This window comes from Anarhichas minor, unplaced genomic scaffold, assembly GCF_050575085.1.
Source record: "Anarhichas minor isolate MPS153535 unplaced genomic scaffold, ASM5057508v1 ptg000027l, whole genome shotgun sequence".
In the NCBI taxonomy this organism is placed as follows: Eukaryota; Metazoa; Chordata; class Actinopteri; order Perciformes; family Anarhichadidae; genus Anarhichas; species Anarhichas minor.
The window spans coordinates 13,966,983-14,039,071 of NW_027466473.1; the positions used below are offsets into that span (position 1 = coordinate 13,966,983).

Below are 72,089 nucleotides of genomic sequence, written 5' to 3' on the forward strand. Positions count from 1 at the left end.
TTCATTTCCAACCAATCAGGGAGAGAAAAGGGGGGAAGGAGGGAATGGACAGATGACATAACAGGGGGCCTGACATGCGTGAGAATGGAGGCGCTTACGTCAACTGTAACTGGGAGAGGAAGAGCAAGCATTCCCTATGTAGGTCACATTAAAAACACATGCAGCTACAAATTCAGCCAACTAACAAACCAGCCTGCCGAGCTGCATTGAAATCCCAACTGTATGTACAGCCCCAGTTCTCTGTGAAAATGAGCACCATCAATACGATACTGTTATCTCTGCTCATGCTGACTGAATTTGCAGCACAGACCTAGTTAAGAGCCCGTGCCATGTTATTTTTTTCATAGATTTAAGACAAAAAAGCCGAGCTGTCAAATGGGGGAAGTGTCGGGCCTTTTCAGTATATGTATCAATGATTTATCACAGTTGTGGGGAATTTATATTTTCTACTTTTATGAAGTAAGTCGTACTACATTCTTGTCTGTAATATCACACCAGCGTTGCACCGTGTCATCACCTTTTACTCATCAATCATCCTAGAGCAAATTAAGCAATTACGTCGCAATGTTCCACACCTCTAGCCTTAATGATAATGACGTTAATTAATGAATATCGGTGCCATCTATTTGGGTCAATCGTGTGTGATACATGCACAACACACAGTGAAACTTGAATGCATTGAAACCTTGTCTAATCATAATACCCAGCGATTAACGATAAGTTGATTGCACTGGCAATATCTATTACCATAAATATCCCTCATATTGTGTCCTCGTGTGTTACAGAAAATGTGCTTTGCAAAACTGCAGCCCTACAGTTGTTATTGACCTGGTGCTTGTGTATGAAAATACAGAGTGAAGAATAAATTGTAACAGGGTGGAGCAGGGGAAAAGGAAGCAAACTGTAACATAATGAATGTGGGAGGGGGCTGTTTATGCAAACTATATGCATAATGGGATAAAAGAAAGCAATAACGACAGTATGGTGATGATAAGAGTGTACTTGTGAAAGTACCATTGAGATTTACAAATAGATAGCAGCACATTCTCACAAACGGTAAGACTGGTGTCAACAGATTTTGTAACGAGTGGACTCACGGTGGGCTGTCCTGCAGTGGTCACTCTGTGTGCTGTCGGCAGACTGGGCCGAGGAGGCGGATGAGACGCTGGAGCTCCGGACGAAGCCGAAGGCTGCCAGGCGGCCTGCGGGGAGGCGGCTGGAGCTGAAGCCTGGGGGGCGCAGGCCTGACTGGCTCGCTTTGGGAAGCGGGGACCTGGAGGCCATGGCCTGGGGCTGTGGTGCTGCGGTCGCTGGAGCAGCAGGAGGAGGAGCATGATGGGCGAAAACCTGGTCATCTGTTCACAATGAAGAAAAAGCACAGTGAAGAATCATGTTGTCATTTATTATTCGAAAAAAAAACTGTGAAAAACGAAATGCTGTTAAATTGACATGGGGTGTCCTTAGATGCACTGATATTACAGCAGCAGCCAGACAGTAAGCTGTCAACAGCAAACTAATCATTCCCTGCATTCCAACTTATCGGGTGACCCTTTGTTAAGCCCCGCCCCTATGCTGCTAGTCCGTCAGGCTGTCAGAGCAACCATGGAGCCCACACTGTCACTTACTGCACTCCCTGCAGAAATACTATCAAATGTTTGGAAAAAGCTATTTCAGGAAGAACAGACTGAAGGGTATCCAACATGCGCTTGTAGGATATATCCAGGATGTCAAAGCAGTGAAAACAGGTTGAATAGATAAAGACAGAAGATAAAGCCTACAGATCACAGTGTAAAAGTGAACCAACTAAATCGGATAGTTGTTGCGCCCTGTTCAGAGCTGGCCGAAGCTACGCTATGATTGGCTAGTCCGCATTCGAGGGGCGGGACTTAGCTGCATTTTGCTCACTTTGTTTGAGCTGCAGCCTGTGGTGCTGAACGGACAGCGCCACAAGAGTAGGAAGTCAAAGTGTGCGTGTGTGACTACTGTAAACTCATTAATCACCACTTACCAACAGCACAGCCTTGATGTTTATTTCCCCTGTGAATCATTCATCATCCTGTGTTGACTAAGCTCCCATTGGGCACCACAAAGTTTTGTGTTATGACTCTGATTGCTACAGCAAGCAAATATGATAACAATAAACACAACAACCTGGTAACAGCTGCTTTTGGCTTTGACCGTGCTCACAGACTGGGCTGGCGGCCAACAGCTCCTCTAATGCCAACACTGTTGTGACGTTCAATATGACGCCCACAATTTAGGACACAGATTATATATCTGTCCAATACATACATACACTGTGTTTGCCTGTGTTTATAATTCATTACACAATCAGGAATTCCTCGTTATTATAGGTATTACATCGATTCTGCAGTTATGCAGTTACTGCATGAAAGCCGTTCCTCTACCGTTCAGGACTCAAAACCAAAAAAGAATATTAAAGGTTGATTAAAAGAGAGAGGAAACATATTTCCAGTGAAAGAGAAAGAAAAGACCTGAAATCAAAGAGAGAAAGGGAGGATAAGAAAAGTAATCTTAGCTCCATAGTGGCAGCTATTCTCAGTGAGCAATGGGTCTCTCGGTAATCTATGGTTTCCGACAGCCAAACAGATGAAATGTGCAGGCATGAACAACCAAGGCTGCGCACATTTACACACAGTGGGCAGTGGGAAAATCCTCAGGCCTGGGAGAGAAACCCCAGCCTGCAGTACACGGTTTAGATCCTAGACAGAAGGCAGATCCCTGCTGGCTGCAGAGATAAGGTAGGCAGCCCTCCTTTCCTCAACTATTTGGCACAGCTGTGGGCTCCACATGCTACAGGGGAGCCGCCGCATCAATACAAGAAAGGAAGAACTCTGAGAGGGAGAATTCAAGCTCTGCTGGTAGAGAAAGACAAAGTGGGACAGGGCGAGGGAGAAAAGTCTCCAGTGTATCTCCCCTCCAGCTTCATCAGCGCCAGTGTTCCCACTTATCACCTCTTTCCTCCTTCCTCGATATCTGCCTGTGTGCCACGCGTTCTGCTTATCAGATTTGAGCTCGCTCCTCTTGAGTGAGAAGGTCAGGATCATTAAAGATAAATGTCCTCATTTTCCTCCTGCCCCCGACCACTCCATTCATCCCCTCTGAGAGACGAATGAGGGAAGTGAGCCTGACAAACACCTTCAGCCTAGATAGCACGGACCTAAGCTCCTGTTAAAAGAACACATTATTCATAACAATCTAAAAAGGAATAGGAAGGGAATGGAATTATTAATATGACTTTGACTGTCCTCTCTTTCTATTCTGTCCTCTGGTTTGTTTCTCACTTTCTTATTCTTATTTCTTTGCACCTGCAAAATACACTCGACCTGATGAAGCTGCTTTCAAAAACCACACAAATAGGACAAAAACGTATGAAAGTATGGTTTTGAAAATGCATCATGAATCACAAAACCCTGAGTGTTTTCCTGGGCTTGCCATTTTCTCCCTTTGCCATTGCAAAGATTTTAATAAAACTTTCCCCTTAGGTCTGAAACACCACCTACAGTCTCTCAACAACCCCCGAGAAATGAAAACGTCTTCCAACCATTGGCTTTTGCTGATAGAGAGAGCATCCTTACGTGAGGTGGATAATGTAAATTGGGCTCTGAAAAGTCAATGGGACAGGCAGCTGGGATAAGCCCTATAACGACCAAGCAATTTTAATTAAAGCCCAAGGTGAGTTGCGTCAACCTGCATGAATTTCCTCCACAAAGCGTTAAATTGCATATTATTAAATGTGATACTTGAGTGCATTGCAATCTCTGCAGAGCTACTCGAGCAAAGCACGGGGCGTCGCTGCTGTGAAGACGGGAGGATGAGAGCCTCAATATGCAGAAGTTACAGTAGCTTCATCACAAACGTCCTGTCCTGTAAGTGGATAGTCCTCATTATCATAACAATAGAGCAGTTTAAACCCCACATGGTAATTATGTGAGCAGTGAGAGTACTTTGACTGCTATATACAGTATAATTACTATAATATGTGTACGCAAGATGGAGAGACTTTCTTTCACAAAAGCCTGAAAATTTGTAACTCCCAGTGAGGAAAAGAAGAAAGGAAACATAAAGTGCTTATTGACACATTTTTAGGGTTTACGGCTCAGATTTCTCCAGGAGATGGATGAAAAAAACAACAACAAAAACAACAGAATTCCCTGAATTACATAGCCTACAAGAACCGACACTGACACACACAATGTTGACCCATGCTGTATACTGTATACAGTACATATTTTAGCTGGTGTTTATCCATGCGGTCTCTTTAGGGCAGGGTACAGCAGGGATGAGAGATGATTCCAGCAAGAAGATACTGGCGTTACTTAAACCTTAATTGCTTTGCACTTCAAAGCCTGTAGTTCCCAGAGGGCCAAGCAGCACTGAGACGCCATACATATGTATTAATAGGGATTATGATAAGGAAGGCAGGCAAATCATAACACTATGCTGATCAATTCAGTATGTGCAGTTTTGGGTTATGTGTGTCGTTGAGTGCACGTATGAACACGTATGTCACACTCGGTGAGAGAGCAGATGAAATATGCATGGGAGTGATAAATGGCATAGCCGGCTGATGAGCAAATTCCATACTTGGGTATTCTAGCGGCAGCCGAGTTGTAACGTAAATCTGACTTCAGAAGTCAGAGGTGGTATCTGAATTTTAATTTTGCTGTGTGTAGAGAAAGTGTGAGCAAGCTTATATTTATTTTTTTAGTTTTGTAGATGGCAGCCTTCTGGAGCGGTCCCCTCAGAGTATTTCTTTCTTAAAACCCTCCAATCAGATCAGCCAAAAGGAATCTCGCAGAATGTATTTTAATAACCTGCATTCATCTCAGGCCAATATCGTTGCTCTGCTCGTTGCTGCAAAGGAGAAGAACGATAAGGTGGCTCTCTGTGGTGTGACTAATTTGTTGCTGAAATAAAAGCTGACACAAACTCTAAAACATAATTTGGGGAAATCTCTTACCTGTGTTATCTTGGTTTTTCTGACTGGTCGCTGGGCTGACCGGGTGGACTGGCTGGCTGAAGACCAGTGCTGACCTCTGACCTTGACTGGGCCCTCTGCCCTTGGCTGAGCCCGTAGTCGTCCTGTTGACAGCTCCCAGACCCAGACGCAGACCTCTGCCAGAGCGCAGGAGGCTGCCGCTTCCTCCGGCCTGAGTAACCGCCCTCGACTGCAACGCGTCCTCAGCTGTACTCACTTTAAAACTGGCAGATCTTCCCACCTAAAGATCAAAATAATGAAATCAACTTCAAAATCCTGTCATTGAAAAAGATATACTGTACCCTAGGCCCAGAGACTGAAAATAAATATTAAGTAATTGAGTGGTATTGTGGACAAACTGGGCAAAGAATCATTTGATGCTACCTTTATTATAATTTACCAGCACCAAAGTCATAATTTACATCATTGCCGCCATATAGACTGAAGTCTGTTTGTCATCCAACATTCTGTATGGACAAAACAAATTTTTTAAATATGATGTGGCTGATCGTGAGTAGAAAAAATAGTAATAGATAACAAGAATTCCTCCAGCTTGGAGTGTGTCCACTTAATATGGCTGACGCTGTGAGTCGAAGTCACAAACTTGCATGCAGGGAAATTGGGATGTTAAATTGTTTAACACCACCGGGGTAATTCAAGAGTACGTGTTGTCTCTCAGCAGCCTGTGTGCTGGACAAAATGCCAACGTGCATGCAGTGGCAAATAAAGCGTTGAGAATCCTCCTTGTCCCTGTGAGCATTGTACTTCAAAATGCATTAACTATTTATTTCCGCATGTTGGTGTTTGATGCTGTATGAATATGAATACCAAATGAAGCTATTTAATCAGAATCAATAACGGATGATTTTAAAGCGATAATGAGCAGCTCTTGATAGAGTGGGAATAAAATGCAGAAGATCTGTAATCAATTATACATGGTTTACTGTGGGATAGAAGTTATGGACATCAGCTAGTGAAACTGACAGAATCACCTAATTTAACGGAAGAGTCCTTGCACTTAATATGTATAGTATAATGTATATCATAAAGCAATTATATCCTGTTAATTGATTTAGGAACTATCATAATTCAATTCTGTACTTTCACTGTTTGTGTGATTGTGTGTAATAGTGGATTGTGCTTAATCTGAGCACGATAGAAAGTCCTTTTGATGAAAGAGAATGAGCACAATCCCAAACTTATATAGAAGTCAGAATGCAAGCTTCATTCTTAAATGAAGAACGATTTATAATAAAAAAACAACAACCTTGAAATCAGATACTTATAATAAAGACTGTACATAACACTCACCTCAGATGGCGCCCCGTAGAAGGTCTCTGCTTTGCTGCCCAGTGTTGGGGGTGCTGAGTGGCTGTGTGTGTGTGCAGGGGGGACGGTGTGTGTATGTCCAGGGTGCTTGATACTCCTGCTCAGCATCCCTGACGGGAAGAGGTTTGTCTGCGTCTCCTGGCGGTACTTGTCATAAAGCAGGTTGGAGGCACTGAGCACTGGGGCTCCTCTGGTTTCTGCGTCGGGCTTGGATGGCTCTTTAGCGGTGTCTTTAAAGGAAGTGGTTGTTTGGCCGTGTGTGTATGCTGACAGCCTGGACGGTAGAGAGGATACCTGATAAGGTCCATCAGCAGCCTGGGGCTTGAACTGAGGATTCTTTCGGACGGAAGTAATGATTTTGGGCCGAACTCCTTTAGGTTTAAGCTTAGGTGATGGGGAGCTCTCTTTAGGGCTGGAGTTGTGGTTAGAGCTCTGCTGGTTGCTAAGAGGCGCTTTGGGGATTCCACTTGTGCTTGTATTGGTTTTGACTGGTGCTCTCATGCAACTGTTGCCATAGCCCTGAGCTGATGTTGTTACAGCAGGGTTGCATCCTGACGGGATGTGTCTGACCACTCCAGGGACATTCCTGGAAACGAGGTACATGGAGGGCTGCCGGCGTGGTGAACCCTGTGGTGTCCTGAGAGGGGAGTGGGGAGGGGTAGATGACCTGGAATCAACCCCCGTCCTGTTGGGACTAGAGCAATACCTTCTGTATGTAAGCTGAGTCTGGGGTCTCTTCTCGAAAGTGGAAGGATTTGAAGGACTTGAATTATGCCATGCAGGTATGGCTGGCTGTTTTTCTGCAGGTGGAGCCTCCCTCTGGGCTGCCTGGTTGGGCTGCCTGAGCTGAGAGCCTCCAGATGTGCTGTACAGGTTGGAGAAATCCGATGGCTCCCGTAAAGACGATTTCGTAAACTGTCTGTTTGACCCACTACTGTGTGAATCTGGAGAGGGGTTGGGGGAAGATGGTTGCCCTGTCTCAGCTTGATGAGCATTGGTCTCTGCTAAGCACCTTGCTCTTCCCACTTCTGCCTGACAGAGGGGTCTGACGAGCTGTTGCCGCCGTGGTGGCATCACCCTTTCCTCAAATCCTGCCTTCCTCCTTTGGCCCAGCAACCCGTCATAGGTCAATCCTTTTCTATGATGACTTCCCTCGTCCTGTCTCTGATCCTGGCTGTAGTATTGAGGATGGCCTTGTTTCTCCTGAGGATGCGATGGCGGGGAGTTCTGGTTGGCGTCTAAAGGGCCTGCCCTTCTTCTGGTCTGGGCTGAGGTAGTGTGGTTTATATTGGGATAAGGATTGGTCTTAGAGTTGGACAGAGAGACGAGAGACTGCGCTTCTCCGCTACTATCCAGAGCACTCGACAGGCTCCCACTGAAGGAAACAGCTGACAGACTGGAGACAAACACATTTGTCTCAGACTTTGACTCCTTCAGACCTCCCTTCCGTCTCTCCCTGTCTCTGCCTGACCTGGTGTCCCTTTTCTCTAGTATGCCTGTCACACATGTGTCTAGCTCTTCGGTGCTATGACAGGCAATCCTTTTCTGCACCTCTCTGCCCCCCTGTATTCTGCTCTCCAATTTGTTGTTGTCATTGTAATTTCTTCTCGCGCCGGTCGAAGCAGAGCTGGCAGTGGAGCTTGAGGATATGGACATGGGGCCCTCATCTTTACCATCCCTCATACTTCCTCCATCGTCATCCTCATCCTCCTCGTCCCTGTTTCCCAAGAATGTATGTATCTCCTGACACTTCAAAAGCTCAAACTCTCTGAGCTCAGGCTCCAAACATTGCTGCTCAGAGCCCCAGATCACTAACTTGTTGGGGGATTCGCTCTGCGAGACCAAAGGTGGGATGGAGCTTGTGCTGTAACCTGTGTCCTCTGTCGAAGATAATCGATTGGCATTATCATCCCCTGATTGGGGGAACTGGATCTGTGTTTTGCTCCCAATCTTCTCTCCTCTTTCAACATTGACCTTCAGTCCCTGTAAACCAGTTGGGATGCTCATGACGGACTGATTCTTTTGGCGCGCTCAAAGACACCTGCAGTGCGCTGAGGCCATCTATGGAGTTACCAGCGTTTCTTCACCTCTTCAGGGTCTGTGTGATGATGGCCCTTCAGTTGATTATTCCAAGGGCAAAATGTCATCTCATGGAACCTTTTTCACTTCAACTCGCCACTTAACTTGCATTTACTGTGAGTCAGAAGAGCTTTCTTTGTACGGCTCTTCGGGGAGATGGAAGTCTGTTCAATCTGAAATAAAAGAAACGAAAGGAAACTGTAAGAAAGGGCAACAAATAAGCCTGAAAAGCAGCTACTTTTGAAGAACCCATTCTACAATTCATCGCAGCGTTTTCTAAAATCAGCTGCGCACAGCACCCCCTTGTTCCCTTTACTGGCTGCCTTTGGGACAAAAAGACACTGGAGGCACAAGAGGAAGTGATCGTCTCGGAATTACCTTGTTTCTATTTTAAATGCTTTTTTTGTCATATAGTCTATATCTAGACTAAGACGAAATACAATTCATGTTGTAACCAGTAAGAGTATAGTGCAGCATTGCTAATAGGAATGCAATTATCAAACGATGATGTATGTTTACTAAAGGGCAGAAAGAAAAGAGATAAGTGAAGAGAGAAATGGCAGATATGAGGCTACAGACTGTTTGCATGTAAGTGAAGGAATCACCCTTTGGATGTCTGATGAAGACAGGCGAGGAGGAAGAGAGGGAAGGGTGTAAAGGGTTTTGTAATGAGCTTTTTTTCCCCATGAGACTTTGAAAAAGAGAAGGCAGAATGAGGATAGGTTCAAAACATCTGCAATAACGGTATGTTTAAATGGTTTTATAGAATATGCAACGAAAGCAAACGGTGTCTCTAACATGCTCAAGTGCATTCATGTTCCCAACATGAAAATGATATGTGGTTGGTGGGTGTCGTCACAGGCAAGTAGTCAAAACATCCAGCTCAGGAGGAATAAATCCATACTGTAGGTCTGATCACTGCAGGAGGGTTTACACTCTTCTCTCAACATGTCGTCTTTAACATGCCATATGGCTGATTTAGCCGATGCCACAATTCGATCGAACACAGCAACAGCACATCCTGCTCCATGGAAAGGCAAAACTCTGCAGTATGTACAGAAAACGTACAAAAAGGGGTGTGTTGAATGTGAGTACAGTTAGTAACTGACTGTATGTGGTGCCATTAAAACATGTACAGTCAATAGATGAGCAGATGGCGGGTAGGGCAATGTTTTTTTTTTATATCATGTCAGTGCAGGACTGATGCAGGACGGTTTAATCACAGCAATATGTAAGTATATATATATCAGGCTTTCACTAACACATCAAAGAAAACTGTGGCTATTCTGACAATGACTGTTATGTTTTTGATCTCAGAGGAAACACTCTCTTAGTCTCTTTACATTTCAATCTCTCAATAATTATGCAAGAGCTCTATGAAGAATTCTCCTTCTGCCTTCAACCAGACGCATTCAAATGCCACAACTTTAAAGGACTCTGTGGTTTGTTTTCTTTCACACAGAACTCATATAGACTCAAGTTATACTTAAATTACAAACATATTCTTCCAAAACTATCAGCTAAATGTATAGACATCTCTCTGAGCAGCCAGTGCATATTATGGTGTATTTGGACCAAGATGGTCATTCTGTAGTCAAATATGTGTCTTCCAACCATCACGCTGAATATTTGAGTTAGTTCAATTAGAGCTCCCACCCTCTAATTATATGTGCAGCGGGGTACTCTGTACTCATTAGCAGGTGCCTTTCTCCATGTGTCCTGTGGCAGTGATATCAGTGAACTGAGTGAACTACTAAGAAGGCAGCTCTCACTGCCTGTGGCGCATCTGATGCCGCTCCAATAGGGTGCAAAACTACAGTTTGTCCAAATGCACTTGGAGGAAAAACATTCAAGGGTGTGATTTGTATTCCTGAAGGTCATCTAAGAAGTAATTTCAAGATCTTTTCCTGAATAATCTGTTAATAAAAAAGAAGCTGCTGGAATCTCTGTGAGCTGAACAAGGGTGAAGGAAGGTGAATGAACTTTAACGTTGTTGTAATGTTCACTTGCCACTGTATTATATTTTATAAAATGATCATTTATTTACTATACTGATAATATTCAGCTTGAGATGAGATTGCAGAGCGGCAGAGGGAAAATTCATTGCAGTAGATAAATAGACAAAACAAAATGTATTATAACCAGCACACTGTCTTCTGTACTCTGTGAACGCTGCTAATATTTACCCTTAGCTGCATGGTGCACACAATCAAATAATAAGCTAATTATAAAACACAATTCAAAGAGGCGGGAAGACGGAGAGGGACGGGAGACGGAGAGAGACAGAGAGCTGTAGAGAGAATTCTCTGAGAGGACATGGTGGCAGATCAATTACGGCACTGATGTAGTACTGGAGGTTGTGCTGATGACAGCAGTCTTGAGAGGCTGAGCGCTGAGTTTGGTCACAGTGGCTGAACCACAATAAGCTGCACACCACCTCGCAGCAGAGGCAGACAAAAGCAATCTGGCAAAAACCCTAAACATAATCAGACAAAGAGCCAAACAACCTGTCTATGTGACTATGTGAGTAAAATGACCTGTTGTGATGATAAAACGTGTACAGAATCAAGTGTATCTTGGGATGCTGCAGGAGACAGGCATTTGAGAAAACAGGTTCTGTCGTACTTTCTTTTATTGGTGACATACTTACTTAGATGTAAAAAGGATCACAAGGGAGTGAGTGGATAAAGCAGGACTGAATATGTAACATAGGCTTTGTTTCACCTTTTGTTTCAATGAGTTGAAGCAACCACTCTGTCTGAATTCCTCTGGGAAAACAGCAGGAAGATAACGTTCAACAGTCCTGCTTCTGTTGTCATGGAAATGCCATATCCCTGGGAAGCCGTCCTGACCCCAGCGTCTTCCATCGGGGACGAAGGTCACCGTTAGAAGGAGATGGGCTGTCCTGAAGGTCAGCCATGTGTTTTTAAACTCACCGCTCATGGATACATTCTGCTGTGCAACGCTGTCGCATGGGCATGCATGGATATATATATATATATATATATATATATATATATATATATATATATATATATATATATACAGGGTATATATATGTACATATTATATGCAGTCACAGTTAAATTGCTGAGTGAAAGCCAGGTTTTTTTTCCCTCACCGGGTACATAGTGCTCATCTAGGAGCAATCATATCCCAGCAAGTGGGAAGATAGACGGATGGCTGAAGTGATGAGAGCATGGGGCAGGATAAGACCATATCTCAGCAGTGATCAAATTCAGTAAAGGAGGTTTTCACCAGGCTCCTAACCTATCAAGAGCTGCACTGAACCGTAGAAAGTCCTTCTCAGAAGGTGGGAAATGACGAGCTGAGAACGCAACACGATGAGAGAGTCGCTGGAAATTGAGAGCCAAATAAAATCTAGAGTGGAGTAGAATTGGAAAAGAGAAAGGCCTTCCCCATCTTTCTTTTTCTTCTCTGAATGTGAGCGAGTCTGTGTGGGTGAAAAATGAGACACAGACATGTGGTGGGAGAGAGGAGACATGCAGATGGAGAAAAAAAAAAAGGAAGACTGCTTGCTAATTAGGCTGATGGAAGGGAATACATCATACCTCCATAGTATGAGCTATAGAGCCCTGTTTCTGCAGAGACAAAAGGGAAGGCATTAATTATTGAAATTATTTTACCGTATATAATTGCTAATGAGCGCTAAATTGCTCCCAGTGATGAAACTGGTAACTTATCCATTATATCAATTTCACTCCCAGCCATGCATCATGTAACTGATCTGAGGGACAATCAGACATCTGAGCAGGCTGTTTTCCATAAATATATTATTTTGATATTTTGTGGGGGAGGGTATTGTATTTTCTTAAGTCAAGTGGGGTCCAAAGAAACGTGTGAGCATGGGGGAGGTTATTGCTTTTTACAAAATGAAACGCAAGTTTCAACCCCCCTCACCAATCAAAGCATTTTTGTACAGTCCCTTATGTTCATGATTGAGAATGAAAATATTAGAGGGGATTCTAATTGTCAGGATTTTTGGATACTTTTTTTCACTCAGGGAAAGAAAGTGCTGCACAGAATTTAATTTGAGTGAAAAAAAAGCTAATCGCAAAGAACTTGCCAAAGATTCTCGTATATTTTTTCTCTCAAAGAGCCTGGGAGGTCAAGCAAGGTAGTGTAAAACACAGCTCCTTTTCCTGAGTGAGTTGGTGTACGTCTTCAGAATCATGTGAACACATGTGACACCATAAAGACTGTATGCGCATATGAGCGCATTGTGTCTCGCTTGGACACAAACACCTCCAGAGACAAACAAATCGACACATGCGCACACACACACACACACACACACACACACTCTGAGCGCCTTTTGTTGTCGGTCCAGCAGCACATGTGGCTATTACAGGAGCCATTTGTCTTTGGCACTTTGCTTTATTCCTCTCCTCCCCCACTGGAGAGCAGACAGGTTTTATAGCTCTCTGGTCCCAGGGGAACCCAACGACACACACACACGCAGACACACACACCTACACGCACACACACACTCCCCCTGTGCCATCTCTTTCATCCACATACACACACACATACATCGGCAGAGACGTGAATTCCAGCACACTGAGATGGAAGCAAAAGAGATGGAGGGAACACAAATGGACAGAGTGTCGACGTGTGCATAACCATAATTTATGACTCCTGGGTGTTAGCACATGACATAATTAGATTTAGTGCAGGATTTACATTAAAATGCACTGTAGCAGTTATCCTTTAAAGATGAAACCCCAATCCTCTAATACATGCTGTGTCTAATGACATCAGCCTTGCACACTTTCCTTGAATGTGTTAGGTGTGTGTGTGAGTGTGTGTGTAGGTGCGTGTGTGCCACAGAAATGTGGATACATTTAAGACTTTTACACATACAAAAACAAAACTGGCAAATAATGTATACACAAAATCAATCATCCTGTTGTCCGTTTTGGGGAACATATATAGTATTCCTTTCTCCTTGTACTTTGGATTCTATTCACACACAATCATCCTGCAGGATAAAGCTTAGTGAGTAAGTCTATTCAGAAATAAGCTAAGCTTTAGTCATCCATTCCTTCTCCTCCCAGCTCTGTCAGCGACACGACACAGACAGAAATAGCACTGAAATAAGCTAAGAGCTCTGTTTTCACAGAAGACACAATAGACAGCCAGTAGACGGAACTTTCACAAGTAGTGATTCACTAAACTGTCAAGTGTTTGTATGTGTGAGCCATAGCCACAACTCACTACGTACAGCAGAGGGATCACCATCACAGAGAGCAGTGAAGCAGAACTGGGAAGTATCCAGAAGTAGTATCCTACAGTTGCTCTGCACTTTTTTTTTTTTAGATGTGCATCAAAGAGCAACAACAGAGCTGCTCCTTAAAAATGATCTTTGCTTCCCTGACTGCCGTACAATTAAGATTTTTCCCTTTAGATATTATTTAGTTTTATTGGTATATTTAAAAAAATATTTTCATATCCGTCTATATCTCTTCTCCCTCCCTAAATCTTCTCTTCCATCTTAATAATACACAGTTAATCAATCCCATTTTCATCCTTATAGATGGCACATCAGCTGACTAAATCTGCCCAAATAATCCCTGCTCTCTCCCCCTCTGCCTCCCTTTCTATCCCACTCCCACATACACACAGTCGGACGCCTTTTTGATCCCCATGGGAAGTCATTCTATATCGCAGGGGGGGAACTGTAACAGGATTTCTGTAGGATCTCGGGTCAGAGTGGGTGGTCATACCTAACTGAAGAAAGAGAATGAGAAAATCAGATCATCTGCAATAGAAGCTGATTTATATCCGCATTGCACGCGGCCATGCGCTATTTGCAACCTGCTATGAAATCATCTGAAAATCACAAGATGCTGATAATAGAATTTATTAGCCGAAGCGAAATGAAAAAATGCTTCACACATCCATCCATCACACAGCTGGAGAGAGAAACTGCATTGTTCTAAGAAAGAAACGGATAACGGAGAACATTTGAAAGCTAAACTAAAAGCGTCAATGTACACTTGCACATGTGCATGCAAAGTTACTCAGACAGCGGCGTGAGAAGCACCTATACACACACACTCTGGCAGTGACTATCGCTGCAGCAGGAGCAGAGACAAAGAGGCAGCTTCACACCGGGAAAAGAAATGTGGCTTACTGATGAAAAATCTCCTTAATTATTTTTTTCAGTGTTGCTTTTGGCAAGTACGAATCTCCACCGAATCAGACATGGTCCTGCTTTTCCTGTCTGGTTTTGCTGTGCTATACGCAGCCTCTAAGTATGGATTGTAGCTGAGATGGATAAAGGAAAGACAAATGTGCAGGAAATGAAAAGAGAAATGACAACGGGAATGAGATGAGTTGGGAACAATAAGCAAAGGGGAGCCGTTAAAGAGATTAGCGTGATTAGAAATACACTGACTGCTACAGCCTGGAGGAGAGAATTAGGAGAGGGAGGAAGACATGAGACTTGTGTTTATTGGTTCATTGAGCACTGCAGTTAAAACATAGATCCAGACAGGGATGGCATGGAGGAGAGGAGAAAAAGGGTGTCCGTCCAGACTGGTTGCTGGTTGCACCGCATTGTTATTAGCAAAGCCCCTCCACCCACTACCTTACCCCTGTCGCAGAGAAAAATGTTAACTCTTGCATGTCTGTATGTGGGGACAAAGAGGAGAGGAAAGGAGTACACTTCAAATGCAAAGCGGTTGCAGACAAAGAATTCACCGATAGAATTCTCCGGGGGACCGCAGGGAAGTTGGCTCATGCTTACACACACGCACACACACACACAGACATAGTCAGACATAAAGCTAGCAAGGTGAAGCAACCCAGACAAAGAAAAGCTGAGTGCAACTTAGAGACAGGCTGAGTCACTTCTGTTTATTTTAGGAAAATATGATAATAGAAAAAAATTAAGCTGCAGAGAGCGAGGAGGGGAGGAGATGAATGGGGAGGTGGGGGATTCTAGTTTGTATTGAAATGTGTGAGTGTGTGTATGCATGTGTAATGTGGCAAACCCCAGGGGTGTGGGGGGAGGGAAAACTGGCAAAGGATCAGTGAGAAGTGAGCAAAGAATAGCGTGAGCTGAGGTTTTTTTAGGATGGTGATGATGTGCAAAATTTTAAAAAAAATGATATGGTAATGGCTTGAAGCGGTTGTGTGGGTGTCACAAAAAGACTGTATCCAAACATTGGACAAAGGAAGGTGAGAGAGTACTGAATGGGGCAAAGAAGTCCTGAGGAATGCTGCTCAGTTTAAGGATTCAAATATGCTGCCGTTCTGACAGAGAAGTTTAATTTTCAATGTTTGTGCAGTCCGGAGAAGTATCATCAAAAAATGAATGATTCTGTGGCGTTTTACAGTCAAGTTAAGAATAGCACTTACAGCTCTGTCCTCACAAAAATGCTGCTGCACAGGCTCCGTTTAGCTTCATTCACAGTGTAGCATTCGTTAATTTAAACTTAACTTGTTGACTAATTTGAATGCAGAAACATTGTGAAACAGAAAAAAAAGTAACTGATTGCACAAATTCAGAAAACGGATGCACACATACACACAAGTGAACAAGGTCTTTCCTGTTGACACATACAGGACAGGGAGGTGTGTGTGTGTGTGTGTGTGTGTGTGTCATCAGCGGAGGCGTGTCTCTCTGTTCACCCTCTGATGTCCTGCCTGTGACTGCAGGGGAGGAGCTACAACAAGCTCATTGCCACCTTCCAGACAAAGACAGCGTGGATTTGAGAGTGTGTGTTTGCATGTGTGTTGACACTTTATTCACACACGTACCATCCTCATACTGAGCAAAGAGAAGCCTCCAAATTGTTTAATTATGAGTCACAACAGTGAAATAGCTGAAGCCTCCTCCTCATAGTCATTCCCTCTTGTCTCAACATACACATTTAGCTACTTTTTACAAACTAAAATGTTCACCTTAGTATTCTACAACATACGGACCACTGTGGTATCAATTAGCACAACACTTTTGTACAAATTAAAGTGGATAAAAAAAACATACATTCAAATTGAGAGGCATGCTGACGTATATCTCCTCCTCTTTCTCCTTCACTTCACTTATCATTTCAGTTTTCTCCCTTCCTCCACCTTCTCCTCTCTTCTGTCCAAATGAGCTTGAAGGTCGCACCCGTGCGCTACACTCAAGGGCTTTGTGACAAACTGTCTTACCTGCAGAAGCACTCACTCACACACACACATACAGAAGCACCTGAGCCCGAGCACTACAACAAAACACACACACACACACACACACTGCTGCGAGTGGTTTTCCTGGCAGAGATCTGCTGAATTGATCGCTGTTCGGACATTGTGGAGGTCAGAAGTAATGAATCAATCACACATGCATCACCATCTAGTACAGCAGCTACAGCCAAGGCCACTGGCTCTGCTGCCCTGTGATGAACTGGAAGATCCATAGACTTGGGAAGTCTGATATTGGGATCGATAACGGCACCAGACAATTCCAATGAAAAACAAAACAATGCACTTCTCAAACATATTTTATGCACATGAGCAGAATCTATCGACCACGTGTCGGGGCAGCGCAGCCAAATGCTAACCGCTGGGATCACAGGTGCAAAAAAAAGACAGGGAATCTGTCGCCTCCGCACTTTCAAGGACAACTTGATCAATCAGACACCGATCAATCAGAACAAGAGACAAGAGTGTGAAAGATCTGCCCAGCTTTACTTGATCCATCCCTTCCTGTCTTTCCTCTCCGACTCCCCTCTGAGTAACCTAAAGCTGAAGAGCTGAGGAATTGTTGCAAAAGTAACCAAAGCACATAAAAACCCTGTGCATGTGACTCATCTGGCTTCGCACCTGAGTTAGAAGATGCTAAATAATAAGAGGTGAGATCTTTGAGTGTGCAGCTGCAGGAGCCTTTACTGCTAAATGAAGGCGAAGAGAAGAAACAGGCAATATTTTACAAAATGAATACTTCTATCTTTGCTAAATTGTGCAAAAATATTTCCCTGATGGTGTGAACTGTCCCAAAAGAGAGCATAATTCAACTTAACATTCTTCACACACTGCTCATACTGCTTCCAAAACCACTTCCCTTAAATTGTTTGAGTCTGAGTCAGCATAACACTAAAATACCACTACACAACTATAAAACCACTGGCACTGGAAAACTGCGAAGGATGGGGTTTTGAAATATATATTATTTGAATTAATTTTTTTTCTTTTACTTGATGTCAGAAAATAGTACTAACGGTAACATAATAAATACAAATAATAAATAATCATTCTTACGGAAAGGAATACACACGTCTTCCCAGTATCTTCGTTGTCACCTCTCAGTACAGTGGATCATAGCTGGAGTCAGGTCTAAAGCCAGGATAATCTATGCCTGATCATTAGCATCACCCAGAGATGCGACCTGCTCCATCAATCACACCGACCTGCTCTTCCCTGTCTGACCTCACTCTCTCTCCAAAACCACGCTATTCTCTCCTTCAGCCTACTGCTCCACTTAGTTTGGCTACGCAGATCTGCTGACCAACTTCCATATAGCATTTGTTTTTTTATAAACAGGCTGTGAAATGTCACAAGCTGCACTGCATCGTGCCTGCGATAACAACATGATGAGATCAATATTTCACTGAGATTGCCCAGCGAACCGATTCAGCACCAAGATCCGGTTCTCCTATACGCGCAAAATACGTGCGACACAATCTTCAAGAAAACCTACGCTGGACTCCGAAGCATCGCTGCAAAAAAAGATACCCCCGCGGGGTGTTTTCAGCTGTGCGACTTACCTTCGGGTTTGTGTGAGTCGTTTAAGAAAAGTCGCTCAAATGCAGTTGGTGGCAAAACGAAACACGAGCGCGTCTTTCCACTCTTTCTCTCTCTCTCTCTGACTCGCAGTGCAAGGAGAAAGAGAGAGAGAGATGCTGCGGACAGGAGGAGGAGCGGTGCTGATGCTGCAGCCGACACCTGGCAGCGCAGCCGTATGCTCAGGCGCCGGAGTTTCACTCTCTCTCTCTCCGTCTCTCAACACATGTGCGCTCTCTGCTGGACCATATTAGAAGTTCAAAATTAGTGGATTTCAAAATAAAAACACGACACTAGTCTGGATGTTGAAAAGCTCTTTTTTTTTTTTATTTACAGGAGTGATGCACGAAACATACACATACTTTAACGAAAATAAAGAGAGGGTGAGGAGACAAGCAAAAACAACGTAGGCATCCTTAACTGCTAGGAATGAATGCCTGCTATTAATGAATGCCTGCTATTTCGACTGCATGTTGACACTGCTATTAAAGTTGCTATGTGAGGGACATTTTATTAATGTGATTGGGCATACGTTTTTGTTGGTGAAAAAAAAAAAAAATCCATGAGCATTCAGCCCCTCATTCACAGTAGGCCTAAAGGAATTTCAAATCCCACACATGGTGATTTTCATTGTGAAAAAACAACAACATGAAAAGGCAATCAGTCTTTTTTGTTGTTGTCATAAACAGGCATCATTAGGCAGTTGTTTAACATCAAGATGTGTAAGCCTGTTTATTCTGGCCTGTCACATGTTTAGGCTACAGGTGCTGGACATTTACATGACACCAGAATGCACTTTGACAAAAAAGAAAGAAAGACAAGGCCCACTAACTAGCCTATTCTGGAGATGTCAGCCGCATCTCATGGTCTTCCTCTGGTATCTATTATCCTTATCTAACCTACAGTAAGTATGTAACTTTGACTTAATGGACTTCCTCGTCCATGTTGACATTGATACATTGACTGTTGGGCGATGTCCATCTGGTGAAGAAGGCTGTGAGATATGATTCAAAAGCTCAATAAAAGGCTAATGAAGACAGAGATGAATAACAAAATGATGAAACATTAATGCGATTTGTTTTTGTGCTTTTTTTCAGCATTTACACAGTAAAGGAAGCCAGCGACAACCAGGGAAAGGCAAGCAAAAAAAGGGAAAGAAAAAAGTCAAAGAAAGTAGGGAAATCACAGCAAAACAACATAAACATGAAGCAGCCGGCCACCAACACTGGTGACGGATTTGAAACAGCAAAAGCCTTATTATGTGACACATGTCATGTAAAGGGAAAGCTAAGGTCGGTGGGGGTTTAAAGCAGCATCAAAAGTGTAAGAAAGTAGCTCTCTCTTTTATCTATCATGTGTGGACACTGTACTTCTTTTAGACGGAAACACTGAGGTTTGGCATGACATGAAGGAAAAACAAGTACTCATTATGCCAGACGATAGATTTTCAAATACACATCCCTCTGTCTTTCAAAACTAACAAGGGGACTATACGTTTTAACATTAAGCAGGGTTAACTGCTGTTGCATTGTTATGTTATAATGTGCATTTGTAGATTTCTTTGAAAGTTATACAATCATGGGAAATATGCTTTGACTATCTGTGAAACTGCTCGTTTGTAACTAAATAATTGCTTTGTGTAACAATTCAAAAATGAATATTATCATGTTTTAGTACAAACATTACCAAAAGCCCTGGATAAGTCAAAAGTGAGACTTGAAGAAGCAATGCAATATCACATTATTACACTTCTACTGAGGCCCAGTATGACCCCAAAGTCATGACAACCCTGCCAACATTGCCAATCCTGAGGATTCACGTAAACACAAAATAAGCAACACAATGTCAGACACAAACAGGGCCACATAATTTAAGCCCTTCTCAAATTTACAAATAATTTACTGCAAGAAATATAAACAATATCTTTTATACACAATGTTGATAATACATGTTTGTACTTATAGAGAACTATTTAGTTGTAAAGGACTCCCATGACCACAGAGAATGAGCTTCAAGGTTAAAAAGTGAGTGTTAATGCATTGGTCTGCATTTAAATGAAGAATGTTTTCGTTAAAGGGGAACTCCAGCAATTTTACTCGACATACTATGTTCAAAGTCAGATAAATTGCCTCAAGTGATGTCCCTTGAGTCATCTTGTCAGTTGATTCTTAAAACTACAAGTTTGAAAAATGAAAATCTCGGGGGTTTGCAGTTAGAAAGAAGTGAGTTTACCAAACCTCTGTAGCCCTCTCCTCATCTCTTCATGACGCTGGTGGCCCCAAGCTACATTAGTTTATAGCATAACACATTTGAATATCTGAATTATGAAATTGAATCAGATTCATGATGTGAAAGGTACTGGTATTGACGTGTTTTAGGAAGCGGGTAATATAAAGACATTAATAAACATGAGAAAGGGTGAGAACAAATTAGGAACAAAAACATTCTTCCAAATGTAACAAAAAAAAAAGGCAGCCTGTATAATTTTTTTGAAGAAGAGAACCTAAATGCTACAAGCTACAGATGCAAAAACACACAGCAGCCAGCACTGTGAGAATTCCCTATCATCTAATGTTACACAACATTAACTGACGTTCAGCAACTGTCAATGTCTTCACCTGACGCTCAACATGTAGCATCCAGGTTTCATTCACTTACAAAGGCTATTAAATATCACAAAAATAAGAGAGTTTAACAACTGTCATTAGTATTGTGAAGAGGATTTAAAACCAGATGTCAGGTAAACTATTACAAGTCAGATGGCTTGAATGTAAAATGCCCCTGTCAGGACTAGATCTGTATGTCGCAGTAACAAACTGTCCAACACAATGTTGTTTACTGTCTTGATACGGCAGTTTCAGAATTATAATTTGCATATAACCACAATAGTATAACCACAATTACAAGTGAAAGCCTGGGACCTCAGTTGGTATTGATCTCATGGACAGTGTAGGCTTCAGCTCCCTGCAGTTTGACCACCCTTTTCTGCTAGTGAACAGGGATAATTATATCATGAACAAGTGTTTTGCAGCGCATTGTGCAAGCTCTCACTTGTCATGTAACTGATAGTGAAACGCTGCTTTAACAGTCCTCCCTAAGAGTTGGCAGGTTTAAGAGGATTTGTACCAATCTGTTTTCAAAACTGAGCATTATCTAATTTTGTTAAGAATTAGACATGTACAGTAGTTTTGTTTTCACAGAAAGAAAGACTACATGTACAGCATTTCTGTTTCTGGCACCCAGACAAAAGATGTTACCACCTGTCCTAGCACACAGTCCTAGCTCCAGTGTGCCACAAGAGCCCCCCCCCCCCTCTCATACAGCCAAGCAATAACGAGCATTTGGAGCTCAAGGCCAAACAAAAGGGGTAGCAAGCTTATGACAACACACTGAAAGAATAGGACATGTCAATCATGGCTCAAGAAGCTCTGCTTTTGAGTACTATCCCAAGTATTCTGTTTTCTACCCAGCAGTCAAGAGGGAAAGTCACAGGTTCATGAAATTTAGGGTAAAAGTTATTTATCAGTGCTTTCCACCCAAAAAGGGAGCACTGCAAGTGAGCAGTCAAAAATACTCTTACACCGACAAACTGGCATCGGGGGAGGTCGAAATATACGCGGCACGTTCCAATGCGGCCTACAAATCATCATCGTCTTCCTTGGCATCTACGCCATTGTGCAGGAAGGCCTCCTTTTCCAGCGACGCCTCTGAATTGCGATTGCGCTCGCTCATTTCTGTCTCCGGAGACGAGCGAGCCAGAGCGGCCTCGGTGCTATGATGAATGCCGTAGCAGAAGTAGATCACGAAACCTGAAACGGCAGGGATCGATACAATTTCTGCAACTACCATGTCCCCCCTCGAAAGACAATCATGATGTTAGAAAATAAAGACTGCCTACCTATAGCCATCCAGACAGCAAACCGTATCCAAGTGCCTCTGTCCAGCTGCATCATCAGGTAAATATTGACAAACATGCTGATCACTGGAAGGAAGGGTAGCAGTGGAACCTAAAGAGTCCAGTATCATAAGGAAACATGACAACTTGCGTTAAGACTTAGCAAAGTGAAAGGATCACAAGTAGTGGTTTTTTCTCTGAAAATCAAACCTTAAAGGACAGCTTTGTCTTGCTCTGAGGCTGTCTCCAGACGATAAAGGTGAGGAGGAGACACGCCATGAAGATGACACTTAGGGCCACGATGTTCCACACCACAAAGCCTCCATGCACTGCCAGTATGCTGAACACCAGGATCAACGTTCCTGCACAAGAACATGTGTTTTTAAATCATTTTATGTTTAACTCTGCACAAGTTCCATTTAATTCACCAACCAGGACTCTATAATCACGTACCCATGGCAGCGGCACAGATGTTGACAGCGAAGCCTGACAGTGTCGTCGGCTCAGGGTTATCTGGGAACAGGAGGGTCGCGAAACTGAATCTCTCCTCCACACCAGGCAGGATGACCATACTGGGGACACTGATGCCGTCGCTCAGCTCCACCTCATCCTGATTATTGGCCATCTCATACATCAGGCCGGGCTGCTCGGGCTGGTACCTGACACACACACACACACACACACACACACACACACACACACATACACACACACACACACACACACACTTAGCTGTTTTACCATTGCTAATTTACTCTGTATTCTCTGTATTCTGGTAATGCAGTGATAAGGAGCAGATGTTGTGCACCTTGAACCTGTTTATAAGTAATGTCAATTATGCTGTTACGTCAGCTGCAGCCACATTTTTAGCAACAGCAGTTAAAGTCATATTTTGTCTGGTCGTATGAAACTGCTTTCAACAAGAATGCAGGGCTGAGTTTCACTGGTTGCTAAAAAGAGATGTAAACAAATGTGGCAGCAGGAAGGTGGCGATGGAAGTGTTAAGTGTTTTGAGCTTAAAGCTGGACCAACTCCAACATGGAAATGATTCTGCTTCTCCGGACCACTGACCCTGGATAAACTCTACATACTTATGTCCCCCCACTGACCTCAGCACCAGGACACAGGTAGCCACTAATGTGTAGGCCAGCAGCGTCCCTATCGACATCAGGTCCACCAGGTCCTTCAGGTCGAACAGAAATGCCATGATAGCTTCCATGAGCAAGAAAAGAGAGAGAGAGGGAGAGAGAGAGGAAACATTAGAAGAGTTGTCTGATCCTTTGGACCCTTAAGACTATGAAAATAATAAATAGAGAGAACCGTAAGGTGTTCTCAAGATGGTCCTTGGATTTTCCATACACATGTCTGCACTTTAATTGTCTCGGCCTATCGGACATTCTACGGTTAACAAGGTAAACATTATATCTGCAAAACATCAGCATGCTAGCATTGTCACTGTGTTTTTGCACTCAGCTCAAAGCACTGCTGTGTGTAGTTCAGGCTCACAGAGCTGCTGGCTGTAGACTTTTTGTGTAACATTACAGCACAAAGGTCAGCAAATGCAGCACACAGTAAGCACATCGGAAATAATGTGGTGACTCCCTTTGCCTCAGCACAACCCTTTCCATGTAGAAAATGACAGTTGCAAAACATTTTGAAAAATGCATGTTTAAATGGTCACGGCCACTTCATCCCTGTTGCCATTTGTGCCCATACATAGCATCCACTAACAACGGCTGACAGAAAGGTCAAAGCGGATCCTGCACGTTGTACTCCTTTTTTTGCTTGCTCTTCTTCGCTTGATTTTCTTTAATTCTACTTTCACATCATCTCATACCTTCCTCCCTTCATGCCCTCGCTCTCCGTCCCTCTTCCCAAATACTCTTGTTTTCCTTATCAGTCCCCATTTAACAATCTTACCAGACATAACCCCGGAGGCCACAGTGGACGTTATGGGGGATTTCCTCTCGCTGACACGGGACAGGAAGGAGAAGAGCAGGCCATCCCGAGCCATGGCAAAGATGATACGGGGTAGGGGGAACATGGAGCCCAACAGACTGGGGAGGCGTGGGGAGGAAAACATCAGATTGGGACAACAGTTGTAGGGGCATGGTAGAGGAACAAGGGGAAAGGAATAATGGAAAGAGGTCAGTAGGGAAGGAAGGGGAGGAATTAGCTAAAGGAGACAAATACGTTTGGCAAGGATAGTAGGTGCGGATTTCGGGTGGGGACGTGTAGCGGGATACCGGACAGGCTTGCACTGTAGAGCAGCAGGGGCGTGAGGTTGGACCAAAGATATTTTCATGCCAGCATGCAAAATTTCTCCCCCTGAAATAGCAACTATGATGCTCCACATGCATTTTACTCCTTGTTTGTTGTAAAAAAAAAGAAAACAATCTTTGGTTACTTCAACAAGCAGTTTAGTTTGGAGTTTATTCTTCTTCTTACACCAACAAGATGCAGGTAGAAAAAGAAGTCTCCCCACATTAAGTTCCTTAAAGAAAAACAAGTCCGGCCACTGACCCATGTCAGAAGAACGCCTACATAAGAGACCTGGCCGTGACAGTTAGTGAAGCCCCCTTCATGCTGAAGTGCTGATTTCTGGCAAGTTTCTTTATAACACAGTTAAATTGAATCTGCAATCGGCAGACCAGAGCATTTCCAACCCGACGCAGCTCAGCCCAGCAGCTCGAAAAGAAGCCTCATTGAAAATAGATGCTGTTTAAAAACATGCGTGTTAGTGTCTCACCTGCCCCTACGCCAGAGGTGAGGGTTGCGGTTAGCGGGGTTTTGGTGCGGGGACTGATCTCGGCCATGAACTTGAAAAGCAGCCCATCGTCGGCCATAGCCCAGATCACGCGGGGCATGGGGAACATAGCACCCAGCAGGCTACCAGGGGGGAAGACCAGGATGTATAGTATCCACACTTACACCCACGGAAATGCCGTGAAACGTACATGAACAGAGACACCAGCTCACAGATACAAGCAACATCATACAGTACATTTACATAAAATAATATACTGTGTATTGTGCAAAACATATACAGTAAGGATAATAGTTGCATGCACGAACATGTTTAAGATCAAAGCACGCATCTGTTCATGACCTTAAATATACTTTGCACACATTTTGAAATGTATAGAATCCATAGTTATCTTTAATAATTCTCTATCATAGCAACAGGCATTCAGAATAAAAGCATGTATGTAGAATAACACCGCCATTATAAAACCATTAAAAACTGATTATTCATTTTTAAAAATCAAGCATGTGGTGGCCTTCGGTTACATGAGTTACATAATAACACACTGATGGTACCATATATTCTTAGCAGTGCTCTTATTTTTAGTCAAGGGATCAAATGCCTTTTGAAGTTAAATATACATTCACATAGTCCCACACACAGGAATGTCGATATGTGTGTGTGTGTGTGTGTGTGTGTGTGAAAGAGTACATGAGCATGCATTTTAAGCTAACGGCAGACCAATGCATGTGTGTGTAACTGCTTACCTAGTGGACAGAGCACAAAGAGAGCCTACAGCAACAGCATATTTGGCTCCTCCCCAGCCCACATATTTAAAAGCTGCAGGCAGAGGGCTGTTGCTGTCAAGCAGGTAGTATGGCATCATGAGGGTGAGGGCGGCAGAAACCCCAAAGTACGCTACAAAGCAGATGAGCAGCGAGGACACGATGCCAATAGGGATGGCTCTCTGGGGGTTCTTCACCTCTTCGCCTAGGGCGTAGACGAGGAACAGACACAGTTAAACAGGGAAAGAAGTACGTGTTTACCGATTCATTACTTCACCGGGTGCTGACTTATGCATTCAATTTTTTTTAAACCATAAAAGCCCTGCCTATCGGAATTTCAAGAGACAAATCTGCATTATCAACTATATATATATATATATACACAGAATACTATTAATAATAATCAAAATAAACACAGATACATGCCCCCCTACTCCCCAAACAGAAAACGATACTGTCGTATTGGCAGAATTCCCAAAAATGTGGAAAACAGGGCAAACAAATGTATTTGAGAAACATTTTTGCAACAAACTGAACAAGCTGCTTATTTTTCCAGTGCACCCAGAAGACGAAAACACCCAACCATTCAGCCGCAGGTGATTATACAACAGAGCTCCTCAGACTCACGTCTTGTTCTGCAGTGAAATCACATTGCGATGATGGAGTCTGTATAACACTGCCTGGTTTCCATTCCGACACCACCATTCATGACAGCTAATGATCGCCGCAGATTATTGGAAGGTCAGCGGTAATATGCATAACGGGTAACAATTGTGTGGATGTTTGTGTGCCTCTGTCTACATTTGTGTGTGCGTGTGGAGGGGGAAGGGGTAAGGGCTTCATACCAACTTAACTCTTGGTAGCCAGAATACACACACACACACCCACACATGATATAATTTAGGGCTTGGTGAGAAAGGGCTTGGCTAGCCAATTAGAATTCAGGAACAAGAGGGGTGGGAATAGCTGGGGGGGTCCAGAGAGCAGTTAAACTAAAAGAGACTCTCCCACCCCTTTTCCTTTTCTTTAGAATCCAGAGGCCTTCAACCGATTAAACAGAACTAGATGGATGAAGACACACACCAATTCACAGGTGTATAGATCGGCACAGTGTAGAAAAAAACGTCAAACACCGAACTCGTTATCATGATTTCACCTTAACCAGCGTCACAGTGCTTTGCATTCCACCAAGAGCCAATTTGGGTCAAACTAAACTGTCTCTTTTCACTCTGCCCTGACCCTCTTATGTAACACTCCTGGGTGTTTAAACAAGCTTAGGATGGAAATGGTCCCAACTCCAGATTCAGTTACAACACCCCTTTCAAAAGCGGACACATACCCATGAGGCAATAGAAGGTATAAGAGACTAACTGGCTAACTGAGTGTACTGGCACTGACCTGTGGTGGCGATGCAGTCAAATCCGACAAAGGCATAGAAACAGGTAGCAGCTCCCGACAGGACGCCTGTGAAACCAAACGGCATGAAGCCGCCCACTCCTAAACTCTCTTTGGTTGGCAGGACGTCTGTCAAACTGAGCAGGGAAGAAAAGAACGATTCAAATCAGCAAAAAATAACAAAGCAAAATCAAATGTAACATAGGATGTTTCACAGAACATCTTTGGTATAGAGGTGGGTGTGTATCCACATTCTTACTTGAGGCTGGAGTTACTGGCATGTAGGATCTCTTCAGGGTCCAGCTGCCAGTTCTTCAGAGTACCTTTGACCAGGCCAGAGACCACCATGAACAGCAAGACCAGGACGTTGATACACGTAAAAACCTTGTTCACCATAGCTGACTCTTTGACCCCGAATGCCAGCAGACCTTAGAAAATGGAGAAGACACGGACAATAAGAAAGAAAATGAAAACTTGTTTGGAGGTGGAGACTACACTGGAGCGTGTAGCGTGTAAACTTGTGGTTAGACAAGTTTTGTCCTCGAATTTGTCAACCTATTTATCTGTAGTGAATATCCGCCACTGCAGCAATGTCAACCATAAAAGTTTAAGGGAAAGACACCGCACGCTGGCGATACAAAGTGTGCTCTTTGTGACACGAGAGAGAGGGAGAGAAAGAAAAGAGGTTTCCCTACCTGTGAGGATGAATATGATGAGAACAGCAAACATGTCGGGGTACTTTGCCAATATACCCGGTGCATTCATGGACATGTACTCCCTGCAGAACTGCTCTATGCGGTTCCCTACCAACTCGTCAAAGGTGGCGCTCCATGCTCGGGCCACGCTGGAGGTACCTGAGATGAAGATAGATGGTAGAATTTGTGGTGCCTGTGCTTTTGGTTGTCTTGGTTGTGCCCTCTCATTCTGTTTCTCTGCATGGGAGCTCAAACAACAAAAAGGAGGCAACATAGTAGTAAATGTATCATTGTTTACCAATGACATAGGAGAGGATGAGGTTCCATCCAGTGATGAAGGCCCAGAGTTCCCCTACAGTCACATAGGAGTAGAGATAAGCTGAGCCTGTCTTTGGAACACGGGCTCCAAACTCAGCATAGCACAGACCTGCCATCACTGAGGCTAACGCTGCTATCAGGAAAGACAGCACAATGGCAGGACCTATGGGGAGACAATGGACATCACATGATTAGAGGGAGGCTTTAAGAACATCTTTCAATCGCTTGCTGAGGTGTCAACTTACCTGAATTCTCTCGCGCAACAGCGCCGGCCAGCACGTAGACGCCAGCGCCCAGCGTGCTTCCCACGCCCAGGGCCACAAGGTCAAAAGTGTTGAGGCATCGGGACAGACGGGAGTCTTCCGCGTTACAGTCCACCACCTTCACCCTCACCAACTGCTTCCCGAAACCCAGAAGCTTCTTCAGCGCCATGGATCCCAGTCTGACCTCAGGGAGGAGGAGATGGTTGACCGGGGTTCAGAGGTCACAGGGGGGGAGGGGAAGAGGTCACACACAACCTAACAGGAGAGAGAAGGTGAGGGAAAGTGATTTAAAGTTCCTCGCACTCAGGTGCTTCAAAATAAGCGCGGAACTTTTTATAGCAGTCTTTCAATAAACACATGGTTTGCACAGTGGTGAAGTGTTGCACACTGGGTTAAGGGGTTTGACAAACTTGAGAAACTTGTTGAAAGTAGAACACTATTTCCTGGGGAGTTACATAACCCAAATCCACAATGTGTGACTGCTAGCCAAAAAACCAGAAGCCTATAGGGATAATCCATCTTATTGCTGACATGTGTTACATCACACAGCTCACAGGAGAGGAGGGAAAGCCCTAGAACAGACTGTTCCAGACGAAGACAATCAGAGCTCATCATGACACAGAAAAGACTTTTTTTGAAACGTGCCATGGAGACTTGTTGCATCGTGTTACTCCTACACATAGCAGAAGAAGCTAAACCTACCATGACTGCTACTATTTACCTCTGCAACGATACAAACAAGGACAATCCACTATTGAGCAGCCGTTGGAACCTACCTCTACCCTCTAGAGGCAAAAAAAAGCAGCTGTGAGACCTCATTCCTAAGTGGTTGCTGAGAAGATACTGTGAGTCAGCGGTCTGTCCAGCATGTCGTGCACATTCCCCAGGGCTGAGCTCACAAACTGAGAGGTAATACTTGATATTGGCCCAGAGAGGGCAGACTGAGGAACGGAAAGAGGAAAGACAGAGGGGAGGGGGTATAAACAATGTCCTGCAGCTATGTAAGTTAGGTTGTGGCGGTATGGTAAAAGTCCAGTGGCATGTCCCATGGAAGAGAGACCAGACATGCAGCAGCATAACACTGTGGCCCATTTCGAAAAATAATGGCACCGCTCCACATGAGGACATTAACCCAGAAAGGTCATGTGGACAGTGCAACAGTCATGTCACACCTCATGGAAACTGCCATAGAAGGGTAAGCTAAGGTGACAACCTTGTGGCTTTTTTTTCTTTCTTTCCAGAAAACAATATGTTGCAGTTTTACAAATTCCCCAAATGGATATACTTGTATTCAAAGCTCAAATGTGCAGTGGGGCATGTTTACTGTATTCGTTTTTCTTAGAAACCCATCAAACACAGCTGAAGCACAACACCTACACATCTATTGTTTTCCTGCAGTGCTACAAGCTTATACATTAAGAAACACTTCGCTGTCTCAACGCTAAACCCAAAGCACTGCCACCACTGCGAGCTGAAATTATTGCAATTATTACAAGTCAGAAGACATTTCAATTCAGCCTATTTCCACCTGCAGCTTCTATTTGGTGTTGCAGAGGTCCCTATTGTCTGCACCGAGTCATTGTTAATAAGTGATGCCGCTTGATGGCAGTGAGGCTCGCTGGATGTTCTCTAGAAATGGAGTGGAAGAAATTACACTTATTGTATGCCAATGTGATACTGCACACCATTAGGGGCCTACAACATAAAGATGTGCCATTTAATCAGAACGGATTGATTAGTCGAATGGTAGATTGTCAGAAGATTTTATAAATTTGCTTTGTTTTTAAAGAAAATTGCAAAATATTTTCTGGTTTTCTTATAAGTAAATGTATGTAGAACATAATCAACATACTAATGGATATTCATACACATCTCATACGAGCTTATACATCAAGCTGTTTTCGTTGTTGTTGTGTTCGACATAAAAAAACAGCCCAACACCTGCAAGGAGTTGATGGATGTACGGGTGCATCTTGGAGATTGTCATAACCAAATAAAGTTCCTCCTAAATGAAAACTGAAAGGGACCATAATGATGTTTGTGTTGCATTTTTCTGACTTTACAAATAGCACCTTCAACATATTCGGTCATCGCCACTCCCACTGCTCTACCGCTGAGCCGCAGTAACCCCATGATGAAATGCATACATACAGTAAATGAAGAGTACATCTAGAGAAATGTTTCTTTCGTTCATCTGTTTACAAAAAAAAAACGAATTGAAGGGAAACCGCTGTTGCACAAGTAATCCATGAAATTACTGGACCAAACCAGCAGCAGTAAGACTGCTGAGCCCATGCTTACGGTATATTATTATTCTGCCCAGATAAATAAGTAGCTGATTATTACGACGGCTTGTTTTTGTAAAACCCGGGACGGTCATTAACAAAAGCTTAATGAAAATACTATTGAAATATCCACCGGGGTGACCATGAAGCGCATATAGGAACAAACACACACATGCATGCACATAGCAGATGAAAATAGCCTATATGAACCACATGACCCCTCACTGACCTGGGTTTGCAATTCATTCATCAGACCAAATAATGACGCCTCAAACAGAAGGAAATCTGGCTATTCCAAAACAACCACACGTGTTTGAAACCGGAGGCACAATGACAAACACAGACATTGTCAATGCTGCCGATCAACGTCAAAATGCTAATAATAACCTGTTCCAGAAAGGCGGAATGAGAAAATATAAGGAGTACTTACTTCAGAACACCTACAGATAGGCTTCACCTGTTGATCTGACTGGAAAGTTTGAAAAAACAAGCGGTGGCAGATCGAGGGACAGAACGGCACATTTGTTAACCATTCTTGAAGCTGCTGTGAAGACTGCCGAGCGTTTGACGGCAGCCGCTCTGAAATAGAACCTGGAGGAATCACATGGCTTTGCTATTCGAAGCAGCACACGCACGCATGTACACACAAGCACGGTCAAAATGTAGCAGTCGTTGGCCGACCGTGAAAACCTTAACGCATGTATTTTTTACGGTAATAACTCTGGATGACAGTCACGGTAACACAGTTCATCTGCAAAAAGCAGCAGATTATTTTGAAACAGAAATGTAATGTAATGTTAAGTGGCTGCATCCAGACAAGCCTTTTGCATTGGTGTCAGTCATGCATCTCAGTACATACATTCATACGTGCATGCTTTGTTTGAATTCATCGAAATTGAATTATTATTTACGCAGTAATACCTCTGGAATAAGGTGTGGGATTTAAAGATAAAATAGCCTTGCAAACTTCAGGCTTTAGACAGCATGGTCCCTTCTTAACTCAGTGTGCGCACACACACACACACACACATATACCCGGCCCACTGTCAGTTTAAAATGGTTTTGGCAGAGAGAGTACAGTAGAAGAGTTGTGCAGAAGGCAAAGGCAGTGCCCGTCAGTGGGAGGGAGTGGATGAACAGGGAAGGGGGTGTGATCCGTTAGAACCTATGAGAGTACACCGCAAATATGACACTGCTTGACATTTAGGAAGGCTAGGAGTACTCTTTAATGACTACCCACAAAATAACTGGACTTGGAATAAATAGCATTAATATAGTCCCCCCAGCAACAACTTCATGTACCTCTCATTTAATTATTCAGTGTTATGTTGGAGGAATGAAAAAAGTATAATGCATATTTTGATATCTATGTCGTCCACTGTGTTGGTGGATTGTTTCACAGTTTTGGGGTCACTCAGTTCAGCTCAAAAGCATACACCCACTATAGGCTTCCAGCTAACTGAGTGGAATTGCTTTCTGGAAGTGGGTTCACTGAGGAGAGAGAACGGCATGCAACAGCAGTTACTGCTGCTTGTTGATATGTCTCATATGTTTCCATCCCATGCCTCCTACTGCAAGTCCTGGTGTAGTCTTAATGACAGGTTTTATCTTTTGGCGCCTGTAAACAATTTCATGTGATGCTGTTTGACTGGCCGCGTGCCCCAATGGGTCACCTTGAGCTTCTTGTGTGTGTGGATTTCATGTGTGCCAATCCGTCAGTCTGTCGGGAACAGGCAAAGTCATAGGCAGCCAAGTTTTGACCATAAAGAAAGAATGATTTACGCTTCTGGTGAAACTAAGAACGTGTGACAAGGGACCAATGACAACGTGTCCTCCTCGTGTCTGAACACACAACGATCCAACTCTCATCCTATTCCTGACACGGTCTGGAGAAGTAGTCACATATTTCAGGAAACAAAAGGTTGTCCCTTTACCGCCATTCAGTTCTAGTACAAAGACAGCTGATGCTAAAACACCAACAACTCTGTACTGAGCAAACAACATGGGGAGCTACAACCACATGAAAGATAGCGAAATGTACTGACACCTCTGTGTAACACTGGAGTCTCTTTGCTAATAATTTGCTGATCATTTGTCTGCAATTGTTGAAGATCCAAGACATCCGGAATATTCAGAGAATATGAATATTTTAGTTATCCAGTGTTTCAAGTGTTAGCCTTTAGTACATTAACATCGTACTCACAGTTAAAATAAAAGGGTAAGAAACAGTGTTTCGTCCATATCTAATTCCTCTGAGAGAATATTTGTACTTTACATTCATTAAAATAGCAGTACAAACTGAAATGTAAGTGTCTTTTAACGTACCATATTTGTGTACATTTGTATTCAGATATTGTGTGTTGAGATAGTTCATAAGAAAACAGGTCAGTAGCACGTTTGACAATTAAAAAAGCTGGCACGAGGCGACACTGCCCGTTGAATACAAAGTTCACTTTCAGAATCTCAATCTGTTTCTATTCCAGCAGCTAATCACTTCCGCAAGCATGACTACACATTGTGTGGGAGCGCGTATTACTATTATCCAACATCATAAACCACTGATCCATGTTTTGAACACACTGCAATCTCTTTACTGCAGCCACTTTTGCTTCCATTTTTGCACACAGCGGCGGCAAGTCAATGTCAAAAACCCATCAACTGCAACTTTGCTTCATCTTAACTGTGAGTGTAAACAGAAAGCCAAAACACCGTTCAGAGAAAATACACGTATTATGCTGTTATTACTGATTACACAGCAAACCAAACATGTATCCTGGAGATGCAGCAAAGAGGAAATATGAAGCCCTAGAATCTCCAAAATCTCAGCGAACCTGGAAAGCTTCCACCGCCATCCCTCGGTGCATTTGTATGCTTCATGCAGCCCTGCAGTCAGCAACTAGCTCGCTAGTGACCCCCTTTCAGACCAGCTAAAGTTAGACCGGCTGGATCTTGCCATCAAGATCCAAAAGGTCAACACTTGTTACGAAGTCATTCTTAAAATATAATCAAATGTAGGACAGAAACATACAGTCAGTTGTTAATCTAACAATTATTTGTCTCTGTTTTTTTTTGGTCACACTTTCTTCTGATACTGCTTTTTTCGAACACGGTGAATGGAGTGTCACTTTTAATGTGTTCCCAGCTGCTTTTTCAAATGCCAAACTGTGGTGAGAGTCCATTAGGCTGAGGCAGGTTGAGTCATGCTTCCGTCAAACTGGAACACTGTGGGCTTTCACGCTGTTCTTGTTAATTGTATGCTTTCCTGATCTACAGTACAGATTTGACCTTTCCACTTTTATTTTTCCAGAGGAGCAAAGTAACAAACTGTACTGACGATGACTGGCACAGCGATAATCTAACCCTGAAGGAGAGTTTTTCACATTTCAACTTAAATGGATGGATGCGTGGATTTGAGCCACAGCGTAATCACTTCACTGTGTGTGTGTACATTTTCCACCACTTGGAATTTGCAACTTGCTCTGCATGTCAGACGAGTTTTTACACTTCAGAAGGGGGTGTAAGCCCCTCACTCCTGGTTTCAGACCAGTTTTGAGCCCAGGACTGTTGCATCCCTATTCAAAATCCCACAGTCACCACTTTCCTCACGTGCATTACCAGTCCTCTTTACACTGCAGCTCCTCACACAGTCAAATCCAGATTTAGCACACCTCTGGGATCCCCTCTCTCATATTACATGACCATGGTTACAGACGATTCGTTTTTAGAAGCCTCTAAATGTAGAATCACCCAAACTTCACTTTGTTTGGCAACGAGGTGCAAGTTGCATGAAGAGGACATTGTGCAGCTGACTTGTAGTATCTCGCCGGCTTGTGAAGCCCCATTCGCAGGCACGCTGCAGGAAACTAACACTTCTGCAGCAGTTAAAATGGGGGCTGCGAAAGGAGCATGTGGTTAAAGGCGTGGGGGCTTTCGTGTTATTCACGCGCCCTCTTAACTTTACGCACGGGAATACGCGTTTCCCCTGTGCTCCCTAGATGCTGTGCATCACCTGGAAATCATCCAGCACGGGGCAACAGACGCTAGAAAGTTAGTAATCACACAATGTTTAACCATTTGAACGCGGCGACGTTGTAAGAGCAGTTATTTACCTTGCAGATCCTGCGGGAGCGCATGAAGCAGTGATACAAGCGAGTGATTTTCTCGAGGTCTGAAAAGTGGAAATTGGAGTAGGTAAAAGTGCGTCAACACAAGCGCAACACAAAATTAAATGTCCGTCTTTACAGGTGGTAGGAATACTTTTTTTTTTTTTTAAAGGTTTCGGGTTTCTCTGTATTGCGCGTTCAGACGGAGGGGGGGTTACGGGGGGCAAACAAGCAGCCACGCCCGCTCATTACCATTACAGTTGTGCAACAGCCATTAGCCTCCTATTGCATGAGAGACCAACTGTCACAAGTGGCAACTGGCTAAAATCAACAAGTCATTCATGAGCAGGATTTCAGATGAAGAGTTTTGATCACGAGACAGGCAATCAGGAGTTTTCACAAAGTCACAGCTTTGAAGCTTCCTTCTTTGTCTAAACTATTCAGAAAACGTTATTCTCAGTCAGTCTATAAAGGAGTCCATAAACATTCCTAAATTGAGGGACATTGGTAAATATTTTTGGATTGTCCCTTTTTATGGTCAGAATGTGCGCAAAAATGAAAACACCATCCAATGAGCCACACTTTTCACTTAATTGAAACAAGACAGTGATCATTCAAGTGAATATTTTATTCACAGGCAAATAAAATACTAACACAAAAATTGTTTTACAAAATTGAATACAAAGCTCTCCGCTGTGGTCGGGCCATCGGGGACGTCCGTGGGTGACACAGAAGGGTGAAGTGGGCGGTCCAAGAACAAAACACATATCAGCTGTCTCACCAGCTGGTTTTGTTTACAGGGTGCATTTCTACCTTTTGGTATTTCTAACACATAGAAGTGGAGTATGTGAGAGAAATAAAAGGTGGTTAAGCAGTTTTTACAGATAGCCAGGTTGACTACGGTGTCAATTTAGAGATCACACATTTCCCAAACATATGCCAGTCATATCAACAATTGTTTATTCTGAATAAATTATGCATTAAAAATATTGCCAGCATTGCAGAACAACTGAATGGTCTTCCTGCACTGACAATACAAGGCCTTATTTCAGCATCAGTCTTGTGTTGAGCATACCTTTCTATACATTATTCACAATATTTACACAAAGGTCTTTTACCTTCTCTTTTCAGGCAAAGTAGCAACTGTCACGTTTTATTTCAAATCCATTTACCAGTTTTTTTTTTTCTTCTTCTTCCCCGGGAATCCGACTTCAGTGATCCAAATGGCTTCAATGTGCTGAACACGACAAAAGATGTATGAAAAGTTGCTATTGCCATGTCCTCCTCTACGACTTGGCTTCCAAAAGAGGCTTGATGTCTTTAATGCCGTGCTCTGCTGCCACTGCGATGATGTGGTCCAGGGCATTCATGTGGCCCAACATCTTCACAACCTCTTTGACTTGGTCCCTGTTGGCAGAAAGGAACAGTCATAAAAGACGCAGTACGGACAAAACCCGTACAACACTAACAACTAACAACACTAGTTAGTACATTGTTATTTTGTGATTCAACCAAACAACCCTGGCAGTGTAATCTTCCATGGAGCTATAGCTGAATTCAAGCTCCCAAAATTGAGACAAACAAACTGTACAGAATGTGCAGAGCTTCTTACTTGGCAGTGCGCCGATCTACATCAGACCCGCCCAAACTGCTGCGGTGCATTGAGTTGGCCAGGTGGGTGAGGTAGCGACAGAATGGCTCCAACTGAGGCAACGTGCGCTGGCCCTTCAGTCCAGAGAACCACTGCAATGGCAGACACTCCACCACCTGAGAACGGGGACACGAAGGGACACGGAGGCGTTAAACACCAGCTCTGTGTCGCCCCGTTCAGTGAGACCCACTGAGCCACCTGCTCCTCAACAGCAGGTCTATAGTCACATCATGGATTATTAAATACGGCAGGAAGTCTCTGGAATCATTTGAAAATGCAAGTACGGGCTTGTGTAACACAATGGGAAGAGACATGTCCACATTCATTGCACTCTGACAGTGTCTTACAGCCAACAGCGTGGGCTGCTTAATAGAATAAAATGGCCCTCTTGTAATCTGTGCACACATTTTTTAAATTGTAATCAAACAATGAATCCTTTTGTATCCACTCTCCGGACCAGAGACACAGTTCAGGGAATAAGAAAAGAACTTGAACAATCGCTGAAAATCTTAGTTTTATGTTCTAGTGAAATGGACCGCAGAAGACCAGAACCACGTTTCCTCAGCACCTGATGAATGACGTAGTGATATCACTAAACATAATTTATGGCATTCTCATGGTTGTAAAATGTAAACCGTTATATAACAAGTCAGTTAATCTAAAACAAGCATTCTGACGACACCTAGTGTCTATTTACACATGAAGCTACAAAAACAGCCGGTGGGTCTCCTACCTTCTGGCACTTTGGGACATTGTCCGCTCCAGTGTCCGTGGTCTGCAGTGCAGAGAGGATGTATCTATTCACAGTGCTGTCCAGCGCCAGGTCCTTCAGACAGGAACTGGATAAGATTCCTTCCCACTGCAGGATGTTGCCCAGTAGCTAAGACGAAAACACAACGCCATATCAATAACCAACTATTTTTTTTAGCTACCACAGAAGTAAAAACACGGTTTACTCCACGTCTGCACACACCTTAACACAGGACCAGAACTGCCGCTGGTAGAATAAGTAGGGGCCGCTGTTCTTGTTCTCCAACACACTGAAGAGAAGCAAAAAAACACACTTGTAATCAGTAAGTGTCGTCATATAGATTGACGAAAACACAAACTGGACTTCCTCTATTGTGTAACGTACTTTTTGGGGTAAAGTGGAAGGAAGACATCTTCATCCAGAGTCCGCCTGGTTCTGAAGACAATAGTTTTCAAAAGCTCCTTATGAGAGAGAAAAAAAAAAAAAAAAGGAAATCAACATGATCATAATTCTATCACGAGAGCCAAAGCAAAGTCTTGTTTTGCAGATGAAGTACATTATGTTTATGTAAGCGAGTGAACGGTACCTGTGTGTATCTGTTGTCCCCATGCAGCACAGTGGGGTAGCCTTTCATGAGTCTGTGAATGAAGCCCACCAGCCCGGCCGTCTGACTGTTCGACAGCGGGTCCCAGACTTCCTCTGCCAACACTGACACACACACACACACACACAAACCAATCCATAAATATACAGATTTGTACTTGAACATCTTAGTATGCCGAGTGTGACCGTGCGGGTTACTCTACCTGTCAGTTTGGAGAGGATGACCTTCTCCACAATAGCGGGCAGCAGGCTGATATCCCCGTCTCCTCTCTGCGACGTGCTGTGCTCCTCGAAGCCGTAGAACAGCAGCGACTCAAACCAGAGCATGTACTCGAAATTTGCACACTGAGCCTGGGCAGGGGGAGAAAAAAGACAAGTGGTTTTGAGAGTTCACCTCTCCCATTTCAAAAAGCTAAATGTTCCACTCCGAGCATACACGTGCCTCACCTCAAGAGGGTTCCATGTGATCAGCTGCAGGCGGACTAACGGGTTAAAGAGTTTGGGCAGACACAGGCCGATGTAAGCATCTCTGTAGCAGTCGGCGTATTCTCTCCTCCACACTTCAAAGTGGGATTTGATGCAATCAAGAGAATGAAAGTCCTCCACCGCATCCTCAAACACTTTCTTACATTCCCGGGTGATACGATCTGGATGAGACGAAAAGGCTTCAGTTAGCCATGAACTACAGAATGTCTGATGTTTGTTATGTCTGTTTACTGTCACTTCTGCAGCAACTTGATGACGCACCTTTCTCCATGTTGAAGCTGGTGATGTCAGTCGAGGTCTCCTCATCGTCGGACGATAAGCCTTCTTTGTGCTCAGCCCTCTTTCCGTTCTGCTCTCTAGCTTGTCGCCGGCGAGTTCTGCACCCACAAGCACAAAGGCAGAATTTATGGTAAACTGAAACCAGCGTGGCACTAAAATGACTCAAAACAATAACTTAGGGTCTCTTGCATGGCAAACACATTCTTTACAAACCAAACTAGGCTGCATTTTTGTGGATAAAATCACAGAAGGCTAAGCTCCGATGTAAGTTTAGGCATACCGGGACCATAGTACCAGTAGCCTAGTATCTCGTCACATGAATCTAGCCGACAAATCCCTGAAAACGTGTCTTTGAGGAGGATTTAGCTTCGTACCGTCGTGCTTCTCTTTCCGCTATCCGCCTCTGACGACTGTGCTCTTGGTAAACTGCGCGGTCGCGACCAAACGAGTCCAGATTAGGAGCCATGACAGCTTTACCTGCAAGAGACAGGAGTCATGTTAGAACCAGCAATAACAAGCTGAGACAAACCCATAAACCCCATTCTATATTCTGGGCCCTAAACATCGCACACAACAAATTTAGAATAATCCTAAATACTTGAAAATTTAAATTAGACAAGACAGGCAGGTTACAGGCAAAAGGATTGTTTTAAAAACGTATGAAACAAGTTTAAATATAATAATAATAATTATAACAATAATTCAGCTAAACCTCCTAATATGTAAAAGGGAACACCAGCAACAACACATCATATTTGTTACAATATGTAATTTTGGTATGGTTCATTTTCTAGTCACTTACCTGGCTGCAACATGTTACAGTGAAAGTGACAGATGACACGTCACTGACAGATCATTTATCTTTACTTAGTGACTCATTGCTTGAGCTGAGTTACAAGCGCCCAGCTGACTGCGAGACTCGGCCAATAAAGAGTAGCCGAAACAGCTCCTCCAATAAAAAACAGTTCTCATGTACGAACATCCACTCAACTCACACCTCGATTAACCGTAACACACACTCATGAGGGGAAACAAACGGGGGTTGTGGGTAACAAGAATGTGAACAGCAAACACACACACACACACACACTCACTCATTCACTCACGCACGCACACAGAGAACTAACGAGGCCGTTCAAATAAATCATAAAAACCTTCAAGATGGACTGACTTGAAAGGCTTGCAAACTCCGACGATTCATCTTTAATATCATCCTGTCTTCTCTGGACAAGTCGTGAGGCACGTTGCCTTAGTAACTGGTGCATGGCCGCCTCCAGCTCCAGGACAGCAGGCACCTGAAAGATATGATGCCTTCTGTGACCTCTGACCCAAACAAAAAAGCCGGGGCTCCGAGTCACAGGGAGTTCTGGCTGAAGGGACAAGAGGAGCATGACGGACAGAATAACACTGGAACCTAAATACCGCTGGTGTTGAGTGAAAACTCACATCTCGAAAATGTCGTATTTATTTGAAGGAAAGAGGACTTTTGTTCAGCAGACGTTAAAAGCTGAAAATAATGATAATCCGAGTCAACGGCAGAACTACACGCCTTTTAAAGTTAATGCAATAACACCACGAAACTGTAGAGTTGATGGTTTTTACCCAACACGGACAATATACAGTTCCAGTATTGACGTTTACACTGTATTCACTCCATACTAGAGTCATACTGATAATGGCTGCTTAAGCCTGTTCCCATCACCTAACAGGGTTCAAACAGACATCAGTGTGTATGAGGAAACACATGTTGGGGCAGCTGGCAGGCCTGTCCTCGCTGTGCTCCATGCAGATGACTGAATTAGTCTATTTGGACGTGCATTCAGTGAGTAGCTAGCTGTAGCTCGTGTCGGAGACATCATTTCCCTAAGATCGGAAATTTGTGTATAAAGTCAAACATACATGGAGTTTTCTCCAAGTGACTGATTCGCAGTCACACACGCTCTGTTACCTAGCGTCAATAATAGCGTCTTTAAAATGTTTTTTTATCTCAATTAATGTTTCACAATACAAACTTCTCATTGTATCCTATCCCTTTAAAAATCCACATCAAGTGCTCATAGATCACACAGACACATATCATGAAGACAGCTAATCAGACAGCAGATGAATTCTCCCTTACCTTTTCACTGAAACACTCAAGCAAGTCTCCAACATACCCTCGCATCTCTTGCAAGAATTTATATTGATCTGCATTGTCATTGGACGAGCCCTCCAGCTGCAGTATGGCACTCTCGGAGGCCGCTAGGTCTTCTTCGATCTGTTTGTAGCGGCTGGCGTTTGCGTTGTTGCCTGCGCGCATTTGGCTGAGCCTGCAGACGCATGACATACAGGGGGAAAGACGGTAATGATGACTTAGTCGAGGCTGAGAAAAGCAGAGAAATGCTGCCATCAAATGAAAAAACATGAAAACAGATTCGAAGAGACAAGGAGCTAAAACAGTGCACTCTTTTGTAAAACCCCTCCGGACCTCCACACTCCCTCTCTGGCCCTTAGATCTGTGGATAGCTTGGCTAGGGTCCACGGCACACAAAGATGGCCGCAGCTGAGCTGAAGACTGATATTAGATGTCGCCGCCATCTTCCACTGAACCTACCTATCCTGCAGGCGTTTCTTTACCAGATCAATGGATACCGGCGTTAGATCGCTAATAGGCGTCCCGTAGAGAACGGAGCCGTTGTCTGCGCGGCCCGTCGGCTTGGCGGGCAGCGGGGCCACGGTGCTGTAGGTGAAAGGCATGCTGTAGGCAGACCCGTATGGTTGGCTCTCGTAGCTGTTCTGGTAGTACACCGCGTTGTCCTCTGGCTGGCTGCTTTGGACCTATTAGAGATAAGAAATTCACGACATGCTTTTTAATATGACAACAAACCAAAAGGCATTCGATATACAATGATATTAAAGGAGAAAAGCATCAGTACTGCACAGCTTACCTGGGGTATGCTGATTCCTTTCCTAATCTGCTCCTGCTCCCAACGGATCACCTCCTCATCCTGACCTGTATCCAGCGCCTCGTCATCACTGCCCTCAATACCTGTGTGCATGTGAAGGGGATAGTCGTGTCTTAGAGACAACAGATTGAAAACAGTTGTATAGAATCACTGAACGGCCACTGCACCATTTCCGTAGGTTACCTATCTCCTCGGCAATCTTTTGCCTCTGGCTTTTGTTCTTGACTCCGCTGAAGCTGATCCTCTTCTCGTCCTCGTCTTCGTCGTCGCTGGCATCTTGTTCTTCTTCCCGCACCATGCGCTTCTTGGGGGTCTCGGTCTCTACGAGAGGGGGCTCACCTCCCAGCTCTCTAGCTAGTTGTCTGCGCTTTCTGGCAGCATGGATGAATGCCGCATCAGGGATCTCCCCTATCGTAAGAGAGAAACAGGTCTTGATCTTAGTTCTTGTGTGTCCAAATACCAGATTTCAAATATTTCAGGTTTGGAGGCAAAGTGATGTACGCAATGAGGTGAAACCACATCCAGGGGGATTTGAACAACAGATCAGAGGACCAACAATTCAGAGATGGGTACAGAGTAAACAGACATAAACAAACTCAGTGATATATACTATTACATATCTGTCAACAAGAACAGGAGTTGGCCCGTTAAGACTGGTTGTGCCAGTGCTCACAGTTGAAACATTTAACAGGCATTTAAATGTGTGTGTGTGTGTGTGTGTTACCTGGTCTCAGGCTGCTGAGGGAGGAAAGCGTGTTGAACGACGCTCCAGCGCTGTTGCTCTTGGAGACTTGACTTTGTGCCTGGCCACCTTGACTCTTGGCCTCCTCCTCCTGCTGCTGCTGCTGTTCATTGCCACTGTCCACCTCCATTTCTTCCTCCCCCTGTTCACTGCCCGCTCTGCTGGTCACTTCCTCTTTGATGGCAACCGCAGGCTGAGGTGTTGCATCTAGGAAAACCGGATGCAGAGAAAAATGAGTGGGAGGAGGATAACAGATCTGACAAACTAATAACAAATGCCTTCAACTTCAGAAAATAGATCTTAAATCTTAAAATTAGATTTAATCTGGCTGATCATTTTGATGGATTCCTATAAATGGTAATGCAATATGAGGATTGTTTTGGTTGTGATAACAGACCCACCTGATTTGATTTCATGTCTGTTTCCAGACTTCTCCAAGTCATCCTTGTATTCTTTCTTCAGCTGTTTGACGATCTTCTTGCTGTGATTGGATTTCTTCACTCGGAACACCTCGGATCCTTCTGTTTACAAACAGAGTCAAGATAAGCGTGCACATCATCCAGGTCAAGTTGCTGCTACTGGGAATGATTCCCGGAAAACAAAAGTACTTCACGTTAACTAACGCGAGCTTACAACGTTAATAGTTTCTGTAATTATTTTCGTATCCTAAGCAGGAGCTAAGTGTACCGTTAATATGTAAACATGCAAGGACAACACGATCTCTCAAACACACGTTAACCGGCTAGCTACGTTAGCATTGGTTAGCTTACCTTCATCATCGTCGAAACTCAGCAAACTGGCTTTCGTGGGTCCGACCACGGTAGCTGCAACGATGGGTGTTTCTTTGACTTTCTTTTCTTTCTTGACAGCTCTTATGGTGTAGGCGTTAGCCTGAAACCCATTGCTGTGGTAGTTATCTGCGGCGCTGGGTGCTCCGGTAACGCTGGTACTTGAAGTCTCCATAAACGGGATTTCCTCCACAACAGGCCCGAACGACGTCGGCGCCACTGGGGGCTGTCGACCCTCCTCCTGGTCGTCCTCGTCGGACTCATTCCGCCGTCGAAAGTTAGCTCGTTTCGCCTTTTTAAACATGATGCTTCTCTGCTAAATGCAACAGCGCATGGTTTAAACGTAGGGCACCTTAAAATTGTGCTTCGAGCAGAAGGAAACTATACCCACACTGCAAGTCGGCCATTTTCTGTCAGATAGTAGGTTTCTTCTTCTTCGTCAAAAATTGAAGCTGAGCACAAGCATCGTGCGCACAATACTGCCCTCTATTGTTCAAAACGGGTGCAGACGCGCCTCAGAGACGTGCGCGACAATTTGGTACAATAATTAAATAAATTTGAGGCTAATGTTGAAAATGTGCCTGTTTGTTTATTCTGCGTTTTCCAAAGTCCATTGTACAAATATAAAAAAATGTGTTTTCTGTTTGATTACATTTATTGTTGAGTTTCTTGTTTCATTTATCAATTTAAATGAAACAAGAGAGGCAAAACAAAGTATGTGTGACCCTCATGTGAGCACGGGACAGTACAATTAAGCTGTATGTCTTACAATATATAAAGCTTTCAATATATGCTCAACTAGTGCTATATTTGAGATTACAGTAAGGGAATTATGAATATCCGGTCTATGTGACAAATTGTCTGTGTTTAGTATCAAATTGCCATGATGGAGATCACCAGGAAGTGCAAACTTTGTACTGAAAGTGGCATTATCAACTGAATGACTCATGAAATCTGTCATAAATATCCACAAAACAGTCGTAACCTAGTCTTGAATATGGCATGTAACACTAAACCTTATAGTTTCTCAGATTACCCTGTTTGTAGGACGGCGGGGTGCTTGTCTATTTGGCCATGGACGTATTGACTTGACTTAAATTAATAAAACCCACTTTGCATCCACATTAGAGACATGCTGTTGTTGGGTGGGCTATCTGTGCTTGTCAAGGTCTGCGGTCATCAGTTTATGTTTAAGAAGATAGACAGACAAATAAATACATGAGTACTAGAAGAAACTGTTGAAAGACTTTCAACAGTTTGACCTTCCCACATCTCCTTTCTCACAAATTCCTTTTCTTCAAAAATGGTCTCCTTTCATTTCATCTCACTTTCATTCACCCCTCATTATCTCTGGGCTATATCTTTCCCTTTCCTGACGACAGCTTTTTGAATAATAGTCTGGAGAAGATGATTCAAATGCAAACCCTTGAAATGGCCCCTGATTGCTATGTATGGTGGCGTGTTAAACACATTATGGACAAGGATAGAGTTGAGAGGAGCATATGTCTCTCCTGATAGAAACAGATAATATGCATTCTGGACTACGACAGCATTCACTTCCTTTAATAAATGCCAGACATGAGCGAGGGTCATTACAGAGCCATTATTTGACACGGTGTAGTGTGCGCTGTGGTAGTGATAATAACTGCTGAAATTAAAGTGTCACCACAGATGAAGCTGGAGTGATATGTTGTGATTGATTAACATCAAGATGACCATTTTCCATTTAAATGATAATTGGAGATAAATGTCTTCCCATTAACAGTAGAATTACAGTTTTGAAGTCCCAGAGCCCCCTTTTTTGTCTCCATAACACATTCACACGTTCATCATTAGAGCAAAAAACATATTCTTATCCTATTGTTTTATAGTAAGAAGTGCAGGTTTGAATCAATTAATTGCTACTGACAAAGCTGTAGTGGTTAGCATTTTCTAGAAGATTTCTTTTACTTCAATAAAGGCTAAAGTATGCAGTAAAGACCGGAGCATGCATGAAAATAACAAGTAGTGATGATGGAAAGTTAAGGAATGTGCTGTAGTGCTCATGAATGCACATCTAATGTGCATATGGATGTGCACCGTCGGAAGTATAATAAATCCTCTGGATTTCATATTAGAGGGGCCTGTCTTTCAGAGTAAGTTAAAGCAAGTTTCATATAAAGGACATCATCTTAACACATATCTATTGTTATACGGTCATTTTTCCACTTTGGTAAATTAACGACTTGTATGAGCTTCCCATCAGCTGAGCTCTTAAGAACTTGTACTGCTTCGGTTCTTGGATATACATCTTTAAAACGTCATTTTCCCGTCTAATGTTAAAGTAGCTTGATGATCAGAAACAGTTAAGGCAATCTCATCGGTTTAAACCAAGTTGGAAAGACTAATGTGGCCTGGCTTTGGTCCCATGAGGAATCTCATTCCTCTATATACCACTTGGGGGCACTGTAGTCGCTTGTAAGCAAAAGGCTGTGTCTTATTTGTGGCCAAGGTGTGCTCATAGTTCACTCATGTATAAATGCTAATGAAATACAATGACATTTCCTGATCCAGTGAAAGTATCTGAAACAAGCCAGCATGAATATAGATGACATCAATACCGCTGCTCAAAGGTTCATCAAATTACTCCTCTTATCGCTAAGATGAAGCTATGTGACCAGGTGATTATTTGTATAAGGAAAAGCAATTTAATTTGTGTGAGACGTATATCATTTTTTGTTTGGGTGTTTGTGTGTATGTGTGTGCAGGGGACCGTGGTAAGCGGGAGCAGAGTATATATTTCTTCCTTTGAGTAGTGCAGCAGGAGTGGTGCCACTTTAAATTGCCCCCGCAGGATACAGTATAACTATGAAAGCAAAGTTATAGAAGCCAAGGTTTCATTTGCAGTGATGGAACAAACATCAGGGTTGAATAACCCGGCTTATTAAATACACAGTGTGCGTGTCAAGAGGTAATGAAGATGGAATGACAATGAAAAAGAAAGAAAGAGGCGCTGTAATGAAAGGACGAGAGGATCTACACCTTCCACCTCTACACTAAGGACTTCCATTAACACAGGGCTATGTATATTAGTTTGGACAAAATGAAGATGTCCAAATTCATCAGTTTTTAAAACAGACATATACCTTAAAGCACGCTTTTATAAGAAAAACAAAAACATATGCCTTTGCTTTCATGAATGCAATCATGTTTTTACTACCGAGGGAGTCCATATTCTCTGGAAATGTAATTTTGGAATTAGCTCTTCATACGTCTGCTCTCAGGTAATGGTGTCCTTTGAAGACCGAAGATTCATGTTGTGATACAAGCACGCATGAAAAAATGACTATTGTGGATAACTAATTATACTTATCTCTAACCGGGGATCAGGATTCACTGAGGTAATTTCTGTTGAGACACTCTGTATGCTTTGTGCGAGCAGAGTACATTATCCTCCTCGGGCAGAGGAGGAATAACAAGTACGTGCGGCAGGCTTTACTGGCCATTCTTACTACCAATCACTGGGACAAAATCAAGCAAATAACTGCCGAACACATGAGCTATTTGACCACAAATGGACCCAAAATCTCTGACAAACAACAACACACATTTGAAGCACACGCGTGGACTGTCTGACAATTACTTCTTCTATAGAGAGAATACAACAGCACCAGTCATTCTCTTATACTTGATAGTGTGTTTTGTGTGCATGCGTGAGAAGATCTATTTGATGTGTGTCGGTGAAAGCAGTCCTCTGCCTTCTCTGACTGCTCATGTCACACACAGCAGAGCTCTCTGTATCTGACTTGATTCCGGCGCGGGGATGTGTTTGTCTCCGGTGTTAACCCGCACTTGTGAATACTGCAGTGACCTCTAACTGCCTCCTTCATGCATTAGACATTACCCGTCTCATGCTTCTTCTCAAATCCCCTTCCCTTCGACTGCCCCCCCCCCCCCCCTCCCCATTTCCAGTTTATACTCTTCCCTATCTGTACCTTTTAAGTGAAGCCGTTGTTTGTTTTTGTGCCGAGTTTCAGGAGTGGGGATTGAATGGTGGCAAAGGCTTTGGAGAAGAAAGTTGTCTCAAACTGCGGTGTCAGCAACATCACCTTTCCTCTCCGCCAACCCTCCTCCTCCTCCTCCTCCTCTCTCATCTATCACTCAAGGTAACATCAAAGCCTAATCACCGGGAGACTTACACATCCTGTCCAGACAAGGAAACGCTACCAGGAGTTTTGCTCACTTGTACATTTACGTACACACACACACACATCTCCTGCCGCTTTGCACAAATTCTCCCTCTCCTGACAAATTCTCCCCCCTCCTGGGAGCAGGTGGACTCCTATTGGGGATTTAACAAAACTAGCACACCCTGATCTGTAACCCCTGATAAAGGAGAAACAGAAACATGCTTTCATTCTCCTTCCCCACAGCACCTTGGAGCAAACCGGATGGAGACTAAAGTTGTGCGAAGGGGGCGGAGGAGATGATGTTCCTTATTAAAGAGAACACACAGAGAAAATTATGATATTTAAACCCACTTTGAAGCCTCAAACTGGTAAATAAATGATGCGCTCAAGAAGACTCAAGAAATGGCTGCGGCTCCTACACCTGCGGCTCAATGCTTAAATATTCATTTCCTGTCATAGTCACAAACACTTGAGTACGTGTAGAGCTTATAAGAGTGAGAGTGTGTGTGTGTGTGATTTAAAGATGCATGTTGAATTAGAAAGATGTGTGCGCTGAGAGATGTTGCTCACAAACTGCTGCCTTCAAGTGGAAGAGAAGAAGAGGAGAAGAGAGAGAATTCAAGATTGATTTTCTTCTTCATGATGTACTCAAACATCCTCAAAACCAGCGGACAGCACAGTGGAGGAGAAGCAAAAGCCCTCTGCGCTTTTTATCCGCTCTCTTACTATTCTTTCATCCCTGCAACGCTCATAATGGTCTTGAGATTAGTGCTGGATGTGTTAACTAAACTTCTCATTTGGCAGACAGGGAGGGCGAGGAGACTCCTGTTTGAGAGAATCACTGCAGGAAAAAATGAGAAGAGAGAATTTTCAACGGGGATGTTTGGAAGATGAAAGGCGAACTAATGCAGAGAGGAATTTCAACAACAATTTAGGACAAACTAAAGTAATTGTACCCAATTCCACACATGCAGAAACATACACACTTTTAGCAGCAGATGTTCCCACTCGACGCTGGCCAAACACAGCACTCAATAAATGAAATGGGTACGTTTCGATGATTCCAGACAATGCGTTTAAATTCTATTTAGTTCATTGTTCTGGGATTGAAAATCTATCATTCTTGACAAACCGTCCTGACGCAGAAGCATTTGACTCGTTTCCATGCATGATTTTAAATAGGCCCTTCGCACACCTGGCAGTCAAAACGCGTCTCAGTTTATGTTAACCTAGGTGGGCAAACTGTACTGTGGACACACTGGGATTGGACTTTCCAATCAATATTCAATGTGGTCAGGGACATGTGATCATCTCTGATGCATGTTTGAAGTTGGTGTCTGAGGAAAGGTTAATAGCCAAATACAAATGTGTTTTTTCTACTTATAGCTATTTGACTACAGTTTAGCTTGTACAAAGTAAGCACACACTTTTAGACCTCTCCACTCCACTATTCATCAATGTCTGCTGATTAATCATTGTATCTGACTGCTCATTAGACCATCTCTTTCAAAACTGCTTGACCTTGTAACAACTTGTATCCCCTCTCATCCTATCATTTTACTTTTCTGTCTCTGATTTGCCTCTCTTCTCCATCTTTTTATTTCCAAGCAGCGTGTGTTTCAGGCAGTCCTTGAGGGGCTTTTCTCTTCCGTCCGCCTGAGCACAGATATTTCAGCTCCTTGATTTCAGAGTAATTACATATAAGGATAAATGATGACTCTCCCTGAATGCGTTTCTCCCATCTTTCTGTCAGCCCATGAGGAACAGGACCCGGGGCACACCGATCACTCACTACTACTCTGCAGGAGAGAGGTCGGATCTCCTAAAAGTTTACACGTAAAGACGGTAATAATTGTTTTTTCTTCATTTCAGGGTAATTACATAAGAATAACTCGGTCTGAATGCATTCCCCTTCTTTATGTCGAGCTGACGGTAACACGACCTGGGGCACAGCGCTCACCCGCTCGTGCTCTGCAAGACATTATGTTTTTTTTCTGAACGTTTGACTTTTTGAGTATGGGGCTTCAGCTGAGCATGCATGCTATTTTTCAGCACCATACTGTGTCACATTCATACAGTTATATAGATTCCCACCAGGGAGTTGCCAAGGGCAACCACATTCTGCTGTTTGCCACGAAGCCACTCCACTAGAACATCTGGGGATTGCTCATAGGTACTTCAATAATAGCTGCAGAGAGCTCATTTACACCTGACCTACATTCTCACCTGCTTCTCCCTTTCAGTCCCGAACTCTTGTCGTCAAAGTACACTTTTCTTTAAGCTTGGGATGCTTTTCATAATTCCCAAGGTTCTATGGTCTGAAGATGATATTAAAACAGAGAATTTCCTAATAAGGCTGCACGGTGGTGTAGTGGCTAGCACTGTCACCTCACAGCAAGAGGTACCTGGGTTCGATCCCCAATCCCGGATGGTCCTTCTGTGTGGAGTTTGCACGTTCTCCCCGTGGCAGCGAGGGTTCCCTCCGGCTTCCTCCCACACTCCAAAGACATGCAGCTTAAGTTATTTGGAGACTCGAAATTGCCCGTAGGTGTGAATGTTTGTCTGTCTCTATATGTGCCCTGCGATAAACTGGCGACCTGTCCAGGGTGTACCCTGCCTTCGCCCAATGTCAGCTGGGATCGGATCCAGCGCCCCGCGACCCTGAATAGGATAAGCGGTTTGGATAATGGAATGGAATGGAATTTCCTAATAAAATCTGGTATGTGTGCCGGTGTAAAACAAAATATAAATGCAAGGGCTTTCACACCAGCCTTTTGACTTGAGATTACCTTTTTTGTGATTCCTGTCACCTTTACCGATTGCCTGTTCTTGAAGTCCAAGGGCTATGTGAAGTAGCCCATATCAGTTAAGAGCATCAAAAGCCAGCCTGATCTTATGTTTGATATCCAGCAGGTTAACAATAACAACTTGAGATTTTGAGCATCTGTGAATGATTCATTTGGCCCATGGTAGGGAAAAGGCAAAAACAAATAACAAGCACTTTGTGACACATCCAAGCTCACCGGGGGTAGAAGCCCACCACTGCCCCAGCAGAAGGCCTCGCACCAGGGCCTTGATTTAATCACTGCCCAGCAAGGGAAGAGGCCAAGCAGGCAACAAAGCTGCCCTCCAGCCTTCCATCTCCCTGCCATCAATGCTCCCTGTAGGTTGACCCAGGAGAGGCCGTGCCTCACCCTCCACCCTCCAACCGGGTCGTTTGAAGATGAGAGGAGCTGAGTGTGAGGGGAGGGAAGGCCAAGAGGAGGAGAGCTAGATGAAACCCCGGTTGTTCTCTTTGAACTGCTAATCACTGTGTTTAAAGCTGACCTCGCTTCCTGTCTCTCTTTCTGTGTTTGGCTCATTAAAATATGTACCCTGATAAAAGGTCCAGATGGGAGTTCACCACGATTCCTACCTCTGTTCCAGTCAAACAAATACGCCTCATTTCCTCCCTCAAAGAAAAAATAATAAATGACCAGGTGAGACCAGCATACAAATTATTTGAACTTGAAATGGAGATTATTAATAATCCATACATACTGTACAGTCATTTGCTATTTCATAAGTATAATGAATAAGGATTGTATCCTTGCAGCTCGCCCGGGAAAATGTATAGCAAGGTTGAGGTTGCCAATGAGATCAGGGATTTTAATAAATAGCCCTGCACACACCTGATAATTAAAAACGTGTCTCAGTTTATGTCATCCTAAGTGGATCGAAAGGCAAACTGTATTGTGGATACATTGGACCTCACAATCAATATTCAAGGTGGTCAGGGACATTGGTCTGTGGAATTTGCCAAAACTCCAAAAATCTCTGACGCATTTTTGAAGTTGGTGTCAGAGGAAAGGTTGAAAGCAACTGCAATTGTTTTCAGTAATAATATGGCCAAATGCAAATGTGTATTTTTTCTGCTTCAGCAACTTGTAGGTAAAACCAAATTTAAACAGGTCTCACAAGTTGGACTATATTTGCTCTAAGCCGGCTAAATCGGGAAAAAAAACGATTTCCGGTTGTTTTTGTACCTGCAAAAACATAGGAGAGCAGCCAAATATCATCTCCTTCTTCGTAGTCTTTTAGTATGCAGACAATTTGCGCATCACAGCCAACATGTAGGAATGGGACAGACTCTGTTACTTATCTCAGCTGGTTAAACCTCCATTGGTGACAACACGTCATTTCCAAAAGGTGCACCTGTCCATACCAAAAGTATGAGGCCAGATTCATCCCATCTGTTGAGCGTTTTTGGAAAGCTCCATACTTGGATGTGAAAAAACGCCAGCTTAGTGTGGATTGAAGGCCAGAACCGAGTGAAAGCGATTTCTCAGATTTAGCTGGCTTATTGTGGACGTAGTCTGAGATGCATTCTAATGCAAGGTGGGAACTGCAGTACATGTCTCCTGGATCTTGATCCAATTTTGATACATTTGCACTGAAGATACTAGGACTGAGCAAGCCAACAGAGACTGTAGGGAGGAGGGAAGGCGGGGTGTGGAAGGAGGGCATGAGTCAGAGGAGAGAAGGAGAGTGTTGCAGGGGATCAATCAATCAATCAATTGCTCCTGTTGGTTTATATTGACTCTGCAGTCCCACTGGGCCACCACGGTCAATGTGCTTTCAGGCATTTTGTGTGGGTCGATGAAGGAGCGTGCCTGCCTAACACTCACCTCTTATAAAGATACGTGTGTTTGCGTTTTTGTGATATATTAGATGATTTTATGCAGAGTGTAATTAATGTAGTGTATGATAGGTGAATGCACGTTTTAGAAATCACAACACCTCAATCTGAAGTATCAGCATAACCACAGTGGAGCCACTGGGCATCAGACTTTGCCATGTGCTGAAGATTGAGCTCTTTCAAAAATGTGTTGACCTTGCTACCAAGCTGCATTGCGCCCAATGGCAGCTTCCCAAAAATCAACAGCATCAAAGTTGGCTTTGGCCCATCGACTGTGCTTGGCATTCAATCTGTCATACAAGTGGGCGATAAAAAACTGTTTACACCACACGGTACAAATATCTGTGTCACTTGTTAGCCTACTCTGATGTCAAGTTTGAAGTACAATCATTGCAATGATCAAAATAAAGAATGATCGCCTTGATCAGTCAATTGGTTGTCAGCAGATTCAATGGACAAGACCTTCATATTTTTGGCGATGATGGCAAATACTTTCCTCAAATGAGTCAAGAATTGGGCAATGTATTTTTGTGTTCACATTTGTGATACCTTGTGTATTATTTGTTGAAATATGTTCTAATAGGGATGGGTAATATAGATACAATCATCTATCAAGGTATAAGTAAATTAATATTGTGGTTTTGGTAAATTGTGATACAATAGATTTAAATGTTTGCATTTGGGTAACCGTCAATTAATTACATGCTAAATCAATTACATTTATACATACAACAAATTTCTATAATCCAATGGTTTGACAACATTAGCTTGTTTACTTACTTATTAATGTACCTTCCTCTGTATTGCAAATGGATGATGAGCAACTACTGTGGAAAGTGGAGCTGAGGAGACATTTTTAGCAATGTTGGTCATCCATATAAATTATTACTGTATATTTTTATGTAAATGATTTCATAATAAATCCTGAGTTAATCTCAATCACAAATCATATTTGGCGTCGCAAACTCACTTAGACTGAGTAGTCATCGCAATTCTTGCAGTCAAAGTCAGTGAAATATTGTTACTTAAGCAGACTGGTAACAGTTAAACACAGAAGAGCAAATGGGTACAGCTTTAATGGCGAGTCACTGACACTGATGATGGTGAGCATAGTCTTCTCACTCCCACTCAGCTGATGAGAGAATCTAATTTAGCACAAATGCACAGTGTGTGTATAGAAACACATGCAAATGTGCTGTATGCACAAAATGTGTGAAGTATCTTATACCATGCGGATCAAAGCAGACACGTGAGAGCTTTATAAATAAACAATTACATAGAAGAAGTGAAGAAACAATAAGATATAGGAACCTCTAATCTGTTCACAAGAGACAAAAGATGCAAATCTTACACATAAAAGCAAAAAGATGGATAGACAGACAAGTAAACACAATTCAGGTACTCTTTTGTTCTGTATTACGGTCCAGGTTTTGCCAATGGTGATGTAATGTATGTTAATTATGACTTTTTAGACTATTTTAATTTAATTTAACCCTTTAAACTGAACAAATGCACAGGCACTGGTGCTCAATAATTACTAAAGGTTTGCAGGAAACTCAATTTACAGATGTCACCATTAGTTACTGTAACTCCCAGTGATTAGTCTTTTAAAAGCATTTCAACTGAATATAATTCAGCAATGCTGTAAGATAACTACTGTCCTTGTCTTTCTGATTTGTGTCTCAGTGGTGTGTAACAGTAGAGTACATATTTAACCCATTGATTCTTCATGCATGAGTATATAGGCATATGACAGTACATTAAAGAATCCACAATATTTTTCAGAAACAGATTGTGAGACGAGTGTTTTGTTATTTTATTTCTTTACCCAAACTGGTCATCAATCATCTAAATGATGTGATGCCATGAGTATGTACTGACAGGCCGCGAGTGATGGATGATTGACAACCGATGATTACCTGAGCTGAGAGGTGTTTCTGGTCCCGAGGGTAAACCTCTCGGGGGCTTTTACCTCGTTGGTTCAGATCGCAAGATGACTTGAGATAGAAATAAATTTACACTAAATAAATAAAAAATCAGCTGCCAAAAATGATCAACTGTGTCCATCAGCTTTGACTAGATATATTGGCAAACAACAACGATTGTGACTTTTATTAGATCACATGATCTGTTGAGGAACAGTGTGTATCACTTTGGGACATTTATTAACCCGAATGGAATATAAAGTTACAAAGTATGTTTTCTTTAGTTCCTAATCACCTGAAAATAATATTCGTCGTTATCTTAGAATGAGCCTTTAATATCTACAGAGCGGGTCCTCTTCAGGTTTTCGCGTTGGTCACCGTAGCTCTTTTACACGCTTGGTACACTGGACGGGTTTCTGTTGGTTGCAATCTACAAACTCACCACTAGTTGCTGCCAAATCCTAAACAGTGCACCTTTAATGAGCATGTATTAGTTAATGTCTAATTGTAGAAATCAGTAAACCTTTCCTAACCATTTCCAAAGCCAAATCCATCTTAAAACGATATTAGCGGGGTGCTGTGAAAAGGGTGAATAGCAGCGCATCAGGTGATACTTATTGCATAATGTTCACAGTCGATCACATTTAATCTTAAGTCTATTTAAAGCTTACTGTTCATAGTAAAGTAATTCCCTCCTCTCAAGAAATGTGAACTTTTATAATCTGAATTACGTGTAATGTACCTGAACTAGCATGAATGAATATTATTATAAATGTTGAACTATTAGAACTGACGAACTTTTACACAATCTGTTTTTTGTCAACAATTTATTTAAAATCTATTTTATTTTCACATGGCCATTAAAACCACTATTTACTGTTGACTTTTACTGTGGCATGGGTTCAGTTATGTCATTTTTTCAGTTATTACCTCAATTTCCCCCCGAAAAAGGGACCTTTATATCTTTGATTTACTGTAAACACTCTCAGTCCTTTTAGAGCTCAGACAATCCATTTTGAAGTGACAAAATGTCTTCAGTCCACAGAATCAAAAGCCGACAGTACAACAAATGTCGGTAGGAAGCGACACACTTGAAAGAATCAGAGTGGGTTTGGTTTTACAGGAGTAGAACTTAGTACTTTGTAATGTGTGGTTTTTCTACCACCCAATTTGCTGAGCATCTCTGACACCGTGACCCTTCTTTTATTAAGAAACTGAGCAGTGTAAGAGTGGGCAATGTTTCTTTCAGCTGGCAGGCCCACTCAATAGACTCAAGGTAATAAAAACGAGTCTGAGAGAAAGGCTGAAGGAGAGAGCTGGATTGAGTTGAGTCGAGGAGCAGCGGGTGGACCGGGCGAAAAGGGAAAAGATTTTCTATCTGACAGGTTATTGATTGGCTCACACTAAAGGATACTGGAATACTTTTAAAAGGAGAAACGGATGCTCAAGCAAACCCCCCCCTCTAATCTAGTCTTCTCTTTCCTAACACTTTGAAATCTTGATGGTATTTGAGAAAGTTAGAAAGTGTAGATCAATGGAATGGACAAGAAGAAAGACATGGCACTGGTAAGACAGCGGAGCTTTCCTCTGACACATCTTTATATTATTACAAAATGAAAGGGCTGTGCAGCAACACAGATTGCTTGTCTCTTTAAAATATGATAAATCTTACTTTCATTCCTGAGTCACTGAGACTCAACGGTAATCTATGGTATTTGGTATGGTATCTTCATGCTGTTTCTGGCTTTCTTCAAGTTCTGTGTAGATCTCTTCTCATTTTGAATAGTGTGGACACTAAAGACTCACAACATTTCAAAGCTGTGTCATGAAGTGAAAGGTCTTCGGGAGGCTGCTGAGTGCAGTGCCTGAAAAGACTGATGAGAATGACCATTGTTGACCTTCAAGATTTTGACACACTCATGAAACTTTATATCCCAAAAGGCAGAGAGAGAATTCTAAATTGTCACAAGCTATGTTTTGTCTTGGTAAAAACAACTTCGTATATAGTTGAAGCCAAGTGAAAAGCTAGGAGCCTGCATTAGGTAATAAACAGTAGAGTGGCATTGGTTAGTTGGAAAGGTTCAAACACAACACTGTGATAAAAGCTTATGTTAAAGCAGCTGTGTCCTGCTTCTCTTTAAGGTTTTCTACTCGACATTCAGAGCATTAATATGGCAGCAAACAATATTTGCTATGTAATGATGTAGAGGAGTAATGTCAACCTGAGCAGAGAATACAATCGCTCTCCCTCTGTGTGTGTGTGTGTGTGTGTGTGTGTGTGTGTGTGTTGTTATCTCAGCTTCTCCTTGCTTGGTTGACATAGCCGGAGTGGCTGCAAATGCTTTTAGTGCATGTTCGTGCACATATGCTCTTATACTCTTATATAGCACCTTTAGAGTGTGCAGTACTAAAATACACTAAGCATATTCTTGTGAAATTATATTTTTCCGCAATAACTCATTATTAAGTCAACAACCTCCCACATAAAGGTTTTGATTGAGTGGAGTTTGCAAAACATATACAGTCTAGTGTATATGTAATGCACTCCTTGTGAACGGACAATCATAGGCAGTCACATATTGCACATGCTGTGAGTTCATTAAAATTCTACTGCAGGCAGATTAATCTGCCTATATTATTGTAGATGTGTGTGTGTGTGTGTGTGTGTGTGTGTGAGAGTGAGAGAGAGAGTGTAGGCATGTGCACTGTGTATTTGTATGTGTTTTGAAATAAGAAATAACAACATATTAAGTTGTGAAATTATTTTCCTGTTCCTATTTTGAAAGATGATTGATAAAAAGAAGTAGGAAGTGACATCTTTCATACATCATACCCAGACAGACATGTAGATACTGCATTTATGTATTTTTCCTTTTTTACTTCAGAACTTTACGTAGGCTACACACTGTCATGTCAACCGACACAAACTGATCTCTGACAAAACCTCAGGTGGAGTCCCAGTGGGGTCGGTGAGGAAAAAAAAGCACAACAGAAGAGAGGCTGGAGTATAGGCCAAATATAGAAAAGGCTTGTCACTCTGATGGAAGTGAAGCTTCTTTTTTGGTTTATTGGCGCAAGTCCCAGACCACTGAGGTATTTTCAGTCTTGAGATCTCCGACACAAGTCCCAGCTCTTGTTTATCATTGTGCTACAGTAAATGGTTAAACGTACAAGTTCAGATACAACTCGATTTTTGAGCTGCCATGTTGTGCTTCCCTTACCATGTGATTAATGGTGCAGTTTGTTTTTTGAACAGCTAACAGGACCAACAAGAAAGTTGAACAGATTTGGATGAAATTATGTGAAGTAAACCTGTACAGATAGCTGGTAGTGGTGTAATGTAATTTTGAGAGTATAATGTACTTTTCATTGATGTGAGTGGGTGTGCTGTGGCTTATTTCTGAGGTGTCAAAGGCATAAATCCATAAAATAATTGTAAATTCCCCTGTTGAAAACAATCCTAATGTAACGTTCAAGCCTGCAACATAAAGCTTTATAGAAATAGCATCAAAGATAGTTGTATATGTAAATGAAATGTTTGCACATTTGAACGTGGTTGTGTTAGCATACTTTATGAGGGCCCTCTTTGATCGCTCATGAAAAAAACAATAGTGCTTAACACATTATCTCTTCTGATTAGAGCCTTGTGTGGCAGACGTGCGTGCACATACAACCCACGCGCAGAAACACACACGAATAATCACTCGCAGACACACACACACAATTCTCTCCACCTCACAAAAACATGTCCTAACTCAACTCATCTCACAATTCATCCATAATCAAAACTGACACACCCCCCCACCCCACACACACACACACACACACACACACACACACACACACACACTTTCCCACCTCCCCACTTCTGCTTTCACATCCCAAAATACCAGGCTGCTGAACACCAGACTCTCCCTGTAAGCCCCAGGCCAATTAGTGTGGTGTTGCAGCATTGTTATCTGCCTGTCATGGTGGGTTTCTCCTGCCTTCTCTCTGTTTGTGGAAACACAAACTGCTGCTGCTGCTGCTGCTGCTGCTGATGGGCCACAGGCGCCGCGAGAGCCGGAGAGGAGATGCATGAGGAGGAGAGGAGGAAAAGAAAAGGTGTGTGAGTAGTGGTAAAAGAAGGGGTGACGTTTGAAAATGATGACTGATATTGTGCACAGTGTTGTATCCAGTCATGCTTTAATTCTCTGCAACCACACACAAAATGAGAAAACCCAGCAAAGAGGCAAAGAATAAGGCTATTTCGCAGATGAGGGGCCTTCAAAGCATTTTGCTTCTATTATCATTGCATTACAGAAGCTAGATGAACATCACGCTGTGGGGTGGAGAAAGAGGGAGAAGAGTAGGAGGGAGGTTAAGGTCAGGGTTTAATTAAGAGCCATTGAGTCATTTTTAGTAAGAGCTGGCCTGCACAAAAGTGAGTTCAATGGGTGCAGGACTAAGGCTTGGGTAAACTCTTACAGTTACTCTTTTACTCTATGAATAGAAAAGTTTAATCATTCACTATCACAAAAAAACTAGTTAATTATTAAGTTATTGACAAAGGCAGCAAAGCCAAGTGAAATGATCTGCCCATTTCTTATGCTTCAGCTCAGAGAGAGTTTTGGAGCCAACATGAGGTAGAGCCACTAATACCAGAGATGAAACCCCCACTTGTGAGCAAGACGAAGATCTTCACACATTCAGGGTTGTTGTGCTGACAACTGCCTGGCTTCAGCGATCAGCAGGAATAATAATGACATGTGTGTGAGTAAATAACTTCCACCTCAGCTTCTGCTCTGAAGACAGCCACAGGAATATGAAACAGGGGGAAGCTTATCCCAATGTGGTGTCGTGTGTGTCTCTGAGGGGAAACACTGTGATGGTGTGAACACATTGACAACGTAACCTTGTGGGAAGTTTGAGAAAGAGAGATTTCTCCTTAAAACTCAATGCCAAAATCTGGCATACATGTGATTCTCACTGTTTGAGCGAATATTATGTCATTCAGATAGTAAAAGAGTGATACAAACACGGCAGGATTACATAAAAGTGATTTATAGCTCACAGACAAGCACATTGAATGCTGCAAGGACCTCTGGCTCGAGGCACAATGCCTCCCCTGTGCAGCATATAACACAAATCCTTACTGAATAATTTTGACAGTGTAACAGCGATGTGTAGTGGCCTTCTCTTGAAGTAATATAAAATGTCATGCTTCTGTCAGTTAATACTTTACCTCAGTGTGACAGTGGGAAGTTGACAAGTTGTTATCTAAAGCCCACCAATGTAGCAGTTGAAGTTGAGATGTAAAAAAACGAGAGCATGAATTAATCTATAATTAACACGTTTACAAATATCATGGATGTGACGCGTGGCTACGTCAGCATACTTTCCTCCTCTGCTCTAAGATTAATGTTACTCTATATTTTATCAAACTTGGCGCTCAAAAGAGAATGTATTTTTCTTGAAATTAGGACTGAAGAATTCCCCATGAAAAGTTCTGACTTTCAGGAGGATTTTCTCCTTGAATCACAAGAGAAGAAAAAAATATATAACGCCCAACAACTCTCAAGAATGAAATTCTGAAAAAAACAAGAACTTTGAGTCCCACAGCACTCACTTGAACTTTGCTTTGTTGGGAGACATTTATGCTGCTTAAATTTCACACCCAGGCATTTTTGCAGCATGCACAGAAGAATACAGATTGTCATTCGCCAGTGGACATGGATCTGATGTAACTATCTGTTATGGTGTTGAGGACTATGGAGGAAACTTCCTTTCATGTGCGGAGATGGGGATGAGGGTTAATGAGAGCTGGGCCTTGCTGTTGCTATTGGTGTTATCAAGTGGGCACCTCCCACTTAGGAAAACTTTCATCTTCTCAATTTTTGTTTTTGTTTTTCAGACATATGCCCACACAAACTCCTAGAGACTTCATCCACCATCGATGCTGATCGCACTTGTAATCATCTACAATAGAGGCTGACATTAAATCAGAATCCTGCAGGACACACAGGATCATCATGGGACGGGAGCGTTGCTGTGCTGTGTGGTCGGGACTCATACGAGACACGGCTTAGTTTTAGTCTGGGGAGTGGATGAAAGTTAGGAGAACATTTGCATGTAATGTAATTACATGTAACATTTACTTCTATCAGCTAATTCAGAGCACAGTAGAATACATAATCAGTTGCTCCTGAATTCAGAACGTCTGTTCTGCATTGGCCTATTTTCATGAATTGCAGCATGACCAGCACAGGTATGGGAGTTCCAATGAAGTAGCCTCAACGCCATCACTTTAACCTGGATGTAAGTCCAATTACATTCAGAACTAACTGTGGGGAGAAGCTCTGTTGTAGTAAAAAAAACAAAAATACCAAGGAGAGAAAGTCAAAGAAAGATCTGTCTAGCTTCTGGATCGGAAAATTAAGCTTAAATGCACAATGAGTAGGATTTGTCTGTTGCAGTTTGTAAATACAACATTCAAAGTTGGCCCCTCCTCCGCGTTGCTCGCCAGCGGGTGAAAGCCACCCCCAGATTCACTCTCATTTAGAACAAGCTTTACCCGCTTGGCGTTTGTTCTGCGCCGTGTCTGACCGGCTTACAATCTGGCACATGGTCGCTACGTTTTTCAGAGAGATTGACACCCAAAGAATCGTCCCGAACACAGCCAAATAAGACAATACAGGCAGAAGGCAGGTTCTCTGCAGATACAGGCACTGCTACACACCTCCAGTGGGTCATAAGTGATGATTGAGAGGGGTTCTTTTTTTTGAGTTTTTTTTAAGTCTGTGACCATAACTTTGCAATTGGAACAGTAAATCATAACTAACTGCATAATTTAGTGGTGAAATTTATTTCCATTTATTTGACTCCCACTTCTTTTCAGCTGAGTCACTGGTTGCCCTTTCTGGCCCGTCCACAAACCTCTAAACTCATATACATGTGGCATACAAATCCACAAAGGCTACTCTGCCCTCATCTGCCATTCCTCTCGTACCAGGCTGAACTCTACCAAGTAAACAGACGGCCGAGTGCTGGATTGTAATTCAGATTCAGGCCTCAGACTGCGGCTGACAATCTCTGGTGGCACTGCAAGTTGCTTTCATTTGTCTGCTTGAATCCTCCAGTTCCCTTTCCCCCTTAGCTGTCTTAACATACGCCTACTCAATAATAAATTGTTCCTGACTTCAGCATAAGTTTCAACTAGTTCCTGCTTTATGCTGTCCATTGTTATGACTAATAGCTACAGAAACTCATTTGTGCTGATGTCCAGTGGTCTCCTGAAGATGAGGAGCAGGATGTGGGTTGGTGTTTTCCATAATGGGACCTAGAGTTGTGATGGGTGTGATGCCCACTGTTGCTCATTGTTGTTATTGGGGCATCGTGTATGGATTTTTATGTGCTATGTTTGTGTCTTCATGTTGATGTTTTTATCTCCCAAGGTCCTGTGCACTTGGCTTTTATATTACATGTTTTTTTATGTGCTTTTTTTATTTCCCGTCCCTTTATGTGCTGCCTTTTTGCAGCCCAAATCGAACTCTAGGGCGAGAATGAAGTTGTTTGTGCTAAACTTGTTCATATTGTTCTAATTGTCCGAATCCTTTTAGCCGAAGTTCAAGCAGGAAGACAAGTATCATTCTCATTCTCTCGTCACGCCTGGTTTCCACCTCTTGATTACTATCCAGTAGACTCGTGGGTGACGCAAAAGCCTTTCTGTCTTTTTCTCTTGTCGCTGTCACTGCAGTATACGGTGCCATGACCCTCTGCTTCACCACCTCCACTTATGTCAAGGGCCCATCAATGGTTCCACCAGAGGAGGCCTCTCCAGAATACAAACAATTGTGGTTGATTGTTATCAGTCCCAACAGTAAAACAAATTCTGTTTGCTGTCAGTTGCTGTGCTGCCAGTGAAAAAAGAGAATAATTGCATCCTGGCAGGATATGTCAGAGACGTAATGGGTGCAGGTGGGAACTTGGCAACTAGCTGAAGTTTTGGCATGAAGGTTAAACCGTATAATGAAGCTCAAATTACTGCACTCTTTCAGGTAATACTAAACTTCTTCCTCTTCCAGCTTGCGAATCTTGGCACACCTTGATGCTACCCTCCGGTTATGTATTTGCTCTATGGAGTCTGTTTTGTTACACACAGCTGTACTTGTGTGATGGGGACCAAGACTGCCACGGTATTGTTAGCCTTGCCTTGCAACAGCCCTGTTTAAGGAAACTGTTCCTTTAGGGCTCGTTGTGCTAAATTGCAGTTCATCCAGTTCGATTTTGTGCTATATGAATTCTTAGACTATAGTTTGAGCCAAAGTCACCCAAAAAACTTTCCTTAACTGTGTGTGGGAGAGAACGGAGGAGCTTTCAGCTATTTTTTAAAGCGGAGGAGCAAGAGACCCATGAATAGTAGTAAGCCTCATTACTTTGGTAAATGGGTAAATGCCCCATGGCCGGTACCACCTACAGTATGCCAGCTGCAGGCAAATTGGTCTCCAGGGATTCATAGACAGCTGTGTGTGTGCGTGTCAGAGAGAGGGTGAGAGTGAGAGAAATAACGATCGGCAAGAGAAGCAACTACAAAAAGACTGAAGTCACATAAACAAACAAATGTATTAACTTGCTAATGACAAAGCAGAAGAACACTGTGTGACTCATTTTCATGTCCCAAACAACAGCTCTGTATAAAAATGATCTTTTTACGTTACCTTCAAACTTCTTTGAAACCCTTCAAACGTTCTGCAGCACTGTCAGAAACAGTTTGGGAAGAGGAGAAATGTGACCCCCACTGCTGTTTATTCGTGCTGAACTTTTTCTTTTGCATTAATGTAGCATTGATGAGTGCATTGATATGTTGGCTTTCCCCCCCCCCCCCGACCTTTAGCGGACATATCATATCTGTTAGATATTCTGGGTCATCGATAGTTTGCTGGCTTCTACTGCGATGCAGTAAAGCTAAAACAATCGCTGTAGATACATTTGAAAAAAATAACTATTACATTAGTCGATGTATTCAAATAAAATGTTAAGAAAGGACTTCCGGTGATATTTTAACATGAGTTAATTAATACCTGCTTCATGCTGGAAATGAGTCAAGTCTGTCCATCTTTTTTTTGTTGTTGTCTTTGACCAACTTATCTTAAACTAAAATGAATATTTGTTTTACATTCCCAACAGGAACAAGAGAACCCAGAGAAGACAACATATTCTAAATTAGCTGTTACTTTATGAGTCATAACTTCATAGAACTTGTACTGTATATAAATTACAGAACAGTTGCATAAACTGAAATACACCTAAATACCAAAAGGTCTCTTTCAATCTGGTTGCCAAGCATTCCGTGGTTGTGGCGGGTAAATGATGTGTCTTCACCATGGAAACAATGCCAATGGTAAGTCAATTAGGATGTTTGTTATTGGTGGACACACAATTTAAACGCATCCACGTGACTATGGCAACGGTCAGAGCGAGTGACTTAGTATTGAACAGAGAGAAAGACCATTGATTGTGGGCAGTAGGGCAGGGGAGGAGAGTCAAACAAACACAGCACCTCCAACCACCCGACTGGTGTTCCAGACCCGTGTTCATGTCTCTAAGTGTTGTTGAGTTATTATGGAGTTAGGTTTGTGTTGTTACGTTTGTGACAATGCCTAAGACTAGTGTCATTTTAACACACTAGTGCGCCACCACCACCTAACACGCTGTTGAGAGGTCGTGGTCATTGTATGTATGTGAGATCCCATTGGCTTCTTTCTTCTGAGAGCATCAAGAGGTCAAGATGGTCATTTAACAAATTTAACTGTGGGCCTGATGGAGTCACCACTCTTTTGTTTTTGCTTGGATAAAGAATTTTCACACGTGTCTTGCTAATTTAGCAATTGGTGTATTAAATATGCTGGTCGGAGACAAACAGGCAAGTTGTACTCACATTTGTAAGTTGTCTACATCTCAGTTGACATGTAAACAATCTCAAGGTACATTTCTTTCATACATTTTTTAGATGTACATTCTTTTCCACATTGTACTTTAATTAAAACAATTTGGAGCGAAACGGTTAGGTTGCACAGTCTCAAACTCAAAATGCACATACTTTGTGTATGTCACTCTGTCGTCCTTAGTTTCCCCCCCCCAAAAAAAAATCTTCCTCCCCTGTTCAAGGAGAGCTGACAAAGTGCTAAATGGTGCTCAAGTAAAGCTTTTATCAATATACAAGCCGCTGAATCTATGTCAACTTCTCACCAGTCATTCTGATGTGCCTTTGTGCCTACAGGCTAAAATCTCATTATGTGTTGTCACAGCATCACCAGAAAGGAAAGTTAATCCACACCTTCGCATTATCCTGATTGTGTTGGAGCATTGTTAATTGGTCCACTGACAGGCTGACACAATGTAACACTCATGTTGGTATCAAGTTGACGATCGCTTCGGTTTTCATCTTTAGTGTCATTTACAAAGTGTATCTTTCTGTGGTTCAGTCAGCACTGCCATTGTTGAGTAGACCTCTGGTTTAGATCATATCAGTCTGTCCCTGCCTCCAAGGAAATCTTTCTTATGTGTTTTATTTGTGCTTTGTGTGTTATTGAAGAGAGAGCGCCTGGAAAAATAATTCTTCACTTGCCCTGGTTAAATGTGTGCCGCTCGGTATTCAACTGCTTTTTTTCACAGCCACCTCTGATTCTCAGTCAGCGCTGGAGTGTTCACCATCAAGGTCAGGAAGTACAGTCAGACTGAGCAGATATTTTACAGAGACCAACAGAAAGGGATGCCAGATGGGGTGGAGAGAGAGAGAGCTTGAACCAAAGAGAGACTATTTTTCTTTATACTGTGTTTAAGTAGGCCTCAGCACAGACAACATCCCAAAAACCTTTTCACTCCAGTGAGTCAGACAGATCAGACACACAAATACAAAGCCGAGCCAGCCAAACAGACACACTAAGTCTGTGCTTTTGTAAGTGATGAAAGGTGGAAGTAGTCACACAAAGAAATGCACAAATAAATACGCTCCCCCTCCTGAAGTATGTGATGAGTTGAATCATCTTGTGAAGCCCCCCCCAGTCAATAGCAGAAGGGAGTGACATTAGACAGCTCAGGTTTGTGTACATTTCTCTATCTGTCAACCAAAAGGCTGGGGGTCTTCACGGTAATTGGTTCCATTTCCAAGATTTAATAACAAACCTTAAAATGTCCCTTCGTTTATCAATTGCTTCTTCTGTGAATAGATGATTGAAATGTCCTATGTTTTGTTAAGTTTTTTTGTTTTTTTGCAAACTGACCATCTTTCATGAATAAGAATTAAGGTGTGTGTATATATGGTTGATTAGATGCTAACATCTTATTAGGTGAACATTTCAGATGTTTATCTTGATGTTATTTGATATTTTTTCAGTTAAATGAGATGATCATGCTTCTAAAATGCCTTTATTCTTCTTATAATGCATCACAGTTTTCTACAAGTACTGCCAATTAACGTAATGAGGGATTTCATTATCAGGGTCATTATTTCCTTCAGTGGTGATTACGCCTATCAGCAGTCAAGTATGACAAATAAGTGATGTGTTTATGAACCCGGACATATAGTAACTGCTGTGTAATTTTTGAAAATAGGCTACTTTATTGAAAACATTTTGACCATTTTACATTTTTGACAAGCTATCTTAGAGCAATACACACAGTGTATGTGTGTGTGTGTGTGTGTGTGTGTGTGTGTGTGTGTGTGTGTGTGTGTGTGTGTGTGTGTGTGTAATGACCCCTGGAGGTGCCAATCTGACAATGACTTTTGGCAGCTGGTCAAGTTCCCTCTTCAGACAACATGATTTGAGATTGCAGTGAAATACTGCACCTAATTCTACTGCAAACCCAAACAATATAGATAGCAGACAGTTTTTGAAACGTAGATTCATAGTTTGACATTGAGTTGCCTTTGGTTCTTTTTTTTATTTCTTCCATATTTCATATGCAACCATAGCTTGCTACTATTGGTTGGAAACTGTATATGACATCTGTCCATGCAATAAAAAGTGGTTGCCCTGATGGGCAAGGGGTAAAACGCCATAAAACGCTGGTTTACGTCCAGCCGGGGACCATTTTTCCATGTCATCTCCTGGTTCCCCTCATTTCAGCTCGGCTTTGACTGTTAACAATCACGGTTTCATAAACGGTTATATCCTACCTACAAGGACGGATCCATATGTTTACTTTCAAATTCCCTGTTTAGCTCATGGAGTGTTGGTGTGCCACAGGGAAGTGTACATAGACCTTTACTTTTTTTCCTTATATATATAAAATTTGAATTACCTTCAAACACAGCTGATTAAGTGCAGATTTAATATGTGACAGAAGAACGTCAGCAAGCCCTACTAAAAACTAAAATCTCATTTCTAAAACACTTAGTGATGATTTAACACCTACGATCCTTATTTTCATGTAGGTATCACACGTTAAGTCTGACACAGGATCCTTCCTTACATTGGAAGTTGTATAATAAGTTAATCAAACACGTTTTGCTTGTTTGGGTGCAATAAAGGCATTTCTTTCCCCATAACTTCTTACAATGTCCCCTTTACTTATTATTTCACTAGAAGTGCCTGCAGCTCCCAATACTACTGCAGTGTAACTTAAAAGATTTCAACAAGTGGTCAACAGAGCTTCACTTACAGACCTTAATGGCCGTACGAAGAATCGATTAGACATGTCTACAAGTGAACAAACTGGTCTACAGGCATTCAAATGAAAACTGTAATCTGGACACTTGATCAGTACAGATTGTACCGACCGACTGTCCTACTGTTTTGTCATTTGTATTTGATATGTACCCATGACTCCCTGGAAAGCACTACTGATACCGAGTGGATTATCCTGGTGAAATAAAGTAAACCTCAAGATCTCACTGTATTTGATGGCAAGAAGTTTCATTAAATGTTGTACTCTGATAGAAAAAAAGAGAATGTTTAATTTGCTTCTTGTAGCTAACCTAGAAAACACACCCAACTTTCATGAAGATGATTATTCAAATATCATATCATAATGAAGTGTTGCTGAGATATCTCTGGATTCATTTAGGTATAATATATGCAGATTCCTCCCTCAGACTACACTGCGTTGAGGAGAAGAAGAGGTGTCTAACACACATCATGATGCGTCGGGTTAAATGATGGAATCATAGGAAATCTGTTATTAGATTGTGATAAATGTACTGAATCTCTGCAGAGACAAATTATCTAGCGCATACGGGGTGAACGTATTTACAGTATATAAGTGATAAATGATCAATAAAACACAAGTAGATGTTTAAAAATGTAATGCAAACTGCAACTCAAAGAAGATTTTGTCACAACAACAAACTGTCTCAACCACTGTCCAGGGGGCTGATTCTGGACCTGTCTTGGGTGAGGTATACTGCAAGAGATGTGGAATGGCGAATGCTTTCAGTGGACATTGAAACCATTTTGCAGCCATGAGGCAGCTGTGTCAGAGCTGTCACATTGCTGAACCGTGTCCAGAGCTGATCTACAGTTATACTGCGTGATCCCAAAGGGGGAAGGTAAGTTTGGCTTTGAAGTTGTGTCGTGTTAGTTTTAGTTAGACCTGGCAGCTTGCTGCTTTGTTGATGTAGAGTGATCTGCAGCTCTCAGGGAGAATGTAATGTGTCAGGGTGTTTCTGAGAGGTTGGTGGGGTCAGGTGTGAGCGGGTGAATGGGGGACAACGTCTCATTTCCTTCAACTGCCTGAATGCAAAGTTTGTGTTGGTCTCTAGTTCGGTGTGATCAGCAAGCAGGGAGCATTTCTGTAATTGGAAAAATTAAAGAGTAAGATTTCCCCAAGCAGCAAACTCAACGCAAATCAATAGCTAATGCCCAGGGTACAACTGCCCCATTTCTTCAATTCTGGCAGACAATTAGGTTATTTTTTTCTGTCAGCCATTCTATTTGTAAAGTCATATTGAAGGGACCTCTTTGGACTACCTAAATTCAACACAGTTTATGTCTGAATTTAAGTCCAACACAAACAAACATACATTACAGGCTTTTCAGACTTGATTATATTAGTGTTATTATAACCGATAATTCTACTTTGTATTAACTTGGACTGCTGTCATCACTGGGTTTGTTGCTGTGTTTGCCAGCTGACAAGGTTTTTGCAATTTGTAATGCCAAGTGGGAGATAACGGAGCCAACACAAATTCCCACACATCCTGCTTGTAATTAGCACTAGGAGGCTGACATGCCCACCTTTTCCCAGTTGGATTCTCATATTTATGGTAAATTCGATATGACGTGAAAACGGAATTACAATCAGAGTGAAGATGTCAGCGGAGAGGATAGTCGTATGCCAGGTCCCTTCAATTCCATTCAATTCAGTTCCTAATGGGATTTTTAGGCTGTAATCTGCTTCAGAATTCTTGAGCACTGACATACCGCTGTCAATTATGGATGTCATTTTAGTCTGCTCCTGGGGTGATAAAAAAAACATTCCTCCTTGCATCATAATATCCAAAGTAAAAAGATTACAGTTTTTAGATAATGTCTCCATCCAGTTTCCACTTAAACTTTTGTCTATTACAAATTTGAATTATATAATTTAAAATTAAGTGAGTACAAGTGATTGACACTGTGTGGTATTTCTTTTTTGAGTTTTTTGCACCAGTGTACCGTTCGCTGAAATGTTGAGGTAAGCAAGAACATTTAAGAGGAGGTTCTTCCAAATTCGAATAAATGTAATGCTACGATGGCAAAACAATGCTCATTGCACTGCGGTTTATTTCAATATATACTTGAACAAGCACAACCAATAGTCCAGTGAAGCTATTTAGAGCAAAAATATTTGAAAAATCTAGTCAAGCATGCTGGAACGGAGTAATGGTTTGCAAATGATGCATTTCAGTGTTTATGCGTATTCAGCTGGGTGATTTAACAGCAGCAGCTTTTGTTACAGGGCGATAGATGGTGGCCTCTCTCTTTCTCCCTCTCTCACAATGACAAGCACTCCCCTCACAAGCACACACACATATCCGCAAACACACTTTACTAGCACGTTGTCCTTGATGTGTCTCATAAAGACAGGCTGAGGAGGGCAGGATAGTTTCAGGCTGTAAAAGCAGCCTGTGAAATCACATTGCATGTGAAGTCACAACAGATGGCTCCCACTGCTCCTTCCTCACCGAAAATGACACAGCAAAGACACTATGAACGTGAGCAGCACATTCTGAAGCCACGCTTCCCTGAATGAGGACCTGAAAACAAGCGTTACTCAACAGCTGGTGATTGTGCTGTAAAGTGAAAAATAAGAATTCAATTAAATTACTTTTTTTTTTAAAGTCACTACATCCAGTAGGGGGCAGAATCAGTCCAGAAAACGTAGATGAGGTCGGAGAAAGGGATGGGTGGAAAAACATGTACCTGGCTACATAACTATTCTTACGATAGGTATGAATGTCACACAGTGTGCTTCAGGATTAGAGGAAATATGGATTCTATAGATATGTAGACGCAGATTTTATCTCCATGGTAATTTTTTCTTCAGGCATTCAAAAGCAACTGAAACATACATTTATTTTACTGAAGAGGGAGGGAGGGGAAGGGGCGGATGCTGTCTGTATTGTTCAATGGATGCCTAATTGTTCCTCTGGAGGGTTTCGGGCCAAAAAGAAAAAAAAAAGAAAAGGCAAAGGATGGAGAGGACAAGGGATGGCTGAAATGACACAACAAACCCACTTCACTTAATTATCTTAAGTGAATTAGCCCAGTCATCGCTATTCTGTAGCTGAATATGCATCAGGCAAATAATGATTGTGGAGACGATGAAAGCACCTTAATGGCCCTGTCTGTTTTCAAGTGCCAGTGCCTTTCAGCAGTCGCTACATGGCCACAGAAGAAGAAGCACTTAAACCCTCCAACTAAATAGGCATGCTGCTGGGTAGAAGGCAAAACAAAGACACGTTAAGTCTGTACCTTCTCTACCTTTACCTCTTTAGGCTATAGTGATTAATTAAGGTGTGATTTGAATATTGGTAATCACAATTGTGTTTTACTAAAGGAGGCAGTTTTTTTGATTAAACTGGTTCTTTCATACAAATCCATTCCTCCCCTCCTGATGAGCTTGCACAGTCCTGACATAACATTTAAGAAAAACATCAGAATCAAAACAAAGACAAAAACAGTGGAATCACTTTTTGATATTGAACTCCCTGAGGAACTCTAAATAATATAAAAGGTGAAAGAGGCTATATGAAAATTGGGGAAAGTGTTATAGAAGAGGTTCAGAAGTGAGAGAAATGATCCCATAAAAAGGAAGAAAAAAAATCGCTGTAACGGATGAGATTAGACTTTCCTCCTGAAAGGTTGAAGAAAAAGGCATTGCTCTTTTAGAGGTGAGAGTGTTAGGTTGAATGTGTGAACTTTTGAGGATAAATGGGAAAAGAGAGGGGCCTTTGTGAACTGACGCCTCTGCTACAAGCAGACCTCAATTATCCATTATTACCTGCATTTGATTACCACATCTCATTATCCTGCTTCTTCTTCCTCCTCCTCTCAGTTCACGAACTCTCATCAGGGAGCTTAGAGCAAGGGAGAAGCTGAGAAAAAAGTATAAAGCTCTGAAAAATAATCTCCAGTAATTCTACTGTGAATGCTACAGTCCCATGAAATAAATTTATTGACACTTTGCTGGCTTGCTTGTGTACATTTTTTGCACTTGTTGTAAAGTTCTAAAGGAGACAGAAGCTATTTAAAATGTGATTCTGATTTTCACTTATTAAGGGGAGACATGCATGCAAAAACATTGTTTTTCATGCACATTGCTTATATATGTTGCTCCCATAATATGTCTTCTTTCAGACAACTAGAAAGAAAACACACAGAAAAAAAATACAAATGTAGGTGTCTATTTTACTGCTTTGTCTAGTTGTTTCTGTAGATTTCTCCAAAATTCAACAAAAGTAAGCAATAGATAAGCAATAGATAATGCCTCATTTGCATATTTAAACATTAAAATATACAAAACACAAAAAAATGATTTTCTTAATGTAAGGAATAAACTAGGGAAGTTTATGGTGATATCTACTACACACTTTTCACCTGTATTATATATCTTTATAGGACGTTCTCATACTCTGAGCCAGAAGTCTCCACTTCAGTAGTACTTACATACAACAAACTTTCCAGTTGTATTCCTATCTATATTCTGAAGGTTTTTACTGAGGGGTTTGTTCATGCATCATTAATAGCCTGATTTATATCATACTTTATTCCTGAAAACATGGCGAAAATATATTTTTTCATGGCTGTTGACAATATTTTCTGATTTATGGAGTGATACAAAGAGATATCCAAAAAATCCTCTTAAAAAGCTTTTGACTCTAATATGTCAACAAAATAAAACAATCATTTTGAACCTGACTTTATCCAATGTTCATAGTTCTGCTCTGGAAATGTATGCAAATTAGCACATATTTAATAATATAATGAATCATTTTCATGTTTAAATATACATTTTCAGAAAACATGTAATACAAAAAAGAATTGTCTTAAAGTAAGTATTCAACTGAGGAAGTTACATGGCAATATGCATTAGTTCATTTTCTTACCTTATTCACCTGAGATATCCCTTCAGCAGCCATGAGTGCATTTACTGTCTGTAGTGACAGGACGGACATTGAGACAAGGACCCACGCAATGAGAGGATCTCGGATAGTAGGCTACACTTTAATGATATGTTTGTAATCCCAATACACACCGTCTGTGTGTCATTATTGCTCTCAAGGTTTTTTCGTACACAATGCCATCACCATTCCCTCTCCGGCCTCTGACTCTATGTGTCAGCAGCAGAATTACAGTGAAATACTCCACTGTACCTTTGTTACCTACCAGTTCCATCACGGAGGGGACTCTTTCAAAGCTGAGGCCATCAAAGGGATATGCTTCCAAACACCAGTGCAGGTTTGACAGGAGGAAGCTCAACTTCCAGCAAAAAAAGAGACGAGGGGACAAAGAACATTACACTTACATTACATTACACTTTGTAAGGAACCTTCCACTCTACTGAAGTTTTCATAAGTTGAACACTACATCCCCACTGCCCCCAAGGGGCTGCTTAGACAAGAATGGCAACTACCCTGCAGGGGGGCAAAAATAATGAATTAATAAACTATGCAAGTATTATAATTCGAAAACAATGACGAGGGACATATTTGCTTGTGAAGTAACTTGCCTGCCTTGCCATCTTTCCTTAGTGGAAAGTCGCCCTGTCGCCATTTTTGGAAGATGAGCATCATTAGATGTTGACTTAAGTACATCAATGAAGACTGTAAAAGCTATCACAGACTTTTTTGTGGCTTTTGGGATGCAGATCCTCAAGTCCACATGTGTTTTTTTTGCAGACTCAGAGTTGCTGAGAGGGT

General features: G+C 42.4%; 2 protein-coding genes across 2 annotated transcripts; both read right to left on the reverse strand.

Moving 5' to 3' along the window:
• Nucleotides 1-21,841: 21,841 nt before the first annotated feature.
• Nucleotides 21,842-28,471, reverse strand: slc7a1a (solute carrier family 7 member 1a). Its single transcript, XM_076101963.1, has 12 exons — nucleotides 28,285-28,471; nucleotides 28,020-28,202; nucleotides 27,722-27,880; nucleotides 27,286-27,454; nucleotides 27,030-27,163; nucleotides 25,614-25,836; nucleotides 24,850-24,989; nucleotides 23,210-23,312; nucleotides 22,554-22,759; nucleotides 22,311-22,462; nucleotides 22,104-22,212; nucleotides 21,842-22,014 (listed from the first exon to the last, which is right to left on the reverse strand). The coding sequence occupies exons 1-12, from the start codon at nucleotides 28,469-28,471 to the stop codon at nucleotides 21,842-21,844; spliced, it is 1,938 nt and encodes a 645-aa protein (XP_075958078.1).
• Nucleotides 28,472-35,299: 6,828 nt separating this feature from the next.
• On the reverse strand, nucleotides 35,300-43,364 carry paxbp1 (PAX3 and PAX7 binding protein 1). Its single transcript, XM_076101383.1, has 18 exons — nucleotides 42,918-43,364; nucleotides 42,549-42,668; nucleotides 42,130-42,354; nucleotides 41,589-41,813; nucleotides 41,388-41,488; nucleotides 41,054-41,277; nucleotides 40,580-40,769; nucleotides 39,632-39,755; nucleotides 38,835-38,937; nucleotides 38,443-38,558; nucleotides 38,143-38,342; nucleotides 37,899-38,046; nucleotides 37,679-37,800; nucleotides 37,477-37,553; nucleotides 37,315-37,381; nucleotides 37,075-37,221; nucleotides 36,303-36,457; nucleotides 35,300-36,097 (listed from the first exon to the last, which is right to left on the reverse strand). Exons 1-18 carry the CDS (start codon nucleotides 43,237-43,239, stop codon nucleotides 35,977-35,979), a joined length of 2,787 nt encoding a protein of 928 aa, XP_075957498.1. The 5' UTR covers nucleotides 43,240-43,364; the 3' UTR covers nucleotides 35,300-35,976.
• Nucleotides 43,365-72,089: the final 28,725 nt, after the last annotated feature.

Bases quoted from the DNA above. Each gene is read 5' to 3' on its own strand.
- paxbp1 (XM_076101383.1), bottom strand. From the start codon at position 43,239: ATGTTTAAAAAGGCGAAACGAGCTAACTTTCGACGGCGGAATGAGTCC. The intron at 38,559-38,834 runs GTACGAAGCTAA...TTGTGGGTGCAG, and splicing joins GCGGAAAGAGAAGCACGACG to AACTCGCCGGCGACAAGCTA. The intron at 38,343-38,442 runs GTGCGTCATCAA...CGTCTCATCCAG, and splicing joins CAGCTTCAACATGGAGAAAG to ATCGTATCACCCGGGAATGT.
- slc7a1a (XM_076101963.1), bottom strand. From the start codon at position 28,471: ATGGCGCTGAAGAAGCTTCTGGGTTTCGGGAAGCAGTTGGTGAGGGTG. The intron at 27,164-27,285 runs GTAAGAATGTGG...TTCCCTGCTCAG, and splicing joins GCCAGTAACTCCAGCCTCAA to TTTGACAGACGTCCTGCCAA. The intron at 25,837-27,029 runs GTCAGTGCCAGT...TCTACGCCCTAG, and splicing joins TGACTGCATCGCCACCACAG to GCGAAGAGGTGAAGAACCCC.